This window comes from Rhea americana, unplaced genomic scaffold (assembly GCF_003343005.1).
Source record: "Rhea americana isolate MKP2758 unplaced genomic scaffold, rheAme1 scaffold_179, whole genome shotgun sequence".
NCBI classification, from domain to species: Eukaryota; Metazoa; Chordata; class Aves; order Rheiformes; family Rheidae; genus Rhea; species Rhea americana.
The window spans coordinates 1,705,033-1,769,430 of NW_028185916.1; the positions used below are offsets into that span (position 1 = coordinate 1,705,033).

The following is a 64,398-nucleotide window of genomic DNA, read 5'->3' on the forward strand; positions in this document are numbered from 1 at the left end:
CTGCGCTGCGCTGTCCTATCCTGCCCTGCGCTGCCCTGCCCTGCCCTGCGCTGCGCTGTCCTATCCTGCCCTGCGCTGCTCTGCTCTGCSCTGCCGCGGCGCTCAGGGACGGGACAGCTCGCACCGTGGAAACGGAGCGGGCGCCAGCACGTAGTTAAAACCAGCCATGGCTAGGTGTAGGCTGGAAAGAGAGAAACAAGGTTTCTGAGCACTGTAGGGTTCTGCGACAGCCTTGGTATAAAAAGTACGTAAGGTCTTTGGAGGAGCAGGGCCTCGAAGAGCAGAGAGCCCCRACGGCCCCTGCCACCTCGTACGGTAGCGCAGGTTCCCTTCCTTTCGTGGGCTGATGGTTGGGGGAACCGAATATTTCCACAGTGATTTTTTTTTGTGTTGGAGGGCTGTGGAGTGTGCTGATTACATAAAAAGGTAAACTTACAGTACTGTAATGGTGTATGGCCTCTTCTTAACTACATCAAGTAGCCAGAGAGACCTGTGTTTGTTAACGTGACCCTAAGCTAGCATCAGGAGGGGGTGTCACGTGGTAACGGGATTTCCCTTTTGAGAATGAAGAATTTATGTTATTTGGTATTAGACCATGCTGCCAAACGATTCCTTCAATAGGTGAATATGCTTTTTTAAGTCTGGGTATTTTTTATAACACAGATGTATGCCTATTTTTACAAATTTTAGGACACATGAACAAGGCTGATTTTAGAGTTGCATAGCCTTTTTGTGGTAATAGTGAAGTTTAAAACACCGCTCTTCTAAAACACCATGCTTGAGGCCATAGTGGTAACACGCTGCAGATTTTTTATTTCTGGGGGAGAAAGCAGTGCTGTAAAGTTTAATTCTGTGCTAATAAATCTGTTCCATGAGTGAAATCACAGGCATAGTCCTAAACACTGAGAAAATCTGTGCGCATTGATAGATGCCTTTGATGTGATTAAGACATTCCCAGTAAATGATTCACCAGATGGCACATGAAAGGAACTTGCTCAGATTGCATTTCAGAGCTTCAGCTAATCTTTAAAGTGTGTGGGCTACCATCTATGCCACAACTTTTTGCATGAGTTATTTGTCCTGTATTACCTTGTCAAAATGTGGCAATCTTCCCTTCTTTTGCCATCATGTATACCAAAAAGTGGTGGAGGACAGGAGGGAATGGTTTCGAACCACGCTTGGCCCCAGACTTGGAGATTTCTAGCTCTTTCTTTGGAAGAGGCTGACTTTAGCAGGACAAGATGTGTGGCCGTGACCCTGTTTTGGTCCCTATTTTCTCTGCCCTTGTCTTTTGTTGTTCCGTATCTGTTTCTACTGTGTCTGTTGTCTTTCTGTGCTTCTCCTTCTGGTCAGTGGAAGGTATTCAGTGGAGATACTCAAGGATGCACAAATGCTGTAGAAGCCAGTGGGATAAACTTGGCCCAATGGGGTGTCCCATGCACACTGAGAAAAGCTGGCTCCTCTAGCTGGCTGTAATGTGAACTCATGTGGTCTTGGGGAGCAAAAGTGTTGAGGGCTTTCAGGGAGCCAGTTATTTGCAGCTGAAGTTATATGGCCTTGGCAAGTCAGATCCAAAGTTCAGCAGCTWTCTAGCCCCATTTAAAATCTTTCTTCCTCCAGGATTTTTCAAGGTTTACTTGCATTCTTACTATTTGTTTTGCTGGATTGGGATCTTACTCATCATCTCTTGATATACCTGCTCCGGATGTTCCCATTTGGATATGGGGTCTAGTTGTTCTCTCAGCATTGAGACAGAAGCAGTCCCCCTTTGATATATCAATAAGTGTGTATTTTTTCATACATCATCCATTACATGTCTGAGCTTCATCCCCTTGATTTAAATCTGGAGCAGGTAGAATCTAGCACTACCACTAACACAAAGCCCAAATTTACACAGCCATAACATATGACTCATCTCTGAAATGTCGCCAAGTTCTGGGAGGCATTATCTAGTTTATTTGTATGCATCTCTTTCTTTCAAGATCTCTCTAAGCACTGTGCAATAAAATTTCCAGAAGGATAAAAGTTATTTAAATGAAAGCAGCTTGTAAAAACCTGCCAGGTGCTGTACGGAAGTTGGGAATATTCAGAGTATTCAGCTCTTTTTCAGGTAGTGATCCGTACCTGCCGTACTTGGTCGCATAGTTGCCAGTTCCTGGTGGCCACTGATTAGCTGATCTCTTCTTATTTTGAAGTAGCCCACAAGCCTAAAATTCATGTTTGAARAATAATGTAAATTTTGTTTGGCTGATAATGGTACTTTACCAGAGGTGGTTAAAATAGAGAGTTTTATAAAATCAGTTTACTTTTCAAKGGTTACACTAGTTGTTTATCGTCTTTTTTCATCCTAGACAAGGAAAATAGGTGAGTTAGTTTCATTTCTATTTTCAGCCACTTTCCCCTTCAGGCTCACAGTGCTGAAATGTTTTGGGAGGCTTTTTTCTTGTGACATAGAACTGGACTCCCTATGATCAGCTTTTAATATTTATCATCTCCTCTCTCTGTTTATTGAAAGGAAGCGACAAGTAAATAAAATCGAAGGAAAGACCTCAGAAACTTGTAACAATTATTGTAATGACTTTTAGTGTAGTGTCTTAGTTTGGATCCATATTAGCTTTGCATGCAGATATATTCAAGATCTATCAAATGTACTAGCCCATATCTGATTAGAGTTGTCAGGTCTCAGTGTTTTAGCTGGCGTTGTGGTGAGACGGCTGCAGCTGCATTTTCCAAAAGACAGAAGAAGAGTGGGGTGGGGAAGTGCATCAGTAATGTGTATTGCCTGCGTTTCAGCCATCCTGATTTGTCTTCAAAAAAAGATACTTCATTTAGCTAGGGGGATAAACCTTTCTGTATAGATGTTCCAGTCATATTTTGTTTCTCTTTGGTTTCCAGCTGGCTCACTGTTGACCATGCTTATTTTAAGGGGAAGGAGTGCTATTTGCTTGCTACAGCTAGTAAACTTCAGATAAACAGCACGAGGCTGCCTGAACCCAATTTCTGATTGTGTTGTTGATACATGTATTTTATTTTCTGCAAGTTCCCATTTTGTGGACTTGATCCCCACATGAAAATGAGGATGGTGCTACTTGGAGTAGGTCAAGTGTGCTATGATGGGCAGTGCAGATTGCTTCTCTAGTAGCCTTATGCCTGTTATGGCCTCTGCTCTGGAGGCTGCTCTGGCCGCAGGCAGGGCAGGGCTTGCAAGTGTCCTTCTTCCACCTCAGTGTGAAGTCCCAGGGCAATTTAACTGAGGGAGGAAGCCCTCAAGGATAACAACGTATTTAATTTCCACTGCCTTTTGCTATGGGGTTATAAGTCATAATGTGCAGAAGAACATGCTGAAGYCTTATAATGAAGCTGTCTTGCTCCTGCTCCCCACACAGGGGTGGCCTTTTGAAATCCTCCACAGCCCAGCAGCACTGCTGCCAGTGGTGCTGGGAGCTGCAGGGCTGACACTCAGGGACTGGTAGTGACCAAAAAGGGTCTGAACGTCACTGCTGACAGCGAGGGACAAACCTAGCGTGGCTCCTGAACTGCGATGGGATATTTCATATGGTTGCAACAAGCTAGCCTTAAGCCAGCACTATACAGCAATTTGGCTACAATTCAGGTATGAAGTGTGGGATTAGCTACCTGGTTTGTGCATCAAAAGAAGACAGAACGGAGAGGCATACAGTAATTGCTGTTCCTAGAGCTCTTCCAAAATGAGAGGCTACCTGCTCTACAGAAAGGGGATCACATGCTTTTGGAAAAAAGCTGCCCCTCTCAAAAAAGAGAATGAAAGCAAAAATATGTGTCAGGATATCTTTAGGGAAAGATTTCTCCCTATAGCAAAACCCTTCCCTCATTAGGACTTATTAAAATATAGACATTTTCTCCAAAGGAAAGAAAAGCATAAGCTCGAGCGATTTTGTTCTGGTAGCATGCTTTCTCTAACGGAGGCTGCATGTTTACGAACATCTTTTTTAAAAAATCATATCAAATGCCTTCTGTGTTTGAGGAATTACACGTGAAATAAATGATTCTGATTTGCCAACTGAAAAAAGTGCCTAAAGAGGCCATAAAAAGGACTGAATTTGCCATCTATAACTAATTAGTTTGCTTTGGTGACTGAGTCCTATGTGCTGGGGTTTTAAAAGTTTTTGATTTACATATGCAGAGACATAAAAGAACAGCGTTAAAAAGTTGTAATGGCAAATTCAGATATTTGCCATATCCAAGGATGTGGGAGATCAACCCAAAGCTGTGCGGGAAGCAGGTGGGCCAGAGCTTTCCCTTCCCTGTCCTGCTGCATCCATGACACCCATGCTGRGGGCAAAGAGGACCTTCTTTTGCAGCTCTGTCTTTCGTGAGAGAGGTGACAGACAGTTGCCTTTAAAGCAGTAGTCTTGGATTTTGCACATGATTGGCTTTGGATATACTTGTCAGTCTCTGAGAGAAAGCATGGGAAGTTGGCGTGTTTGGAGGTGGGTCATTTTTTACTCCTTTTTAAGAATCCCTTGTGCCATGGAAAATGGCATCAGGATRTCATATCTGCATGCAAATATCAAGAAGGGACTTCTGTCAGGTGGGGATGTTATGCTGCTGTGTCTATACCTCAGATGTACTCTGGGCTTCTTGTGTAGGTTCCTGCTGTAGGGACCATAGGGAGGAGGAGCAACTGCATGTGTGCAGGAGAGGAAAGGTACAGCAGAACTGTGTTCTAGTGCTTTCAGGGAGAAAAGGCCATGTGATAGCAGCTCACATCAGAGTTTTCAGGAATCTGTCTCTGAAATGTAACCCAAGTCTCGGAAATGCGAAAACAAACCAGAACAAGCCAAGAGCCCAAACTAAGTCAAACAGACAAAATCCCCATCAGCTCACTCCAGGATAGACATCACAGGCAATGCAGAAGACAGTTGAGACCTGGGTCTTTGACATGATCTGAATGCATATTGATTTTATTGGATACTTAGGGAAAATATGCCTCTGTTCCCTCATGCTCTCTCATCTTTCCTCTTTTCTCCCCTTTTCTGATATTCATATCAGCAGTTCATTTTTGAGTTTGCATTACATGTAAAGGTCTAGGAGATCAGCTATTGCTCTACTGGGGGAATGATGGCAGGCTGGAGGGTCCTGCACCTGCTCAATACAGCTAATGAGTGGAATTAGTGGAGCGTTCAAAGTGACTGGAGAGGGACTCATTTAAACCAACAGGCTTCCTGTATGATGAAGGGAAGGAAGGCACAATCTGCAATAAAAAGGAGGACTTAAAAGAAAAGGATAGAACACTTACTAATTCCAGACAGTAGCCAGAGATGAAAAAACCTGGTTCTCTCTGGTGTTTTAGCTTTGCTGGCAACGTTCAGGATTCATGTCGTAGTCAAGTAAGAGCATAAACTGGGAAAGAAAAGCAATGTGGCTGCACAACTAGTTTAAGTTCTTTGCTTCTTCCACAACAGGTTGAATAGATTAATGACAGAAATTTGTTAGACACATAGGAATTCACCTGAACAGACGGGGCCAGCATGAAGGCATCATTTGTCTCTCAATTCAGCCCCGCTTTGCTCTTAAGTGATGCATAGAGTAGTGCAGGATTGCAAGGCAGGGGTGCGAAAGTTAGGGCTCTGGCTTACTCCGAAATTGGGCTTTTATTTATCCCTGACTTACTGTGCTGAATATCAAAATAACGTCCTTTGTAGTGCACAATTAGGCATGAGATCATTGTCTTTAGAACGATATTTTTTTGTTACAGTGAATGCTATCCTTTGCAATTGCGAAAGCTGCAGTGCTCAGAGCAAGGTGATATATCATCATCTTTAATATTTGCTGCTTTGTAGGCACTGACTGTGAACAGGTTCTGTCTCTAACAAGAGCTAATGGTTTTATGCACAAAGCAGATTCTTTTCAAAAGAAGGCTCTGAAATCAGTGACGTATTCCCATTCAAGTGCATTAAAAAGTGCAATGAACTGCTGATGTCTAAAAATACATGCAGCTTACAAACTGTGCAGCCAATGTGATGCTCTAGCCAGTTCTATGAGAAATGTATCTTTGGATGAACCAAATAAATGAAAGGTGCAGTCCTGGGAAATACTGTGCTCCTGCTGTTGCTACGTCTGAAGTGAAACCCCAAGAGCATTTATTATTTGAAGGAATGCAGCTGATGAATCCTGAAAACAGGTATTTTCATATAAACTTGTGTCCTTCAGGCAGTAGGTCTTGATGGCTGTGTGAGTAGATATTTCTAGATCCATATAACAAAGAAAACTGGAAGAAAGTATTTTAGCCAAAGGAAGAAAAGTGTTGTGGTGGAGCATTTTCCCTTTTCCTTAAATGTCTTCTATCCAGATGGTTGTTAACTTAATGCAATTTGTAGCCACAGAGGAGCAGAACAAAACACAAACTGGTCCCATCCAAATGTAGTTTGCTGCCATCTCCAGATTGTCTGCTTTGTAGGTTAAACTCATGTGAACCTTTCCAGTATTGCAATATTCTTCCCAGTTTCTCTTGAAGACATACATTAAAGCTTACTTTCTCCTCAAGACTTAACTTAGAGCATATTTTCAGATTCTCTTTCTCTTTTGAAAAATTTTATTTAAACTCAGGCTACTTGATTAGATCACTAAATTTCATTTAGAAATGCCCAGAGGTGAAAATATTAGCAACAATAGAAAGATTCATCCTTTATAATATAGACACAGAAATCTGAACCCTCAGAAATTCAGCCTGGAGAAGGCTGTTTGCTATAGAGGCTTTCTATCCAACTATTACAATGACTGCCAAATAAAACACAGTTAGCTACACATACACTAATTTGGTGCGAATTATGTATGCAAGTTATTACCCCTAAAATGGTAGAAGATGCATTTGTTCTCCACTGACTCAGTGATACCATTTAGTAAGATAATTTAGAAAGAATGTCTAAAAATTAGTGTGACTGGAGTGGTGATGAGAAAAACCTGTGCAGATTAGTAATGTGCGCAATGACTGCATGAAAGCTGCCAACAAAATGCTGGGTGCTTCAGTGACTATGGGTGCCAATCTCCCATTTAAATCAATTCAGCGCGGGCATTTAAATCAATTCAGCATAAGCGTTTACGTGCCTGTGTAGCCAGTAGATGTAACAGTACCCGTGTGTAGAAGAGCATACCCCCTGCTAAAAGCACGGAGAGAGGCACAGCATTTGGGGAGACACAAAGGGTAGCTGAGAGTCTATAGCCTATTTATTCCTTTAGGAAGTCCCTCCCGTACTAGTGTTTTAAAGATGGAAGTGGATTCAGGTCTGGAAGAGACCGTATGCCAGAGTCGGGCTATTCTGGGCAGTGTGAATTTCTGGAAGTATAAACAATAAAACAAAAATACTGTGTGTGTTAGATAGTGGCTCACTTTTGGCTTGTGTTTTCCACCTCAAAATCCAGTGCACATACATGAAACCAGGATGAATCAGTGTTGCAGATTGTTGAGGGATGGGGTCAGGGAAGACATGCTAGGGTAGGGAAAGAATAAGAGAAAGCATAGATTAATTTAGTGATTAAAATTGCCAGTTGCAGGCCTTAGAGCACAGGGGCTGTTTGCACAAACACATCTGGGTGTTACCTTAAAAAGGCRATCCTCTTTATCCCAGCTCATACTTGGATATTTCCCAGGGTTTACACTAGCGGCTTAAAGAACCTGTTCTGAAAAATTTATTTGCTGTTTGATACGATTTTTTTAAACAACACGATTCCATTTTGATGGCACTGTACAAGCACACAGATAGAGTCCAGTGTTAGAAATAGTTTCCTGGAACTCAAATTTCTTTTTAAAATAAGYAAGTAAATATATGAGTAAGTAACACATGCATCCAGACATAACCAGTTATTTTTATTCTTCCAGATGAAATTGGCTCTAAAAATATAAGATGCTGTTTATTATTAGCATAATTTATAATTTAAAATGCTAACAGTGACATAAAGTATTGTCTCAGCYCATTTAACAGGCCATGAGATCGTTAGACCTCAGACAAACCAACCTCATACAAAATGCAGTTGTTYTTATTTGCTATTCAACCTCTGCTTTCTCAAAATGGTGAATAAAAATGGGTTGTCTTATTAGGCAAAAATGCTATGATTAACAAGAGATGTTGCCATCTAACACTAAGGAAAACATAGATAAAGCCCAATTTTATGCCCTTCCTATGGTTTGACTTCAAAGGTAACATAAATAACAGAAAAATAGTTTGACTCTTCCTACAGTGAAATCCCAGTGAACTTAAAGAAGGTATTCTGCCCATCACGGGCTGCTAGAAATTCACAGGACTCAGTTTACTTTGCAGGAACTTTGTGTCCTTACATCCTTCTTCCTCAGGAAAAAGATATTCTAGTTTCTCTTAAACTGAACAGACAATTTTGATTCAGCAGAGCACCATCTCCTTTGTGAAAGGCTCAGCCTCTTGAGACGGGGCTTATCTCACAGCCCTTAAGGACAGCCTTACCTCCGGAGCCAGGGCCCACAATCAGCTCTGCAGAGAGAACTGCTTTCTGCTTCATTTTGTCTCCTTTGAGGTTTCATGGAGGCAAATTATTTCACACTTCTGTTACACTCTAAGGGGGAGAGGGAGTCACCCTCTCCAGACTGTTGTGCAGAAAATAAAGCACAGAAAAACAAACAAACTGGGCATACCTTCCCCCACCCCTCCATATGGCTGCCTCACTCACTGAACACCCATCCGAGTACCACTTTCGCGCTAATCACGGGTGCCAGGAGAAAGCTGCCGCAGGGTCCTGGTTTAGGGGGAAGTTTGGCGAGCACACAGAGATGAGGGACATACTGAGTGGAAAGTTACTTGTCCTAAAAATTTAACTTTTTTCCCCCTATGGATGTATTTGTTTAAAGTAATCTAAACCCCTGAGCAGATGAATAGGGTAAGAGTTTCTTCGTATCTGTTTCTAGGAGGAAATAGGGCATAACTGTAACTGATGTTTTCCTTAAGCAAAGACTGGAGGCTTAAAACCTACAACGGAGGTTTCCAACCACAAATGATTATGATACTGCTCTTAAAAATACAGTGATAGTAATGATATATTATTTGGTTGGAACTATGTTATTTTCATGCTCCTAAATAGTGTTTACTTTAATCCTTCCTATTTTGGCTCTTTTTCTTTCTTGGCCTGGTCAGTATGACAAATGCCCATTTGTGCAGCTAGTATCCAATTCATGACTTAGAAAAGCGCAGAAAAAATCACAGCTCTGTGACAAGGTGGCAATATTTATAGAACTACAGACATTTATAGCCCTCAGTATAATTGAGATAACTAGTGAGACAAACCAATTGCTTACTGATTAGGAGCATATCTTGGGCAAAGTAAGAGCTTGCAGTAAACTGGATATCCCCACCTATGCTCCCTTTGAATCTCCTCCCTCATACAAGATCAAAGCAATCCCCAGTGTGTGAAATACATTGAAATAGTATTTGATTCACTGGGCCCACCAGGCATGAGCTATTGTGCTTCGGTTATTTGAGATGGCAGCTGTCAGCTCAAAAAGCGCCTTGTTAGGGGACAGCCCCTATTTACTTCCTCAGTAATACTGTAATGTATATGCCTCTTGTGGTGACTTTGCTTTTGGTGCACAAATATATTGCACATGGGAGAAAGGATTTGAATGCCTGTGGCTGCCCAAAGGGGAGAGTTTATGTTGCTAAGCCCCAAGACCACATAGCTTTGCCATTTTTCACTCCTTAGATGCCTATGCACCACAACTTGCAAAAAATCAGACCAAACTACAAAATCACATCAGGCAAAGACCATTTGTTAAGTATTATTCTCAACAGAGATACCCCAGACTGGATGAAAAAAGAAAGAATTGGAGACCATCGGCAAATACTCTCGACTCTATGCTGCAAATACTGTATTTACCGTGAAACAACAAATCTGATGCCCTTCCCAACAGCAAGCTGGAGAATCTCTCCCTTTCCCTGCGAGATGACTGTCAGAAGTGGGTTTACATCTGCTCTGATACCAGCAATAGATGGTAGACCAGCAATAGATGGCTATCAAAGGGGAGGCAATTTTCTGTCATTATTTTCTCATCTAGGAGTTCATCTTTAGATTTGAGATATTCTCAGAGATATTATTCCCTGTTTCAAATTCAAGATGGCAACTCATTTATCTGATCCAATGACTCTTCACTAGCATAGGGCTCAACATCAATAAGAAAAAACCGTAACAGGCCTAAGTCTAAAAATTGAAGGTACAGTGCTGAGCTAGACTGTGTAGTCTCCCATAATGCAAAACAGTGACTTCGCCAGCAGCTGCCCAGCAAACACATGGATGGATTTGTCTCATATTGCACATTTTCTATATGGCACCTGCAGCATATACATAAGAARTCAAAGGAGGTTTCTGTACTCAACAAAGAAATCCTGGTGTACACGCATGAGTATGGAAGTGACAGTGTAGAACTTCTCAGAAATCCTTTAAATATTGAACATCCTTTTAATGCTAAGCAGCTTAAAGAGCCACTCTGCATTTACATAGGAGTACTATCTTTGTATGATCATAATTTTTGCCTGAGTCTGTAAATGTCCCCTATTAGCAATGGATCCAAGCAGTCAGTTTCAACCACTGATTTTACCAGTTTGGCTGATAAAGATAATTTGGTTCCTGCAAGTTTTGTGAAGATAGGCAGCCAAGTAGAAGAGAGAGGCCATAAAAATGTCTGAACTTAGAGAAAGGTTGCCAAACTTACGCTTTGTTAGATACTGGGTGTCCACATTAAGTGTCTTCCCATCTGGAAAAGGGCTTTCAGCGAAGGTGTCAGTCATCCATGAAGATCCTTGTCCAACAGGATACTTCTGCTGGGGTTGATTCTGTACTCCTGCGGGAAGCACATCTGCACCAGCTTCAAAACCAGGGGCCCTGGGCTCCCAAACAGAAGCAGAGGAGCATGTGTGACTGCTCTACATCAATGAACTGCACTCTGTAACTTTGCTTACATATGAACACCTTTGAGACATAGAGGCTCATGAAACTGCAGTTTAAAGTCACACGATGTTTCAGTTCATTTTTAATGTTTAATCTCAGACACTGTTTTCCAAATCAACATGGGAATAGATCTTTTGCAATTTAAAATTTCTGTTAAAAATGTATTTTGAATGTATTTATCCCATATATGGTGATTGAAAGAAGCTTCAGTGTTTTGATAAGGACGCACTTTAAGAGGAGACTGGCTTTAAGAATACTAGGCAGAGCAAGTCACTAGACTCTATCTGGAAAAAGAAAAAACAATTTCTTGTATTTCTTTAGCCTTCTACTGTTTTTTACAGGAATCCTACGGGAGTATAAAACTATTTGGAACTAAGTGTCATTTGGAACACCATTGCAATCGAAGGAGGACTGAAAAATATTAAAAATCTTGAGCAGAAGAGGAATGAATTCTCAGGGTAAAATTAATCTTAGAGTCCTGAAATTTAAGTCCTGAAATCTAAGCTAGTTTGGCCTCTATCTAATTAACAGAGAAAGACAGGTTCCTGGCAAGGGTGATTCATCCCTGCTAATTTAGGTACCTGCATGTCTTGGGATGACTTCTTCATTGACTGCTATGACTATCTTATTCATCTATGACTATCTTAGAAAAGATACTTAACTTTAGACTGCTTAAGTTAGGTAAAATGGAGCTTACTCCCTTCCCTCTTGCCATTGCTTTCACTGCAGTAGGATTTGGTTTTCGCTCATTGTCATTGGCTAGATGATTAATTTTCCCCTTATCCAGTTCAAAAGTGAAACACGAGCACATGACAGTCTAAGGTAGATGCCCATATTTAATTTGTTTTGTAGGACTAAACCTTGATCTTCTGTCCAGTAAGTCAATGGAAACACTTTAAATGCCTTCAGTGGACAATGAAAGTTGTAAGTTACCAGGGTTGGCAGTTTGCCTTTTGATTTACCCTTGAATTTAACAAGCATTCAGTTAAATTAAACACCCTAATTCCAGGGTCGCTTCCCATTTAACCCATCGGTCATGTATCACAGTAACCGTAATGATAGTTTGCTTTTCAATTTAAAATGCAATAATTAGAAATCAATTGTAAAAAGCCTTGCAAATGCTTTTCCATGCATCCAATACAAATCTTCATACATTTCCATTTAGGAAAAAATCTAAATAGGAATTGAATAGATTTCTACTGGCATACTCTGATAATATGCAAGGAGTAGGTGTAGCAAGCTGTGGGAACTAAGAAATTAAGAAAAATATTGCAGTGCTGTCAAGAGTAGGTGTAGACATTTTGTACCTGCTAAACTAAAATGATGGGCCTAACATTTAAAATAATATAGTGATGTAACACTCAAGCAGAACAGTGATTTAGATAGACAATGATCTCTCCTCTGCTATCCAGTTTCCCTAATACTAGAAGGAAGTTAAATGCTTTGCAATGCAAATACAGTGACAAATAAAAGGATAGTGTGAAGGTATGATTCATCTGAAAAAATATTTCACTTCAGCAACCCTTGAAGGTAGGATATAGATCTCCTGTTTAATTCATCCCACCCACTTCTGGCTCCTCTGCACTAGTGCAGCAGCGCCAGCAGTGACTCTGCAGGATTTCCCCTGTTTTGTAGGTTGTGTCTAGGGTATCTTTGCCCTTCAGTGGAGGTTCATCCCAAGAAGAAAATCTGGCTAGGATGTTTCCATTCTTATTGCTACTATCCGCTGGGATTATTCTTAAATTAGGGAACAGAAGAGTTGCCAGCTGGATCCCTAATCTCTGGGTAATGTAGGATGGCATAAAGCCATCTTCATTTCAAAACAGTGTGTGTGTGCTGCAACAGCAGGACAGCCTTGCTGGAGTCACCCTTGGGCTGCGGCAGGGGCATCAGGCCTCTTAGTACACCTGCAGAAAGGCAGTTTAAAATCTCAGTCACATGTTCACCTAAGAATAAGGACTAGTAGTTYGGTGAAATGTTGAATTTCTTAATTAAGCATCTGACAGATCAAGTGAATTATGAAGCTTGATTTGGTAAGGAAAAAAACTCTAATGTCTGTAGAAAGTGAATGCAAATGAGAACCAAAGCAGAAGCAGGTGCAAGAGAGTAAAAAGCCAGACTTTGCAGTAACATGTTTCTTGTGTAGTGGAAAACTGGGTGTTTGAGCCCCCTCAAGAACAGATACACACTGAGCTTGTTACGATACTATTCACATTAATTAGGGCTGAGTCCTACACGTGTAACTCCTACTGATTTCTTAAGGGTTCCAATTCAAGTCAATGTCAGTAGAAATGTGTAAGGGCTGCAGGCATGAGCCCTGTACACTCTCGGTAGTCACATTTTGGGACTTATTAAGGCTAGGATTTGCTGAACAGACTGTACTGTGCAAAACCATGCTAATTAGCATCTAAAATTCTTGGAAAGCTGCCAGAGATTCCTGAGAACTGTCTACACTAGGGGGAAAAAATGGCTTTAGAGAGGCTGCTTGCCTGAAATAGTTTGTGGCATAACCTGTCCTTTGCAATGATTTGTACAGTACCCATGTAGCCATCCTGGGTTTTGACGAATCCATTTTGGTGCTCTCAAGAGACAGCTATTCTCAGTCGTCTTTCAAAGAGCAAGGATTTCTAGAAAACGTGCACAGGTGGATTTGCTCTAGGAAGCAATGATGCTAGCCTAACCAGGTGTGCTGAACTGCCTGGGATGATACTGGGTTGAAAGTGTTTCAACAGATAGTATTTTTAATTTTGTATTAGTTGTGTGGTGGTGCAGGATCTTGCAAGTCTGTGAATGAATTTCAGCCGGAATTAGACACTGATTCTTTCCTTATTTGTTTTTACATACGATATACATATGACAAGACTCTCATTTCCTCCTGCTGCCATAATTTAATAGCCCCTGAAACATTTCAGCCACTGGTGTTTGTGGAGATGGAGCTCTTTTTCACTTTTTCAGTCAAGTATTTGTTCAACAAAGAGGCAGTTCCAGTTAACCCGAGCCTGTGACTCATTTGAATTCTCTGCATAGTCTATCCATGCTACATTTCCATTTCTAGTTTTTCCTTGTAGCCTAGCAGATTATTCAGAGCTCTTTGAGGTTCAAACCCCATCCCTGTGTAACTCAGAGAGGCTAGAGCATACCTTACAAGACATGTCCTACTGCTTTTCTCCTGTTTTGATGGAGCTGTCCTGATGTGTCTAAAATCCTGAACACTGCAGTCAGGACAAGAAGGAGAGGCGCCCAGCTGGATGCAGCAAACACCAGGATGGCATGGAGATTTTCCTTTTGCTCTCTCTCTAGCCCTGCAAATGACTTCATCTCAAACTCATTCTGGGAAATCTTGGATGTCCATAAACATCTTGAAATCCAGAAGCTCGTTATTTTCTGCAAAGAGAGCCACCCCCTTGCGTTTATGCCCATGTTGTAAATACCAGGAACCAGACTCGCCAAGCGCCTATGTGAAATCCTGGTGAAGCAAGGAGGCTTTGCACATTTCCCCTTCTAACTGCATTTTTTGTTTATATTTTTAAACAAACATATGCTAACCAGGAGAATTCTGTCTTCTCTCAAAGCTGCTAACAACGCTGCATATTTCACTCATCCTCACGCATTTTCCTTTGCCCAAATGTTGACAACTCTGTGCAAAGCAATGAGACTCCAGGCTCGTGACCAGCATCTTCTGAGGAAGAATTTAGAGAGAAAAAGCTAAGAAATCATGGATGAGGGCATGCATGAAGGTACTATATTGGCCTATCTGCTGCAGCTGCTCAAGACAACCAAAGCAGCAAAACTGGCAGCGGCAAAGAGAAACAGCTCCCTTTCCTCTCCAGTCAATGCAATGAATAATTAATGGATTTTTTATAATTTAATATATAATAATATACTTTTCACAATGCATGTTACTAATTCAGTTATTGAGGTATCATTGTATTAAAGTAGCATGATTAAATGAACTGCATAAAACCAGAAATATGGTTAAAAATTCATGCATGGCTCAGTGCAGTGGTAGCTAAATATTGAACAGCTATTAGGAAAGCAGTTATAAGTCTCTGTTTTCAGCTTGTTTAAAGACTATTAATCAGAAAGATGTGGTATTGACCTACTTCAGAAAAGTAACTGGGCACCTGGAAATACATTTTCTTGAAACTTATTATTCAACACTCACTGTTCTAGCTAAATAATATGGAGTTAACAATGCATTTCAATGAATTTATCTGCATGACCAAAATAACGATGTTAATGATGCTGATCTTCTGCACGTGTAATAATCTATTTGTCGCAGCTGAAAAGCAAAGCTGTCGAGCCCATCTCAGCGCTTATTTGCGGTGGGGGTGGTAGCTGCGTCCTCGCGTGTCCACGGTTGAAATCAACACGGGCCCGGCCGCAGCTGCGGCCGCGCGCAGGAGCCGCCGGAGCGACCGAGCTCCGGGCGCGAGGGGCGGCGCCGCGCCGGGCCAGCCGCCCAACGGCCGCCGCCCAACGGCCGCCGCGCGCTCCCTCCAACGGCCGCCGCGCGCTCCCTCCAACGGCCGCCGCGCGCTCCGCCCAACGGCCGCGGCGCAGGGCGGGGCCGCGGCGGCCGTTACGGGGCGGGAGTTTCGAACGGTGGTGCCGTTGGGGAGGATGCGGCGGGGGTGCGCGCCGGGCTCCGCGGAGCGGGAGGAGCCGGTGAGGCACCCAGGGCCCTTCTCCCCTCGGGTGGCGGGGCCGGGGCCGGGCTGGGGCCGCGACCTCGGGCGAGGGAGGTGCTGCTCTGTCCCGGGCTCCGCCGGTGCGTGTGGCCGAGGCGTCTCCGCTCTCTCGGCTCYGCTCTCTAGCGAGCAAGCGGCCTCCAGTGCTTTGGGCCCTGCTGGCTCTCCGGAGGCCTTCCCTGGCCGGGAGCTTGCGCGGGGCTGGGCTCCTCAGGTGCTGCCGCGGCCCCACCGAGCAGCTTCCATGTATCAGTTACCTCGGGGCTGATGAATAGCACCTGTGTCCTGAGAGCTTATTTTAACTCTACTGAATTAACCTGTGTTAGGATGGAGGTAGCAATTCAGGTTAAATGGAGTAAAACAACTCTGAAAAGCTGAGCTTGTTTGCAATTTTAAAAAGCTAAATATGCTGGGGGAAATGAGAGCTGACTAACTTACTAAACAGTGGTGGTGCTATTTTGGTATATTGAACTCATTGTTTGGCCTCTTCAAAGTCTCAGCACTGTGGAGTTGATCCTTTTCTTGCTTTTTAACCTTTCTAGCTTCTGATCTATAAACCTGAATTAGTTAGAGCTGACCTGTACTCGTAAAAGTCTATTGCTGTCAACTTCATCAAACACTTGTTTCTATGAGGAAATTCCCCAAAGTGGTATTTTTACTTTAAGGCCTGTGGTTTTAAAAGACTTTCAACTGCCTCACTAATTGATTCCTTTAAATAAATGTGGTAGACTTATGAGCTTTAGGCTCAAGCGTCTGTGGTAGTAAATCTGAAGTTTACCTTGGAATAAGATTCTGAAAGCTTGTATTTAAGATATCAATTAAATAAAACCAGATTTTAATCTGTTCTTTCTCCATTGGTTTCTTTACCATTCTCAGTAACTGTTGGTGGATTATGACTTTTTTTTTTTGATACTACATCATCTATATAAGGCTTGGAAATTATTAAAATAATTGAAATGGGGAGGTGAGATGCTCTGTGAAAGTAGGGTTTAGGAAGTTCCTGAATATGAAGCTTAAAATCTTAGCAGTTGTTAGTAGTCTTCTGTGTTATGCTGCCACTGGTGGGGAAAAAGTGGGGACCACATGGGAAATAGTGTGTTAGTAGACAACATATGGCAAAACAGTGCTGTGTCATTCCCCCAAGTCCAGATGGTATGCTCATATTTTTAGAAGGAACTGCAAAAAAAAAAAAAAAAAAAAAAAAAAAAAAAAAAAAAAAAAATCTTTTTTTTTTCCCCAGATTCAAAGAACTTCATACATTCTAAATCAGGCTGCTAAGTCACTCCTTCAGATTAAACTAATGTGATAAGATTATTTAAACTCTCATCCAGGAACCATTTAATGCTAGTCTAGAATATTTTATGAGCCTTGTTGAGATGCAGTATGGATTAAATCCTTTGCCTGCTTCTGAAAGTTGCAATCCTGTGCATACTGATGGATGCATCCATAGACTGGAGCTACTTGCCCCCTAGGGTGGGGAAGAGGGACATCTTGGAGGCAAGGTGCTCTGTGAGCAGGTGGAATGGCAGCCAAACATTAAGTATCTTTTGCTTTTTAGATGATAGCACCAGTCCTTCAAAACCACTGAAATTCCTCTCAGGAGGGAATGGGTGGTGAGTTTACTGAGCTTCCAGCTACCTTTTGTGACTGCTGTAAAGGACCTCTTTCTCATTTCAAAGGTAGCTAATGAGAGAGAGCTTTCCAAGTCTGTAAGTAGTGTAGTTATAGTGGTAAAGGAGTGAAGTAAAGAACAAAGTCAGGAATAAAGAAGAGAAAATGTCCTGCATTGCCCCTTTGCTGAGTTTTAGATTTCTCAGGTAGTTGAGTTATGGGGAATATACAGTTCCCCTTTAATTCTAGCCTGGTTTGAAGGAGAACAGCTGCCAATATTTTTCTACTAGCTGAAATACTGAACTTGTAAATTGAAACTATTGCATCATAAACTTCATTCACATGCCAATATATCCACCCAGAAGCACTTGTTTTGAGTTCAAGTGTACTATAAAACTGAAAACTGATGCATTGTATTTAATTCTAGAGGTAATTGGGTCACCCTTGCTTGGTATTGAAAAATCCTCTCATTATTGGTTTGTAATATATTTATGATATAAGCCTTTGTACAGTGACAGTAAACTGTCCCTCTACTGTCCTAAAGCTAAGTTCCCTCATTAAGGCATTTAGGATAGGGCAACTGGAATAGAGAAAACAAGGAAGATGACTTACATTTAGTGCTGTTTTTTGGACATGCTTAGGTTGGCTAGGAGTAGCCACAAAAAAAAAGGAAATGAGTATCACAGCTGTCTGTGGCAAATAGCACACCTTTGGGAGAGGGGGTGAGCAACCTTTGATCCTTTTACCTAAATTATCTTATAGGCTGGTGTGGATTGACCTGTTTGAAGTGGCAAATGAGGAATGATGCAAATTTATAAATGTTTGGGTCTTTTAAAAAATAAGTAGGAATAAATAAACTTCCCAGAGGTGTGTATAATACATTAAAAAAATCTACTCTTTCAAAATAACGTAATGATGCAGAATTCTAGTGACTGATAGGCCTATCTATCTTATTTCTTGCTTTTGAATGAAAGGCACCATGTACATGACTATACCATCAGGCAAGGCATGCTCCTTGTGTAATCTTTAAGTTACCACAGCTATTTGGCTTTTAGTTTGTGTCCTGTTTGAAACAGTCAGGTCTTCGGATATTCCCCTTTTATCACTTTTAGGTGCACGTATATGTATATTGTATATATACTACAGGTGAAAATCACAGCTTTTAACTCTTTTCAAATGGCTGAAGTAACAAGTTCATATTTCTGATTTAAATATTTTATATATTTTTCTGGGTTTCAAGATTTTTTACTAGGGATCACTGTAAAAAGTGGGATGTTATTTTATAAGCTTTGTTCAGTTAGGCCTCAAAAACTATGTGAGGGGAATGTATATAGTTACCCTATGAATGACGCAGCTGAGGCATGTAAATATTTAGTAACATTCAGATGCTGTGCCCTTACAGTGAGTTACTCTTAATACCTGGTTTGGAATTTGCATATGTGATGTACATAGCTAATCTGTTACATCCCATGTTTTATAGTATGCTCTTTAGCATTTGAAGAAAGAATAATCGTTTACATTTTGTAACCATTTTAATGGCTGCATAGTAATTAAAACCTAGTGTTTTCTGTCCTCACAACTGTAAAATAAATACAGCTTCTTAAGAATTCAGTGTATTATTAGCTGGATTTTTGTTTAGTCTCTTGTTTTTTGCATACCTAGGAATATGACATTCAAGATAAGATTAACTTTGAAATCCGCATGCGAGAAGGCATCTGTAAACTACTGGCAGTGAGCACGCAGAAAGACCAACTGTTGCATGCTGTGAAGAACCTGATGGTTTGCAATGCCCGCATACTTGCGTACAGGGCAGAGCTACAGAACCAAAAAGAAGAGATGGTCCGAGTCAGAACTGAGGGATGGTGAGTAACAGCCCTACTTCAGAGTATTATGAAGCAGGCTTTTCTCTGGGTGAATTCTTAGGCAGCTTGTCCGGAAAAGTAGATTTAAACTCTTCCTTCTGTGTGTGTGTGTGCGTGTGTATATGTATTCACACACACACTATTGTTGCATGAAAACATTGCTTTATTAGATGATTTCAATACATTCTTTTTATTTTAGAAAATGTAAATACAAGTTTTCTGGGCAAATTATATTAGGGATGTTATCTACCAGAATTCAGCATGCGAATCTCAGATAACACAATAGATGTATTGTCTTGATTACCCTCAGCATGCAAAAAGGTACCTAACCAAGTCTGAAACAACAAAGCATGAAAAAGCATCCAAGTCAGGATACATGTATTTCTACTTTTCATTCTTTTTACTGTTACTAAATTCTCTTTAGTGATGGAATCATCATGGTTAATTGGTACCCTCTGCTGGCCACTTTTGTTAACTACATGAAAGTAATCAATGAAACTTAATAAATGTGAAGAAAAATCATTTTAGTAAAAAATTTTTCACATTATAAATCTTTAATGAAATGAGACATACATGGTTTATTTGCCTTTTTTGTGCTGAACAGAATCAAACTTTGCAGTATTGAAAATAGTGGTTCAGAAAAACCTGTTTTCAGATTGTGACCTTAATGAAATATTATGTAGCAATTTAGCATAAAATTGTTCAAGTATGCGCAGCTCCAATGAATTGTATCTATAGCAACAAACCTACTAATTTTTTACTTTTAGAAATGTGATCTTATAGGGGAAATTTTTTGAAGGATATATATTTTTTTTTTACTACATCAACTGCTGTCATAAAAGCTGATTTTAAAAACTAGTATGTACAATTTGTGGCATCCTGTAATTATTGCAGTTGTATTTTTTTTTTCTCTCAAGATGAAGATCTTTACAGGGGTTTATCTTTTATTTAGGCTTTTAATAAGAGAGTAATATCAAATATGTACATATGCTTATTTATATAGCCCTTGATCTTTGATGTCAGTGACCACAGGATGGTGATGACACATCTCCGGAACAGAGCAAAGATAATTGCAGATATATCTGAACAGCTGTATTGTTTTCTTAAAGTCATACTCCTCTGTATTGTTTACTTGTCTTGTCTCTGTCATACATTGTTTAGAGTTTCATCTTAAGGAATCCTTTGAATCGTCAGCTGAGGTTATTAGAAGAGATACGTGCTGTAGGGTTATTTTTTTAACATTCAGATCTTCTTTGATATCTTTGAGTTGCAAATACGGTTCTTTTCCAGTATTTGATCAAGACTGAAATTTGGTTAAAGCTTATTCCAGATAAGATGATAATGGTAGAGAGAGAGAAAATTCTGGAAGTGACTTGTGTACTTGGGGTTTCAAGTGAATTTTGTTCTTTTTTTAATTATTTTATTTGTAATCTGTGAATTTTGAACATATTTTAACTGTCTCTGGATGTCAAGATATGGGTAGTAACTAGAAATTTTAATTTCACTTTATATGGCTAGAAGTTAGGAACAGTTGCAGATGGAAGCAGAGTGCTCAATTGTTACTCATTATCTATAGTTTGTTTTGACTCAATTTAAGGTTCAGCTTGAGATTTATAGGCTGGCTACTTAGCAAACTGACTGCCTTCATGTAAATTCACAGTGTTAACAATTTATAATTTTGTAATTGTTCTCTTTTAATAGAGAGGAGGAGGCATTTGTCTCTAACCTACATATAAGCAATACAGAAATTAAGTTGTTTAGTCGCTTCTGTGTACGGAAGATGGAGAAAAATTGGTAACATATTTGATTCTGTTGGAACTGGAAAAGACAGGGAAGATGGATTTACTTGCCTTTTAGCATCCAGATTAAATAAGCTTTGGAGTAAATTCTTATAGGAATTAAGAAAATTGATGGTATACCTTCCTTCCAGCTTATCCTCAAGAATCTAATGACTCCTATCTTAAACCTGGAAGGCTATATTTAATTAAAAAAAAAAAGCAATTGAAATGAGCTATAATAGGAAACCCCTGACACTTTGTAATGTTTAAAAAGTTGAGTTCTAGAAGTCTAAATACATGGATCTCAAACCTCTTTTTACTACTTCTTTTTGGCAGGTCTTCAGACATTGGGTCAAACAACCGAGTGGCATGCAGAGCAAAGGTTGCAATATCAGGTACACAGCTGGGTGGTTTCTTAATTACAGCATCTAACTGACAGAGCATTAGTTAGTTATACAAAATATGCAAGCAAGATGGTATTTTTAAAGAATGTATATGCTTCAGGGGCATAAATCCTCTGCAATTCAAGGGAAATTGTGCTTCTGACTCACATAGGTGCTTCTGAAAATTCAGTTATTTCCATTTTAGTTTCAGGGATTTTCACAGTGCAAAATACTTTTTCTTTTTTTCTTTTTTTTCCCCCGTATGTCAGTAAACACTGGATGCATTTCAAAGCTAAATAAGCTTAAATGCATTGAAGGCTTGGAAAAATATTTAACAGTGCTTAAATCCCTTAAAATCAATAGGGAATATATGGATGCTAATTACTCCCCAACACGCACCTCCTTTAAAGACAAACTTTGATGTGATTATACAGGGCCTGTCTAACAAATGGAGGGCAGAAGTGTAACTGATATGCATCAAATGGTATTTAGCTAATGCAGGTAACTACTACAACAAAGGTACGGTAATATGGCTCCATAGTAAACTAGCAACCAGAGTGTTTATCAGTGGTTTCCAGCAGGCTTGCACACTGTTTCCCAGACTGTTATAAAACTTTGTCATTGTGAATTTATCATTATTGGTACTTAGGCTGCAGAGGGGTGCTCCCTTAATATGCCTATGCTAATAGTGGATGTCCATCTTGCCTTTAGCTGTTCTTTATGGCTGTTCTGCCAGCTTTGGTAACAGGCCTGTTTGTGTTCCCTGGCCTGCTTCATTAAAAAAAAAAAAAGAGAGAGAGAGAGAGAGAAAGAAAAAAGAAAAAAAAGAGTAATAGAGGTAATAGGGCCCACAATTTAAACTCTTTAAGCTAATAGTTAATATGTGTATTTTGATGCTTCTTTAAGAAGGGTGAGTACAAGTAGATGATAAGTAGGAAGCATGTGGTACAATAATGTTTTCTGCCAGCACAGCTGTTTGCAGAATGTGTATCTATCTTTTCTAATTATGGTAGTTGGATTAAAGCATCTGTTTGCCTTTCTGTGCTTTGGTTGCCACTTTGGCTTTATCGAGTCATCTGCAGTGAAGACTTTATGGTCACATAATACACTTTTATTATTTTTAGAACACCAGAACTGTATAAGGACTCCATTTTTGGTAAGAAAAATGTTTAGGATATGAAAAGTTTAGTTTATTCTGGTGCTGGGACAGGAGGGTGGGAGAGTGAAATATGACACTTCTCATTATGTGCAATCTTTTAAGTTTCGTGTCATTACTAACATAGAGGTCCTCAGACTGGAGGTTAAGATCCCTCAGAGGTATGGTGTAGACTGAGGAGAGGAGGAAGAGGTATCAACAACCTATATCTGAGCTAAAGTCTGTGAGTGCTAGGATGCTGCCATGCCTCACCTTTCTTCAGATGCTAGTGTCAGAAAGCCTAGCCAGGTCCTTCTTGCAGCAGGAAGACCTAATGGTTCCTCTTGGGCCTCTGCTGAGAGATTTATGCCTTGCAGAGATCACCTGTTATTAAATCCTCGCTTTCCTCTGTCTGCGCCTGAGAAACAGAGAATTGGGGAATGTGAGAAGCAGTGTGGGGGACAGGCCTGTCTGTGCTTGGCTGGGGCAGGAGCCTATGGGCAAGACAGATGTTTGGGAGCACCTCAGATGACATTAATACATGTATCCTGCCAAGACCTCCCCGATCCCTCTTTGCACATTGTCCCAGTGCCAGTGACCCAGGCACCTTTGTATAGGCACACCATATCAGACCCCGTCTCTGCTTCCTCAGCAGTGGTACGTTCACATCTATAATGTCTCATTATCCCTCTTACCCTCTCTTTCCCAATCCCTGTGTAGAAAATTGACATGTGAGCTGCATTTCCCATCTCTTGCATATCAACTTTCAGTGGATGTGCAGCAGGAATTGCCCTGCATGTTTGGAAGGCACATCTGCATGTGTGCCTACCTGCCTTGCTGAGAATGCAGCTGGGATACAAGCAGAATGAACTGGGAGATGTTGTGACTGAATTGTCTAGAAGAGGATGGAAATGAGGAGTGACTGGTAATCCATGGAATATGATACGGCATGTAATTTAAGAACTGAACATATGGAATGGATATTAGGGGAAATTAATACATTTATAATAAGTAAATTAATGTATCATATGCTTAGCATATGCCAGAAGCTCAGACTATTATCAAAATAGTGTGATCATGTGGCCAGCATAAAAAGTTCAGGAACAGCTATGCAAGAGCACTGAGAATCTACTCTTCAGGAGAGAAGCTACATGTCAGGTAGAATGGGAAGTATATTTCTTATCCATGATTTTTTTTACTTATTTAATTCCCACCTACAAGAATAAATTATGTAATTTATGTTTCTTACCAATTATTTTGTCAGAAGATAATACATCAAATGTTGATCAAGAAGCATAACAGTAATCTAAAATTATTTTATAAAGTTCTAATAAATGTTAAAAGGAATCATCGAATTTTAAACTGATTATTCGTAGTACCTGAATGTATGCAGTTTAAATCCAATGGATTTACAGCTAATTGTACCTGAGATTAAGATGTATGAAAATTGATCTTTGTTTTTGATAAATGGTAGCTGAAGAATGGATTGAAAACTGATTTACAAGAATCATGTTAAACTTGAACAAGCAACTGAGCGTCTATATCCTGATGACTTTCTGATTAAGGTGTAAATTTTCCAGCTTGTGTGATATTAAGTGGCATACAGAAATAATCTTTAATCTGGTACTCTAATTGTTAACAAGAACTAATAAGCACATTAAAACTGTCATTCAGGGCTTGCTGTGGTTAAAGATGCAAAAAGATTTTTACTGTAATTCTTTATTCTCATGTATCCGTGTAAATATAAGGTCCTTGTCTTTTAGGAAGGAAACTTTGTGCTTTGTCTTTGACAGAGATTAATATATTTTTATATGTATGTAAATTTTGTGAGAAACTTCTGTAATTTTTTTAAGGGAAGTATTTTGATCTATTTCCATATTTTAAAAACCTTTAACTATTTTTAGAAATGGTTACCATATAAATACATCTTTGGACCTGAAAGGCAGTTTCAGAAAATAGTGAGGTATTGATTTTCAGGAAGTTGCGGCAGTCTAAAACTGCATACTGACAATTCACTGTTGAAAATTCGTTAGGTTGTATGAATGCTTTTAAAAATAGATGCACTTGCGAATTTCAAAATTGAAAGTGCATGTATAATGAGACAGCCTATAGTAAAATTCAAAATTTGCCTAAACGTAAATTTTTCAGTTAGTATGATTTCTGAAACAGTGTCCACTTACATGCCGTTTCAATCAGATCAACAAGAAGTTTTTGCTGTAAAACCCCATAGGAATATATGACAAATAATCTGTTGCAAAAATATCACTAGCATTTGCATCTTATTATTCTCTATGTGGATTTTTCCATTTACCTCATGTGAAGATCAACTCTGATGTCAGAAGTGTTCCTGTATAACAACATTAAGATTTTTACCAGAAGACAGTTGAGCTAATGCTATTCACTGCTGCCATCCTGTGTCATGTAATATATTGCATAAACCTTAAAATATTGTGTAGCACTTCAGAAACCAACTCTGGCATTATAGAACCCTCACTTCATTTGTATTTCAAGAAAGGATTACTAAGAAACATGATCTCTAAATTTATGATCTCAAAACTGGAGAAAAATGTAACTCAGAACTGTAGTGAATTGAGTAGATAGATTGGAAAGTTATTGAAAAAAGTACTAATAGTTAAATGACAGGCATTACTATCATAATGGTTTTGTAATGATCTCTCCAATATGGTTCTGATATAGAAGGATATTTTTGACAAAAAAGATTTCTAAACTCTAAACGTCAACTAAAATTTTCCAACCAGGAATGTGATTACAAGTGATATTTGCTTTGTGGTTGGCAAAACAAGACTTTGAAATATAAATATCTCAATCTTTCCCTTAAAAAAGGAAGATTTTCTTTTTGTAGGTGGATAAGTGGTTTCCAGCACAAGCTAAGTTTCAGTTTACGTCTTTGCATAATAATGGACAGAAACACCTTTCAGAAGAATGTTACACAGCCTCTCTGATGTAATTTTAGATGTTTTCAAAGGAGACTTAAAATATTCTTATATATAATTTATAAAAGAAGGTGACTCTTCTAGTTGAACTAAGTGATTAATTTTCGTTTGGCATTGGTAATAAAATTGAAATAGTTACACTATTTGAGTAGAGGATCCTGTTACCTTCAGAACTTCAGGAAAACAAAACAGATTTTTTTTTGTATTTTATTTTGTTGACGTATCTACAGTGTTGTCTATAATGTAATTTCCCTACCTTCCCCCCGCTTTAGATATTCGAATACCATTGATGTGGAAAGGCTCTGATCACTTCAGCAATAAAGAAAGTATGTAAGTTGTAATGTACTGTAATGATAAGCTATTGCTTATGCCTTTAAATTCTAAACTGCATGTTGTAGTCCAAGCTCATTTCAAGCCATTCTTTGGCCTTTCTATAAATCCATTTTAACTGCACTTGCTGCATATTAGCTCTTACCTTGAAGTTGGTGATTGTAGTAAACTGAAGTAGTTCAAAGTCCTGTGGTTCTGTGTATTTAAACTCTAGTCTCTAGAAAGTTGTCCTAAAGAGAAATTCCAGAGGAAGAAACAGAAAAATGTTATTACTAACTGGATAGCTGAGAAAATCATAATTAAACATATTATTCTACCTCTTCTCCACACATGAGAGAGTATATTCAGGCTGTTTCCAGTGAAAAACATAAATGAAAGTTGTCTGGTGGTAGTGAGTGGATTATTGGATAGTCTTAAAGTACATGCGTTTTGCTGTGTCATGGAGATTAACCCTAAATCTGTTCCAGCTGTCACCTGGCATTGATTTCACTTTGCTTTTCAATAGGGTCAGAGGGGCTAAGCATAGCAAAATAGTCTAATCCTATATAGGACATTAATAAAATGATACAGGCTTTGGATCACATATACTTATTTTTTGCTTAAAATCAGTGATATTTAAAAATTACCTTTTTACTAATATTTCTGCAGTTGTTAGTGCATACTGCTGCTGGGTATCRAGTTGAGCAAAGTAGGTGTTTTTTCCCTCTGCAAATGTTATTCTACCATACTACAGCTTTGATAGTTCAAGTATCATAACGTAATATAAAATTTACAATAATAAATATTTTAGGGCGATTCTTTAGGAATTCATGTTACCATTTCTTCTACTTTATTTACAGGAAACATTTAATATTGTGATGTGTAATATAACTAATAAAACATTTCTTTGTTCTTCCCAGATTCACAGCGCTATGCAGTGTTTTGTCTGTTCAGAATGGGAGCTGAGGTTTTCGATACAGAAGTGGCTATTGTGGATACAGCAAKAACAGATATCTGTTTTGAGAATGTAACCATATTGTGAGTATAATTTATTTGCTTTCAATAAAGTACAAATATTCCTGTTTTCTTTTGAAAGTGGATATGATTAGGTAAGGTTCATTATTCTTTCCTGTGGGGAAAGGTACCAGTAGAGGTCCTGTTGATTTCAGGGCATGGTGGACCTTTTCCTCTGGAAAGCTGCTTTTTTTACATGCATAATAATGCTGTTCATAGATATGTCACTTCAACTGTATTCTTTTCCTTTGTGCTATTTGAAAGCATTTTTCTGTGAATAAAGAAATAATCTTTTAAGTTAAGGACAGAATTAAATTAATAATTAAAACTGAAAGCATTATAGAAGCACACTTCAGTCACAAACATTGCATCCAGTGTTTTAAGTGTTATTCCATTTTGCAGGCTACTGTCTCTTCTCTGGTTCCCCGTAAGTCCCATCTCTCTTAAAACCAGACATTATTTTTTCCACCTCATGTTCTGCTACATCTATATGAGCTTGTGTTATGCCACAATCCTAATAGTTGAATATTAAACAGGAGATTATTCACTTGTCTGTAAAGGTAACCTGGAAAAGAGTAGAAAGGTGTGCTCGTATTTTTTTTTTTTGTTGTTGTTGTTGCTTTATGATTTTTTAAGAGAGTGTTGAGAAGCTCATAGCTATTTCTTTCCAACTTTGTTTTTCACATTAACAATTCAGATTGTCTCCCATGGAAGACCAACAGGAGAGCTAGAACCACTCAAAGCATTAAATCAAGGTCCTGAAAACTAAAGTGTTGAAAGGGGGGTGGGGGTTTGAATCAGACTTTAAACTCCTTTAAGCACCTATTCAAGTTAAAATTAGGGGAAAAGATTTAAATCTGCTTCTTGGAAGATATGAGAATTGACCATTATAATTTTCTGTGAAATACTGTAGCAAAAGCAGAAAAGGCACTCAAACTTCCCTTGTATGTTGAAAGATAAAGAAAGGCTTTTGATAAAAGCCTGTGAAATAATTTCCTTATGGGCATACGTATAATGGCATTTTGTACCTGAAAGATGAGATTAGGTTTTTGGGTTTGAAGACTAAGCTTGAACATAAGAATTGGTAGAACTGAAAACCAGAGAAAGCATAGGCTATGGGCAGAAGAAACCAACAGAAGGTAGTTACGTTATGAATGAAATTTTGGTGTTGAGTGAGATAGGATTTTTGCAGTAATGTGATAAGAGGAGTAGAGATGACTGTGATATCTTTTAAAAACAGTCTGATTTGGGACCCAGGCATGAACAGGTTTTCAATTGTATGATTTTTTTTGCGTAACAGTAGAGGCCAGATTTAAGTGTGTTTGAATATCTTCCCTGTGTATTTCCATAATGTGGGTTTTTTCAGTTTTTAAATCTAAACATTGAATTTCCTGTTTGTAATTGTTTATGGTTTAATTATAACATGCATCTTATGACTTCAGTACTAAGTTACTGCTGTGTACTCCTGTCTCTAATTCTGTTTTAAAGTATGTTTTTGCCTGAATCTGATGGGATTCTTTGCCTTGATTAGCAATATATGTTATTAAATAACATATATACACTGTAGCAGCATCCCTTGGCTGTATACTCAGTTAATAAATGCCCTGAATTTTTTCTCCATCTCCCTTTAGTGATGGCGCAGGACCAGATTTTCAGGTGAAGGTTGAAATATACAGTTGCTGTACAGAGGAGTCTTTATATGTAACAAACACTCCAAAGAAACTAGCAAAGAAACTTAAAACATCCATCAGCAAAGCTACTGGGAAGAAACTGAAAGCTGCACTGGAAGAAGACAGCCCTGAATCCCTTTTGCTCACTGACCCAGTCATCCAGTAAGCCGTAAATATGGATATTCTGTTTTATCTTTTTGTCTTTTTTCCCCAGAAATAGGCCAAAGATATTGTCAATATTTGGGAAATTGTGAAGAAAATGATTATTTCTGTACTTGCCCAAGTGAAATAAAATTTGCATTTCAAATAGGAAATGAGAAAGTAGGTGTGAATTCCAACCATGCAGCTCAGCCTTGGGGCCTGGTTCTGATCTTTAAACGTATGAGTAGACTTTATCTTTTTGCTGTACAGCTGCTAAATCCACTTTTGTTCACAAAAGTAATACTTTAACTAAATGTTAAGGAAGCTTGTGTGATCAGTCCGTGTCCCTCTGTCCATCTACTTTTCCTTCTCCTCTTTTCCTATCCCTCCTTCCCCCATGTTACTTTCAAACTTAGCCCGTTCTGTGCAATCTGGACAGCAAGGTAGACGTGTCAAAAAGTTACAGGTTTTGTGAGATAAAATAGCATGATGGGAAGACAGAAGAAACCTTTTGTTTACCCTCTTCCCTGATGAAGCTGACAGAGTTGTTTGTTGTGCCGAGAGTGCGTGCTGTACGCACAGGGGCCATTCTACCTGCTGGCTTTTCAGTGCAATTGTGAACTGCCTAAAGCATTTCATGGTTCCTAGCCACTTACCAGGAGTTTCCTTAATTGACTTGGGCACAGAACATTCTTAAATGACTTACTGGTTTTCAGTGTTTGTAGAAATCAGTACTGTTCCCAGTAATTCTCCTATGTTTCCTTTTAAAAGTAATCTATGATCTTTTGTGCATTTTTAATAACGTTAACAAGTTAACTAGTATTTCCTAGCCACTTTTATTTTATTGTGATTTAAGCAGAAAGTGCCTAAATTGTAAATACTAATAATGTTAAATTTTGTTTAGAAGATAATTGTTACAAAGAATCACTTTCTTTTGTGGCTGGTCAGTGGGGATGTAATATCAAATTCTTGCCAGTTATTGAGTATAGTTTTAGTCTTGCTCCATAAATCTATTTGCTTGTTTATAAAAGGAAACATTAAAGCGTATTCCATCTTTGTCAAACTGATATAACTATCTTGGCTTTCCTTAAAAAATATACATCCAAGAGATCTTATCCACAGAGCAAAGCAAATTTTATCACTAACTTTCCAATGTGTTCCACCTAATGACAATGTATGTTTCAATATGCATCCTCTCATGTGAATTAGCTTTTCACAAGCTCCAGTTGAGCAATGATACAACATTACAAGATATATTTTGCTTCATATATAACCACTAGCTTATTTGCTAGCCATATTTACTTGAATATAGATTTATATTTGTTTTTAAGGAAAAAACATCAGTAGAGAATCTAAGTAGTGTAGTTGTCTTCTCCTGTGGGTTTGGTTTTGGTTTGGGGGATGTAATTTATTGTATTTTTCTTTCCTCCATCTTGATGTCTGATGCTGCTTCTAGTGTACATCGCTCACAGTGACTGTTACTTCTTAACAGGGTTGAATAAGTAATGATGTGTTTAATGATGGCTTTGCTAGGTGATTACCAAAAAAGATTCTTGTAAAAAAATGTGTTATTACAGGCCTGAAATGAGTTGTCAATACTAGATAGTTTCCTGTTGAGATTTATATTAGTAAGATCTTGGTATGTAGCCCTTAGAGAGAGGGAGAGATTGTATCTCTCAGGTATTCTCAGAGCATTTTACCTGTCTAAAGTTCATCAGGTAAAATAAAAACAAACAAAAATGAGAATTTTCCTCACATGAATATGTTTTCTTTACATTTTGTTTGTGCAGGCCTGTTTAGAGCACACATGGGATGAAGTTCCTTTTCCAAAACTCTGTGATCCTTCTGTGTCCAACTTCTTGGCTTAGAAGTGTCCATGTTTAGTGAGGAAGCTGTCAGCCTTGCAACTTCTTGCAAAAGCTTAATGACAAAGTGTTTTGAGTGGTTGTTTAGATTTATTAACTTCAGTTATACTGATGCTCTTGTCTTAATCGTCTTTCTGTAAATATTGCTCTTTGCATTTTTATTTACCCACTTTAATTTTCTATTCCATCAATTTTACATCTTTATTTCTTACTTTTTACATTTGTTGTAGAAGAAGAATATGTTTAGTCCAAGTATACTATTGAATTCCAGCACAAATATGTTTCCCTTTGGAGAAGTCATCTGAGAGTCTCCTTGGGGCACATGCTTATTCACTTGCAGAGCTGCTCTACATATGGCCTTGCTGGTATTGCCTTTTATGAATCATTCTCCCATTGGGCTGGAGGCATGGCTTCAGTGTCCTATTTTTGAATTGGAAAAATCATTGCAATCTGTTGCTAGATGTACATAGTCCAATCTAATTGCATAATTTTTCTAGTTGGGCTCTTTTTCAGTGTCTGAGGATTATATTTGTTTTACCTTTCATTATTTAAGGCTTTATTGAAGGGTGAGCATGTTAGACTTTTGACTTGCAAGTTCCTCACTCTACATATCTGGATGAGTGAACTAAGACTGTGATGTCTAATATTGGGATTAATCTTCAGAAACAAGTTTGGGAATCTGAAATGTATTAATTCATGTGACCTCAGGGTAACATAGTGACACCTTCCCATGCCAGTGTCTGGTGGCAACTTTGGTGCCTCCATCTCTTGGTCGGTGAACAGATTTAACAAGGAGCCTTAGCCACGGATGTGCTGTGGATATGAGCTGAAGTTTTTCAAAAGTAAAATTATTACATGGAAGAATACTATAGAAATAAAAAGAACTGTATGAGATGCAGCAGGCAGATTATTTTATTACATGTAAAGAAACTGCCTTTTAAGGCAGTCAATTAATTCTATTAAATGTATAGGCAAAACAGTCAACAATCTTCATTAGCCTGTTAAATTTGAAAAAAGCTACAGATAAAACTTTCTGAAATTATATTGAAATTGGCTGAAAGGAATGACTGTTATGTTTTAGAAAGAAAATGTTACTTTGAAGCATATTTTAAAAGTGAAGTAGCAGGTTTTTTTTGGCAAAGTTGTGTGGCAATTAGTCATACTTTAGAAACAAAGTAACTTGAAAATCAGCAAAAAGTTTTATGTGAGAAGTAACTAAATTTTTTGTATAGTTTCAATACAGTAGTTATATAGTGCTTAATTGGATGGCAAAATATAATCAGTTGAGAATTTTTTGTTGATGCAGTTTTTGTTTAGATTGCGCTCTTGAAATCTTTTATAACAGTGGCCCTATACTCAGAGTGTTATGTCATATTTAACTTTCTCATTATTCCCTTGAAATAGATATGTAATAGACTTCAATGCTAATAATCTTTTTATCTCCTCCTTTTTCATTAGGCTTAGGTAGGCATCTGCCTTGCCTCTTTGCTTAGCCAGAGCTTTTAAAATATATATTCCCACTCTGCTATTGCAAAAAAAAAAAAATTTTGAAAAATATTACTACAGAAAATATTTTTTGTGAAGTGTACTATCTTCTTGTCTTTTACACCACTAAATTGTATTATGCTGGACTAAAGATATTTTAAGGATACGATGTTAGATCTATTAGGGAGAGTATGAGTGATACTAAATGGTTTGTTTTTTTGTGAACTTAGTTTAAACTGCCATTAGCCAGGTGGAATATTTACTGCATTGCTGGACTATGAATCTGTCACTCTACCTGAAGAGTATTTGGGGGAAAAACATTAAACATGCACCAAATTTATACTAGTTTATTCCAGGAATTGCATTCCACATGCACTGTGCTGAATTGTAAATATATGGGTTTTTTTTCCCCCTTCCTCTAGGCAAAATCCAAAACAAAGATATAACATTCTGAAGTCTGTAAGCACAATAACTGAAAGAGTCCCTTTATGCTACAAAACTCTGTATTACTGCACAGGTTTCTTTCTGCATACAAAGAATTAAACTATTAGATACTAATATAAAAAATATATATTGTATATATTGCAACTGTTATATAGTCTACAAAGTTGAAGCGAAAGAGTGGGGCAACATGGAGGAGCAGCATAAATACTTTTAGCTTTTAGCCTGTGTTTTCAAATAAAATAAGGTTTGTGTGATCAGTCTTTCTACTGGCTATAATAATTCTTGAATTTATTTAGGGATAGAAGCTGCACAGCTTTTAAAAGTTACTTGGTGTCTGATTAAAGGAGGAGAGGTGCTTTTGGCATCCTCAGGGAGCAGATAGCTTGGAAAGCACAGCCCTTGTCCCTGGGTTAGGCTGCAGTGGGAAGACAACAGCTGGCTCGTCGCCAGTGAGCTCCAGTCTGGCTGGTTGCCACCCGCGATGCTGCCTCCCCACTGGCATCCAAGAGCAGTGGACATGGGAAGAGCTAAGGATACTGAGCTGACGGGGCCAAACACTGCTGAACTTGACAGAGGGGCCTGGAAATGATGGGAGGGAGCTGGAGGCATGCAGAAGGTGGAGGGAGGAGATAAGGATATAAGAAGCAGCTGAACATACTGTGGAACAGTTCTGGTCCACAAGGAGAGCTGGAGATAGAGGAGTTCTGTGGGAAGAGGTTGGAAGAAGGCAATCTGTGGTCATGGACAGGCTCTGCCCTGCATCTCCACATTCCCCCGATGTGTTATCTCAGGCATGTCTAGACTCCCTTTAACTGCCTGAGGAGTGCAAACATTTTAAACATGCCTTTTCTTTCATGTTTAGTGGAGCAAAATACAGTTTGTTGGCATATGCCACTTTGGGGCTGGAGAGTGCTGAGGACAATTTCAGGACCCACAGCCTTGTCATTACAGGAAATGGTAAGAACATATGGTATCTATTTTTGCATTTCTGTCTTGTAAACTAAAGAGCTTAAGGAGGTTATTTTTCTTGATACTTAATATAGAACAACTTTAATAAAATGTTTAACTACTCTCAAATAGGGAGCTGTACACAGCTGAATAAACTAAAGTTGAGTTGTTAAGTTTCAAGTCCAGGTGAAAACTTGAATTCATTTGGTAGTTTCTTCTCTCATTTGCATCTCAGTCCTACGTCAGGCATAGCTATATACAAATTATTTCCTCTTCCTCAGAAGCAAGAAGTGTGTCAAAGGGAAGGGAACCTCTTTCCTGTGCAGTCAGAACGAAAGTAGAAAAATGGCTTTAACTCAGCTACGCTGTTTCCGGCCCAGATTTCACGCTGGACATAAGCATGTGTGCTTGCTGTTCACCTCTGCTCCTGGATTTTAGCTTTGGGACAGCAGAGGTTGCTAGTAGCAGCACTACACCTGAATGCTAACCTGGGGACTATGACTATGCTGCAACTGAGTGTTATGTTTTAAGTAGCAAGTGTACAGTTTTTGGCTACTTAATCCATCATTTTCTTAAAGGACAGCCCCTCCAATGACCCTTTCTTCCCTCCTTTCCCCTCCTTCAATTATTAATTTAACACACGAAACTTCATATTTTACTGTAGCTTCTGGGAACTTTTACATAGGCAAGTTTGGCCCCAAAGAGAATTTCAGTCTTAGCACTTCATATTCTGAATAAGTAAAAGTTTGAATTTATGGGACATTTGTTTCTTGAAGCCTTTCTTCATCAGTATTTTAGACTTTTTCTTCAAATTCCTTTTTCTGTCATTAATTTACAAAACCTGCTCTGGCGAGAAATGATATATCTGAGTATTTTGGTTCATTATAGGCACTTCTGAAACATGCCTAATGTCAGAATCATGTTATTGGAACATTGTATTACCTGCTTCTAATTACAGAAGAGAGAGCCTATTATATAGCAGAGCTGAGCGAGGAGAATTATTGCTGTTTATAAGAAGCTCCTTGAAATTCTAGATGTTCTTCTAGTGCAGAACAAGTAGATACAAGTTCTGAGCCTTAATAAAACAGGCAGGAGCTAAGTACTCATGTGTAAATGTAGCTGTATGCCATAATGGGATGGGCCCATCCTACTAGATGGGATGGCCAGTATACTCATCTTTCAAAATGTTTCTAGCTGCGAAATGAGATTTAAAACTATATGTTACATAAGAACAAATTGTTCTTGCAGAAAGATATCTCTGTTTTTACTTGGATTTTTTTTTAGAACTTCTGATGGTAAAAAGAAAAAAGTAAATACTGAGGACTAAAAATCAGTTTTAGTATAAGTCAATATTATGAGGTCTCTTTCTTTAAATGTAAAGAAGCATTCTTTACATTTATGACCTTCTGATTCTAAAAATGGGTGTAGAAAATTAAACTGTAATTTTCTGAGAAATATTCGGACTAAATGTTTATATTCCCTATTCTTTACCTCTAGAGGAATCGTCTTTTTGGCTCCCCTTGTATGGAAACATGTGTTGCCGTTTAGTGGCTCAGCCATCCTGTGTGGCTATGGATGTGATGGCAGGGTTTCTTAACCAGCAGGTAAAAAGACCTTATTTTTATTTTCATCTGTTAATAGCTGTCACTGTGAGTCGATTGTTATAGTATTTGCCTTTTCCTGAAATGCTTTCTTGAGAACAGGTATTTGTTGCCTGTTCTACCTAGGGGTAGCAGTGGGGGAAGTCTATTTCTCTGCTGCCATTTGGAAGCAGTGACTTCCGTGGCTGAGAGCAAAGAAATGTATGTTGCCTTGATGTGCTTATCAATAAAGTTACTTAGGCTGTTAGATAAAGGTCAACCATGGCTGTCATTTCAGAAGCAGTTTAGGCAGGTACTTCACAGCAGCAAGTGGGCTCTCATTGTGCTGGCACAAGAGCTCATATCACAGCGCAGTGAATCTGACTAGGGGACTGTGCCACATTTAAATGCATTCCTCCAAAAATGATTAATCTGAACTCAGTTTACTTCTCTGTTTTGGTTTATCGTACAGCTAGGCAAATAAGAAGGGGATAGCTAAGGGCCAGAGGGGCCGGGTCAGTTATCAGGAGTTTAAACTGGTCATGAAATTACAATGCATTGATGAAAATTGTTCAGAGAATTCGAGAAAGTGAAAATTCTAGATAAATGTTTCTGTTGAATTTCTGAACTGTGTATGTCACTTCCAAAGTTAGGTACTCTTTTTATTTCTTTTCTCGTGTAATTACTGTAGTTAATAAAGGTGACTTCTTTCTTGTGGTAGACACCAATAGAAGGTGATTTCTGTTTGTCTGTCGAAACCAGGAAATCCTGTACTCTGAGTGTCATACAAAAAAAAAAAAAAAAAAAAAAAAAAAAGCTCTGCGAAAACTGTAAAACACCAAAAGACATTTTGAGTATTAGTAACATTGCAGAACATTTCAGAGCTACTGACTTCAGTCTTTTTTTCAGGAGAGCTCAGTGTGGTTGGTTTTGATCATACAGACTGATCTGTGGATACCTTGTATATCTTGGTCTTAAATCGATTCAAGTCTGCGTGTATGTGGCTGGAGTGTTTTTTGTTTTTGTTTTTCTTTTGGTGGTGTGTGTTGTTGTAATATGTGATCCGAGTTGATATTTAGCTGGTTTATGTTCAGCAGTTTCTGACCGCTTCTTCCCTTTAGCAAATGATGGGAAGTGTGACTAACTGGAGGAGACTGTATTGCATACTAAGAGGCGGCAAACTCTTTTGCTATTACTCACCAGAAGAAATTGAGGCTAAACTGGAGCCAGCATTGACAGTTTCCATCAACAAGGTAAAACAGACTCTATTTTTTTTTTTGGGGGGGGGGGGAGTAGGGTGGTTGAATTTTTTGCTTGTTTTTAAGATGTACCTAGATTTATTCGGGCTCCAAGCTGCTGGTACGCAGAATGTTTTATAGGTAGCATGTGGGTGGGATATGCCTCAGTGAAATTTGTGCTCACTGAATTTTTTAACAGGGGTATTACATTTTTTAGCTGAGGATGAAAGTTCTTTCTATTGCGCCAGACCGATTTACATAGAGGAAAAAAGAAGGATGTTTTTCTTTAGAAAGTGATAATGTCTTATGTGACTGTTCTGTGAGAGAGGCTTTGGAAATTTATTACTTAGTCTTTTAGCAGGGCTCTGGTAGACTTCGATCTTTGGCAAAGCAGAATTTTAACAAAAGCTGTTTTTGTTGATGCATGTTATTTGGTCACAGTCTAATTAGAAGAAGAGCTAGAAAGTTGTTCAAAATATTCTACTGCCTTAGAATAAAATGCTTTTCTTAATACTGGTTTTGTATAGGGCACAACAAAATGGGAAGTTCTGTTCTTTAGGATGACATTATTATTGCTTTCAATACCTTGTTTGGTAAAGTCCAGATTTAAAACATCGTGTTTCTTTAGCCAAATAATAAAATTTTAGGTATTCAATTTTAGATATTTAACTATTCAACTTGGAAATGCTATTGGAAAGACTTTCTAGAAGGGAGAGCATTAGGGTGAACAAATGCTTTCAAAGAATGTTTTTGGTGCAGTCATCAAGAGTTAGTATCACATGAGGATGAGCAGAGGAATTTAATATTATTTGCAATTGACCTAGCTAGATCTATCATACGTAAGTAAAGACACACATTTGGAAACTGTGTTAAGCACAGCTTGATCTGGATTCTGATGCGGTACTTCCGTGAACGCTTGATGCCACACTAATTTTGAAAGAAGCATTCCTGCCCTCCAGTCGCTCATTCTAGCTGCTCTGCTGCTTTATGCCATGATGTGCATTAGGGCAGCTGACTGATGAATTGGACTAGGGAATTGATGTGGATTAAAATTAGCTTATCTAGGGGAAAGAGGAGAGTTGGATTTCAGCTATGGTTCCCTGTAATAAATTATCTTATCCAATTCACTACATGGCTACAAAAATGCTTGTGTGGTTTAAAGAAGGAGATGGGGTAGGACTGAGAATTCATAAAAATGTAAAATAACAAAGAACAACTTCTTAAAACAACAATATTGGCTTTTAGGGGTTTTAAAGTTTGTGAAAAATTATAATTGGATTCCTATCTACACGAAGACGTATATAAACTAAATCTTTTAACCAGGGATAACAATGTGGCCTGTTTTTGTTAGGACTTTATTTTCAAGTGTTAAATGTTTTCAGTTACTTTTTCAGTCGCTTTCAGTCACTTTTAATTGCAGTAGTCTGTCTTTGTCGTACATCTACTTGTTTTCCAGTAGTTCACAGTATCAGTTGGAAAATGATAAACTTCAGTAAAATACAGAGTGACTAAATCCGTATTTTAAAAAGTGACAGAAATATTTTTAAATATTATCTGCAGGGCTACCTTCTAGTCTTTCCTTGGAGGTCAGTGTTTTGGTTTATATCCTTGTTTTGTTTTTCTCTTCCTTTTAAAATCAACATATTCTACTGAAGTGTTTTGTTCCTCCAAGTTACCAATACATTTACAGTCTAAAATCCAGCTTAATAAGCTTTTACTAGGAGAAGGTCCATGTTTGCAGAGTAGTCATCCTTCAAGATAACATGAATAAGGTATATAAATCACATACCTTATACTATTTTATGAAAACGTCAGCTGTATATATATGCTGGAGAATAACTATGAAYCACAATTAATACAATATTTGGATACCTTACTACTACAGGAGTTTCTCTCAAAAATAATTTAACATCAGTAGATATTTTTGATTTTTTTTGAAAAAGATCAGATTAAATGAAGCAAATTAACCATGTGGATTTATCTACTACATGTTGTTACAGAAACATTAATTTCAAAATCGAAGGTGAGATTTAACATCAATTCTAGACATTCTAACTAAAATCTCTCCTAGCTGCATATGTGGCATTTTTATTTGTAAGGTGAATCTGATTCTTAACATGTGATTGAAAGATACTTTGTGAAAAGTAATGAAATCATCTAGATTTATGATAAACTATCTGGAATATGGGCACACTGATGGACTTACATCCCTCCCCTTTGAATCATTTGACAGAAGTGACCATTAGGACTATCAAAGCCATTACTTCAGATGAATTTACTGCTATTGCTGTTGAGCAAGAACGTCTGTGGCTTTGCAGTTCCTATTTTGCAAGTGTTACTATTGTTGTTCCAACTAATTGTGTTTGTAATACATCATATTGCACAACTAAATAGGAAAAGATGAACAGTATTTTCTGCAGCAAATGGCTGGAATTCTATCTGCACAAGAAATATTCCTTATGAACCCGTTCCTAAAATTTCAGTTTTTTTGATTTGAAATGAAAAATAACCTGCACATGATAGTTCAGCAACACAGTGTGCATGCTGGTGGTTGACATTAGGAGCCCATCACCTGGAGGGCCCTGCAGAGTACTCGCACAAATGTTGGTGCTTTAAAAGTCCTAAAAAGCATTTGGTTTGTTTCCTCATAGGATGGGCAAGTAGTAGGTGTTTTACTGGAAGTTCTGTTATGGTATCTTTGATTTTTGCTGTGTTGCTGAAAACTCCCTGTTTGACTAGGCCTTGAGGCCAGCCCTAGGAAGGGGCAGAGTTGCTCCTTCACATCCATTCTTTCTGACTACTGCATAGTGTGTGAACGTAGATGTTCCCTATGCAGATGGTAGTAGATACCATTTCTTTAACAAGGAGTATTGTATACACGATCTTTACAAGGATTCTTGAAGAAACATGGGATATTATGATTGCTACGTGAAAGTGAGCCTTGTCTGAAATGGAAGAGAGACAATGTCTACCCAACTTTGTAACAGGAGTGGACTCCAGTCAGTATGAGCCTGGAGCAGAGGTGAGCGTGCCATGGCCAAAACAGATTGATCCAAGCATGAGGCAGTGCAGAGTGGGACCGTAGATCCAGGACTTTGCTGCAGAAAGGAGAAAAGGGGCACGCAAACACTGAAAAGAGCTGCGTCTATGAAAATGAAGTCATTCCTGTACTAGGGACAGTTCCCTTGCTTGTAGTAAGTCGTGTGACTATGAGCTCCTCTTGGGTAAGAGCCCTTCATAGATGATGCTTTGCATGTCCAGAGGGCAGTCTTTGACTGGTGGCCGCCTGCTCGTGCTTACCAGGGACTGCTGTCCGCTCGAGCCTGGGTGCAGCGCGAGGGAGCACACGCGCATGTCCATAAATACATTTCTGTTGGACCCTGCTTCACAGGGGCTCGTTCCCCCGAGTTTACTCTATTACCAGGTGCCTCCTGCTTTCTTCTCCGCAGTCTCCTTTCATTCACAGTGTGTCAGGGAAATCCACCACTGGTGAGAGCAGCTCCGAGTATATTCATGCTCTATATCCCACCAGCTGGCTTAGCAAACCTTCACACATGTGAAAAATATATTGGAAAAGCACAGATTAGTTAAATGCTTCCAAGTATCTCTATTATCTCATGTCACATTGTTCAATTTAGTTCTGCAATTGCTTGAAAGAGATTGTGGATTTGGGCAGGGGAAGCAGATATATCCAGATCCCACGTGGCAGACCTTGTAACACAAATGCTTAAATTGAGTGGTTATGAAACTATGCTTTATGGCTCCCCAGCGCTCCGCAGAATGCTGGCTGCTCACGTAACGCCGTCTCTTTCTCCTGGCTTTTAGCTGTTGCATTACACTGAAGACAGCTAAAATGACATAGCAACCCTAATATTGTTCTTCCAGATTATACTTACCACATTATACTTGCCATCCAGTTGCCACATGGACCTTGCATTAATACAAGTTCACAAAGCAGCGCAGATGAAAGGAGGAAATGTCCACAGCTAATCTGGTGGATTCAGTTTTATTATTATGTTTATTATGTTAATGTTTGAAACATGCAATTTTAAATTTAACCGTATTTCCCTACTTTTGCCTAGAACAAATTTCATGGAAATTGTTGACATTACAGCAAACCCCAGCACAACAACAGAGTATATTTTGTTTTCAATGCTGTTCTCTTTATTTCTTGGCTTTTTTTGGGGTACTAAAATCATAAGTGAGATTTGTTATATATAATTTGGTTTGTTTAATCTTAAAATAGATGCACAGACCTGAACTTTAGACTATTCAGCATTTGTCCTAAGAAGTGTAATTTGTGTTGATGTCTTGAAATGATAAAAAAAACACTCTGCTCCTCAGTTTGTCAGAATTGGCTTAGCAGGAAAGTGCTGAACCTCAGCAATGATTTTTTTTTTTCCTTCTGTTAATTCTGCTTAACAGATAACCCTTCCAGAGGTATGCTGTCAGGCAAAGAGAATTTTTTATTTGGGGGCAAAGGTAGAGAGGAAGGTTCCTATTTATATTGTTCTTAGAAATATCATTTCCCTTTTCATGCTTCCCCCTCCCCTTTTTCCCATATAGGATGTAACACTGCCTTCAGCCTACTGTTTAACAAGATTAAACAGTAGAGAAAACTGCAATCAATTGACTGTTCTGGTCTTTGCAATAGCTGTAGCAGAGTAGATTCAGTTCTCTCTAAGACTGACAGGTTACACACTATTATAACATGGTACCTTAAGATACTTTACTTTTAATGAAACCAGGCTTGTAGTGTAACTCATCCAAGCTTGGTAAATTCATCACCCCATTACTGTAATGGCATCTTGTATTACTCGTTAAATATTCAAGTGTCAGGTATAGATTGTGGCTTGAGGATTTATCTCCTTTGAATAACAACATATTTGTGGGATAAAACCTGCAGCAAACATCATTAAACAAACTTCTGTGTATGGTATACTTGAAGTTCTTACCTGTCAAATGTTAATCTATTTGATTTAATTTTTTGCTGGTATCTATGGTTACCTGAGTTAATGGGATATAGAGCACTTATGGATGAATTACTTCATGTCCTATTTTTAGACAGAAGAATTTAAATGAGCATATCCATCAGATATGCTACAAGCAGCTGTTAGTATTTCAAGCGGTTACCTCAGTAATGCATTTAAAATCTGGGGAATGTTCTGCAAAATGATTTTTGGTTTTCTATCAGAACTAGGCTTATCCCCATGGGATCCAACATATAAACTTAATTTCTGTAGGTGTGTAGTTGACATCTGCAGATGTTTGGTATTTGGTTGAATTGTGTAAAAAGGAACATGGTTGGTATGTCTCCACTGTATTTTGAGGAGCACTTGGAGGCCTCTCCTGAGTCGGATTCCCCGTCCCTCCAGGCAGGAAGTACTCCACCCGTCAAGCCCGTTGCTTGGTCAGTCAGTTTGAAATGCAGATGCAAAGATGCTTTAGGGGGCTCTGCTTTTACTTTTGTAAATAGATTATGTTACTCATTTTCATTTCACTCTCAGCATTGTAATAAAGAGCAGTGTTATCTAGCTTTGTTCAACTGCACTTGTAAAACTACTAAAACCATTCAGTATCTTGCACCATTTTTTTTCCATTCAATTAGAAAGAACTTTGTATTATAGTGCTATTTCATATTTAGTAATTCCACTATAGAGAAACCAAATACTATAAAAATACCACTGGATCCAATCTAGATGGTAAAATTAGTTGAACCACTCACCTGAACAGGAAAACTCTTGGATGAACCGTACTACTGCTGCATAATTTGAGGACCTTCTTCATCTTAGCTGAAGAAATTTCATTTATTTCATTTATTTATATTTGTCATATATGTGTGTGTGTGTATTTGTTTGTATGTATCTCTCTGTAAATAAGACAAACCCAAAATGTTTATTTTGAAGTAACAAATAGACTTTCTGCTATTACACCAAAGTGTTATTTTCATGTTGGGAATTTGTTCTAGTAGAAATTTATGGGAACTACTAAAAATGCTCCTTTAAATGTGGACAAGGTAAGCTTCTTTATAAATATTCCTGTCATGGCAGCATTAACAAAATGCCTTGATTGACGGAAACGAACGTAAAAAAGTTTAGACTATATCTGACAAAATTCACTCACAGAAGTATGATAGTAGACCTAAATAATACGTATAAAAATGTGATTGAGCAGATTAAGATTTCAGAGAAAAGCAGCTGCTTGCTGTTATTTTAGATTACTTGCCAAACTATTCTGAAGAAAGATGAACTGCGTAAGGTGAATTAGTGAAAAGGAACCGTAAAATGTAGTCTAGAACATGTAACTATAGTGCAGTAACTCTGTTCAGTTCCCTTGTTTTCCATATATTAGTTAATTTTTAACCCTGACTTTAGGGATGTGGGTTTTTTGTTTTTTGGAAACTAACCTAGATTAGAGAAACAGCAAAATGATGCCTCTGTTTTTGCTGTTGCTGGCCATATGGTGATATGAACACAGAGGTGAAGCGGTAACTCATAACCACAGCCTGTCATCATTCCTAGGAAACTAGGATTCGAGCTGTGGATACGGACTCCAAGGGAAGAACTAACAACTTTTCTGTTATCAACCCTCTGTCTGGAGAGGCTGTGACTCAACTTTTTGCTACTGACAGTAGGGAAGAACTTCGTAAGTGGATGGAGGCTTTCTGGCAGCACTTCTATGATCTGAGTAAGTAAGCAAGCAGCTCTGGCATCATGCCCTGCAAGTGTGGGAGGTTATGTAACATCAAAGGAAACTCTGAACAATTTGAATTGCAATTGCCTCGTAATCCTTTGTTTGCAATCATGAGAAAAAATGTTCTTTGGGATATTACTGAGCGATGATCTGAGCCACTGGAAGGCAAATATTTGACTAAACCAACCACATGTTCAGTTTCTAGCTTTGCAGAAAATCAGAAGCAGAATAGGACCACCTGTTCTCACAAGATCTTGATCTGTTCAAGCACTGTTCCAGATTTTTTCTTTTTCAAAACATCCCTTCAATCCTTCCCAACCTTCCTCCTCAGTAGGAAGAGTCCATCTCTGCTTATGCATCCTACCAGGGCTGTGTTGGTTTGTGAGGTTCTACAAGCATGAAACCTTTGGGCATGGGGGCATTACTGGAAAGTGAGGATGCCGGATTCCTGCGTGACCTCTTTAAGTGTTATCTGGGGCCCTGGCAAAAAAGAAGGTTCAGTCAGCTCTTGCAAACGGGCCCATGGATGTAGGATCTCCTTGCTCAGCAGCATTATGGATGAATTAAATTGTAACAATTACAACAGGGATTACCTGATTCTGTTGGTAATTCCAGGATTTTGGTACCCCTGGCCACAGGGGAATACTCCCACCTAGCCACACTACAATCCCGCCATGCAAATGCCCTCAGCTTACTTTTACCAGCTTCAAGTAGTAGCTGAGGCTTTATGACACAAGGTGGGATGATAAACTGAAACACTCATCCCCTGTCTTGCTTCCCTTTTCACCATTCTTACATGAGATAAATTCATGTTAGTTTAAGACAGCAAAATGGTAGTGAAGCAGCATGCTGCATCGCTTGTTTAACCCCCCCAAATATTATATGAACTATATCGAGAAACTAATTTATCTTTGTCTTCCGATATTCTAGTAGTTTGACTCAGGTTTATTAAGATCAAAGAACAACTGTCAGTTACTACACCATCATTGACAGAGTACAGCTGATGYCCGATAGTCATTTTCAACAGGTCAGAAAAAGAGCAACCAGGTCAATTCATGAAATATGAGGCTTTAATCAGAGGCCACATGAATAAAATCAGTGAACTGAGGCTGTGGAAACTGGGTACTTTGTATTTCTTCTTCTTTTAACTCTGAGTTATAATGAGAAGAGGTTCTATCAATTAAAAAAAATACATCCAGCAAAACTAGGACATCCTCTTTAAATTAGCTGTGGAGTGGGGTAAAAGTATTACTTTTTATTCATTATACATAGAATATCCATGGATTTTTTTTTTGAGACATTTTCCTTAGGTGCAGAATAAAAATGGGTCACTTGGCATTTAAATGCCTTTTTTCTTCAGTTATTCTAAAATTCTCTTAAAATTCACGCACTGTGAAAACTTGGGAGTGACAGGAATGAATGAAGTAATTTCACTGTGTCTTAACGTCAAAATTTATTAATGGAAAAAGAGATTTCCTTGTCCTTTAACAGAGAGATACGTGTTATTCTCTATTAAAGACAGCATTATTTCTTTACTGTAACAGATGTGTACCACTGAGCTTGCTGTGTATTGGAGTTCATCCCCCGATAACTTTATGAAGCTTCCTCACCTTAAATTACCACTTTAATTCTTTTTCTGACGAATTTGTACTGAGTTTGGGGATTTGAAAACAAATTATGATATTCACTCTCTGTAGTACAATACTACTACTAAGATGCTTAAAGATAACTTATGACCCCCTGCTTAAAAATTAGAATGAGTTCAGAATTGAAGATAGAGTACTTCCTGAGCATTTGTACTGAAAAAAATAAATGCTTACTGTTAGCACTGCTTTGCAGAGTTTCCTAACACAGCCTAACAACTTCAGGTTTTTTTCAGGCCGAAGTGTTGAAGTTCCAATCATTGTTCTCTATCCTCTCTCAGGCCAGTGGAAACATTGTTGTGAAAAACTTATGAAAATTGAGATTATGTCACCACGGAAACCACCTTTGTTCTTGACAAAAGAGGCGACCTCCGTCTATCATGATATGAGTAAGTGGGATTTGTCTTTTCAAGCTGCAGGGTAACAGAAATAACATTGTCTGTATTCAGATGGCTTCTGGTGTTGATGCTGAAACAGAGATTTTCAAGGGCAATTCAGACAATGAAAGAGCAATAGAACTGTATACCAAGGAGTTCACATTAAATCTGCATTTGTAATAGCAGAAGTAAAAAATGTGTTTTTATACCCTGAACCAAAAGAATCTGTAATCTGAACTGTAGTTAGGGAGCCCTGAACACATTCAAAAAAGCTGTCATTAGAAATAAAACACTCACTCTGAGTAGTATAAAGCTCAGGGAATGCAAGGTCGAACAGTCCAGTCTTCCAACTAATAATGTCTTTAACTAGTTGCATGGAATTATTTGCTGGTTTTAAAGTTACATAAAGGCTTACCCAATATCTTACCAAATTGTCTGATCTTCAGCAACAATGTTGAAAACATGCTCAGAGAGTCTATCTAGCATGAATTTGAGACTCCTACTTTTGCAGAGTGAAGTGCTATGCAGCAGCAGGATTATTTTAATAGTTTCATTACAGAAATAATATTTATGGACTAGAAAAGTAGGTCACTTTGTTTTAATGGATCCAATGTAGTATTGGCTGAACGACACTGTACAGGTATAAATGCCTGACTACTTGCTGCCTGAGACTGGAGTTGTAAAGATGCTCAAAATGCCAAGGGGGGCATCCAGTTACAGTGCATCAGAGCACTGGACAGTCAAAAAAGTCCTGTCTGAGCTATGAATGTAGAGCGCAGAGGCAGCAAATCAACTATACAAAAATTCTTGGAAGGTAGTATGAAATGTACCGTAATTCTGCTCATACTTAAACGTGTCAGTGAGGAACAGAACAAAAATTCTGTTTCATTCTTTATCTTTTTTTTTCCACTTATTCCTAATATTCATAGGGGAAAAAGCCCAGTATTTACACATTTAAAAATCTGTCAAACACCACTAGCATATGGCCTGCAATAGGAAAGATGCTGCTGCTGTTTTAAGGGTTAGCACTACTGCTATACACATGGAAAACAAGAGAAAGAAACAGAGTAAGGCAATCTTAAAGCACGCAAAGAAAAAAAAATGTAGAACTGTCCCATTCTCTGCTAGCTGGAGGCTGAAGAGTTTTTGGTCAGATTTTTGCACTGGCCTGCTGTGAAATGAAGCCTTCGAAGTACTGTACAACAAAATATTATCTAAAATAATGTATATAGCTTTTCTAGTAGTACATTATTTCTTTTCTACTTGGAATGAAATACCAGTGCCTATCCTCATGCCTCAATGCCAGCTGTCATGAAAACAGTTGACTGTCACCTCAGTTCTCTCTATGCAAGCGTATGTGATTTTTTCCATTTTTTCCACTCTTAATACCAGTCCAACCTTTATGCTACATAGCTAACAGAGTTTTGTATTCAGAACAGCAAGAATTAAACAGGTGGGAGAAAAATTACTGGTAGCATTTAAGTTGTTTAATTTCTGTCTCTTAAAATTACAGGCATTGATTCTCCAGTGAAACATGAGGGCTTAGCTGGTATCATACAAAGGAAAATCGGAGAGAGCGACAGCAAGTTCCAGCTTGGCCAACAAAAGGAGTCTGCATCTTCCTTATGGGCCTCGCTCTTTGACGGATCTCATGAGATTGTAGTTCAGAAGAACGTGCATCCAGGCGCAAGAAGTGAGACTGTAAGTCCCAATGATGGCCGTGGAAAGAAAAGAAGAGCTCCGCCTCCACCATCGGATACATCACCATACTCTGCAAAAGCACAGGTGAACACAGAGCAACTGGGCAAGGATAACAGGGAGAAGTCTGGCAGCACATGTGTGAGTTCTTTTGATTCAAAGTTACCTACCATACTGCAACAGAGACCCATTGCTGCTCCTCACAAGCTTGGTCCTTGTAGAAAGAGCAGTTTAACTGACCACAGAAATTCCATTTCACTAGTTACCAAGACAGAGTCTGAAACTAAACCGGTACCAGCCCCTAGACAAAAATCCATCAAAGAAATGCTGGACCCTAGATCTTGGTTGCAGCCATAGACCTAACAGCTAGCTACGAAGAGTCCCTGGAACTTTCTCAGTCTTAGACTGTAACTCCCAAGGATTAAAAGTAGATTTTAGCAGATAGCTTGTATGGAGGCTAAAGCTTCCTTCTTTTAACCAGGGCATTACTACTAGCTGTAGTTTCAGTTGTACTTGTTATTGCTAACAAAATGCACTGGTAACAGCGGGGTAGGGGTACGGCAGTATGAATAACTCTAGCTGAAGTAAGCGAACACAGTGGTTCAGTATTTTGTCCTTGCCAAACTGGCAGCAGTCAACTGCCTCTATCCATGCACCAGAGTTACGGCCGTTGCCTTCTCGCCTGTCCCCCTGCCTCTCCCATACGCAGCTGCTCAGACTAGTTAAATTGGGAATTTCAAAAACATGCAGCACAGATCTTGCAAGGCTGATTTTCTTGAGCTCCATGCTTGACTTCACTCCAAATCTTCACATATATTCTTCACTGTTTGAGAACCGCTGCTTATAAGATACTATACTGTGAAAAGTTACTCTGTACTTCTTAATGATTCTGTAATTCTTTATCATTTTTTTGGAACTGGTCTGTCAATGTAGCATGGGATCTACTAGGTTTGTCATGGTGCAGACCCTGTCTGAATGGACAAGGATTATCTGTGTCTGTGAAAGAATGGGATCAGTCACTGCTGCTCATTTTGGACTGATGCAACCATTTAAAAATAGTACTGCCTATGAACACCTTTTTAAGATTTCATTATTAAGGTCATTCGGTGCTCTTACAGCATAGCTTCTTCATGGTACTGCTCAGGTTTTTTTTCAGTTTGCAAACATCACCCTGTTACTAGTATACAAACAGTTTTTTTCCCCCACTCTTTCTCTCTGAAGTAACAGAGAACAGGCACTTCAGGTGAAAATACTGGACTTGGAGAGTCCCCACTTTTGCAAGTAGCATGGGTTATTGGGCTTCATGGGGCAGCTACAAAGCACCTAAAGCATACAGGGGAGTCTGTTCTCTTGGAACCACAGCTTAAATATTCAACCCTTTTCTTGGCTGATGCATCTCTCTCGGACACTGGAACTTAGGCAAGAGCAAAGGTCTCCCTCGAGAGCCTTGCTCTTCAGTCCTGTGTTGAGTCGTATCAGCAACTGTACACTTACAGTTCATAGAATTTTCTCCTGACGTACAAAGGACGTTGGGAGCGTTACCATTTCTCCAGAAGATACTGTGCGCATGGCTGGTTTGCTTGGTGTTTTTTGTCTACTGCTAAACTCTTAGCTGCACAGCTGTAATCTGCTGAATTCCCTCAGTAGTTCATTGGCTATCTGGGATGGGGCTGGAGAGGCGTTTACAAATCACTTTGCAGGATTGGAACTCTTCATTTTTACAATGTCCTTGTTCGTTTTATCATGCTACGTTTTTCCCTCTGAAACAACCGTAATTATTTTTACAACAAATTATGCTGTTACTTAAGTGGATGGTTTATGAATGGTTTATTAAATCGGAACAGGAAAACTGAACACTAGCTACATGATTATGTAAATAATTAGACACAGTCAACTAAGTGGACTGTGCAACTCTGAACAAGAAATAGGAAAAACAAACAGAGGAATAAGTGTATTTTCCAAGATGTAGCTGCAGTCTATTTAGCTTTAAATGGTACTGTACTCTGGAAAGAAAAAGGATCTTTTCTCAGCAAATCACTTCCGTTTCTTTGCTGTATTTTAAAATATGTCTCATAAATATATAAGGCAAGACAACAACATAATGAGGATTTATTCTGAGATTCAACAGGCCATTGAATTTCAACAAGCAGTTTTCTATTAAATTCAGTAGTTTTGTTTTGAATTGCAGCATACGTATTTTAGGAAGGCATTTAATATTAATTAATTTAAAGGCTTCCAAGAGATGAGAATTCACCCATACCTCCTCAATAAGCTGTTGCAATGGTTAATTACCCCAGGTATGTTTTTCACTTGATTTTCTATTTGCATTTCAAGTTGCACCTTAAGTTATTTTGGTGTTGTTATGCCTTTGATTGCTTACGTTGATCTCCATATTATCAATTTTTTTAACTGCTTGTATATAGTTATAAATCATGATTATGTCCCTTTTAACCTTTTCTCTGGTAAGATATACTGAATTCCTTAATGTTATTATTGCAATGAATTTTATTCAAAACTATCTTCAAGTTCTTCTCTCTACTTATGTATTGAAATGCTTTTAAATATGACATCTGAATTGGATGCAACAAGTCAATACTGACCTCATCAGGACCATAGGAACACATAATGTGATCCTCTTATTCTGCTTAATATCCTCCATTTTTCCCCAAATCCCCCTTGTCCCTTCTTGCAGGAGCACTGCCTTGATTGCTGAGTCTTATGGTTCAAGTCCTGTTCAGAGATTTTCGAAAATGTGGAACATCACCCACTTCCTATCATACTTTGTCTTAGAAATGCACACAGTATTTTACCAGCATTACAATACTGTATATGAAGTGATTCAGATCGCTCTGTATGAATGACCTGTCCTCATTCTTTACTACACCAGTCATCTCCATAGCCTCTGCAAATTTATTGCATGTTATTTTTTCAGTTTCTTTTAGATCAGTGTTTTTAAAATTGAGTGCAAGGCAAGGTTTGTAGAGGGAGATTTTAAGTAAGTTTTTAGTAGACAAGTGACATAACTGAAAGGGAACAGAAAAGCAGAAACTGACTGTCATTCTCCCCCCCCGAATCTTTAAAAAAGGGAGTAAGACAGAAATTCAGGACAAACATCTATCTATACTGGCTGATGCCCTATTAATACTACATTTTGAAACCAGTTCTCTCTCTTCAACATGGCATTCCACACTGATTTTATCTAGTATTGGTATTTTAATGAAAATGTTATGTTCATCCTGCTTCTACTAGGGGACTTAGGATTCTTAGGAATAACAAACATCTCAGTGCCTGTGTCTTTACAAGGCAAGCTTATTATATCAAAGAAAAATGCAGCCCATTATTCAAGACCTATTTTCTATTTTCCATGGAGCTATCTTGATTGACATTGTATTTCTGTCCTTAACTTAGTTTCTTATCAGTCATTTGCTATATTGCCCAGATCACCACTAAGCAAACTGGCCACTAATTAGCCTGGTGCTGAGGACAACAATGTGCTCCTGCAGTCCTGTGAAACAGCATCACTGTGTTACAGACTTGTTAAAATAATTASAAATTTAGGCTTCTACAGCCAGAAAGGCCTCTTCACTACTGAATCTAGGTTCTGGTTTTTTTAAGCAACTGCACTCTATAATCCCTATTAAAAAAAAAAAAAAAAGAAAAAAAAAAAGCATCAGTTACTTCAGTTTTTAGCATTTATTAAACCTTTCTTTCCTTATATATTGCCTTTCATTATTGCTTTTGTACCTTCTGTTAAGGAACCTGGTTTAACTGATTAAAAACTGCATGCCACCAGTAAACTTCAAATTTAGCAATACAATAAAGTCAGTTCTAGCTTTTGTCTGTTCAAGAAAACATAATTTTAGAAATAAAACAGAGCAATTTTTCAATAGTATAATTAGAAGATACATCTGTGAGGGAAACCTGAATTTTTTTGGCTTTTCTCTATAGTGACAAATTATAATACTTTATTACTGGTCACCTTCTTATGATTACGTAGGCTTGTTCAGATTAGAACTCTTTCTTACTTTGTTCTTTTTCCTCAAGTTTTCCTGACTATAACGAGGATGAGTATTCAAAACAAGAACACCATTAATACATTGCTTGTACCCATAGGAGGAGGACAGCCATGTTGCAGTGTAACCTTTTAGGGAAGACTGGTACAGTGACATTCTGGACCCTGCACTGACTGATTCATTTCCTAGGCTCCTGATTTTCAAGGATGGGGCCCAAGGCAATTGCTGAAGCCTATCTGATGGTGATGTGTGGGGCTGGGAAAAGCTGTAAACTTTCATCTTTCATAATGGAGGTGAGGGGGATCTTGAGGGAGAAAATACGGCCAGATGGGCAGAATGCATGCTACTCCTTAAGGGACACAGTGGAAGCCTTTCATCTACTGCTTCTGGTGCCAGAAGAGAAGGTACCAATTAAGCCATCTTATCAGTTATACTCAGTCATGAGCGTGCTTTAATTTCATGACTCAAAATATCAGGAAATAAAAAAAAGTGATATAATTAACATCTGTAATCAAACAATGCAGTAACATGAAGTAAGTTGCAAAAGAAGAAGGTGCTATTAGCCAGCCTCCTGTGACAAGGCTTGTAAGAGAGCAAGAAGCCTATGGCTTCTTCCCAGTCCTTGCAGTTCCCTTACCCTCTCTTCCATCTGTGCAGGCACGCCAGCGTGCTGCTGTCTTGCTGTGCATTCTAAGGAAAAACAGCGTTTGTTCAGCGGTAGTACACCTCCGATCAACTGCTCAAACCGTAGAGTAACACAGCGAAGACGGTGGCTTTGTGCTGCTTGTTTGTCTGCTACTGCTGAACTATGCGTGTGACGAGCTACTTTTCTGAGGAACAAGGCAAGCCCACTCTTAAAACTTGCTTGTTCTCCACTAGAATGAATTGATTTCTGCTTCAAATCAATTAAGCATTGAGGCTGCAGTCTTGAAGGAAGTAAGTAGGGTAGAGACAAAAGTCATCCAAAACTCTTCTAGAAAATACAGCACAGAAACAATTGCTAATGGAAAATTTAGCTGAGTAATTTCACAAAACACGAATGGTTTCTTAATGTAACTTTTGAAATATTGGCTGAACAAAGACTTGGTGTAGTAACTTTCTGTATTGCACCTGATGTCCTTAGCCGTTCTGTTTGCCTTGGGATGGTAGGGAATACACTGTGCAATTTTAAAGACAGTAGTGTAACATGTTTATATTTTTACTTCTACTGTCATTTTACTTTTTTCTATAGTAATTGTGTTAGTAGTTATTTTATGGTGGTTTATATATATATTTTGAAATACTGTCCTAGTATGCAGAGTTGATTCATAGTTATGGCAACCTACATTAACAGAAAACTACAGATTTGGAAATCAATACATTGTGAAATGTTAGAAAAGAAATCTTCATTTTTTTTTGCTGTTAATGTTCTGTGTTTAACATATGCAAGTGAAATTAAATGTCTTTTTAGAATAAAAAGTTTTTGAAGTAATTTTCTTTTAACCCTAAAAACTACATTAAGCTTTAATCCAGTTTATAAACTATAGTTATGGCTGCAGTAAAATCCGAGAACTTACCGTTAGCTACCTTCTAGTCTGCCTGCTGAATGTGTCCCTCTAGGCTAGTACTGACAACAGCAACTGTATTGGCCTCAATTTCATAAACTGGAGGAAGAAAAGAAAAACATTTGACTGTTAGCATTTATTGCTCTACTCATAGTCTTAATATATCCAGTAGGTTTGTGTGTGAATAGCCAAAGCTAAAAATGTTATGAGATGCACCTTGTTTACATAAATTTGCTGTTTTATGTGCTATCCCACTTTTTTCATGGTCTCAAGAAAAATCTGATGAAACAGATTTAAGATCATTCATTCATTCCACTTCTGATCTCAGGTTGCCAGGCATCTATGGTGACTTCATAAATGAGCAACTGACTCTACTAAAACCACAGATTATTTTCTTTTCTTCCATATACTTTTGTAGCGTTGGGGATTACTGTTCTCTTTGCTAGGCAGAACTCTAGGTAGCTCTGATAATTTACAGCTAACTGTGCTACTCAAGTRAAGTATACTTTCTGTCCAATTAGCATAGAAGAACTGTAACAGAGGGAATTGTTAGATATTTCAATTTTCAAATATCTGACTGGTTTATGAGTCCATGAAAGTAACAAGTATGATTGATAATTGCAAAGCAAGACAATGCAGTCGAGTGAATTAATGAAAACCAAGCTGCAGCTGAAGTTGCTGCCATTTCCTTTAAGGGATCATAGCAAAGGAAGATATGATCATCTCTTAATATGACTATTACCAAATGGTTATATTGAGAGCTTCTCATAAGTGTATTATATATTCACATAAAAACCTGTTTGCGAGACATCAAAATAAATTGCTTTTCGTAGGGAAAAAACAATCTTTCAGCATTTTATTATCAAGATAGCTTTCTAAATGTTAAGTATCTCCCCAAAGGGACAAAAATCACAGGAACTAGTGAAGTATCTTTTATATTATTAAGGCTTTTAAAAAATTTCTATAGACTGCTTCCAAAAGAAGATAATTCAGAAATAATAGTCTGTCTCACCTGAGTTCTTTATTCTGATACTGTCCAGTGTCACATGTGTCAGAAGATGACACAAGAATTTCTGCAGAAGGAAGGTGCAGAATAGCCTTTCACACACCGACAGGTCCTTCCTAGACCTTAGCAATTACTGGCACTTCCATATGTAGATGCAAGAAGCCTTATATCYTGACAAAGTTTTACGGCATGTCTGTTTGGACACGCATTCATAGTAGCGCTAAGAAATAGTTAAAAATCTTAATTAATTAGCTTAAATTTTGACATCAGTGTTGCCTTGCAGAACTATAGTACAGTCTGATATGCTATTAAAGTTGCATTTTTTCCCCTGCATTCTACAGTTTGTATATTTTCTTTCACTAGGAAGGAAAGAGCAAGTAAGTAATAGTACCTCACTCACTCACCTTTGCCACTGGTTATAAAGGTGATGCCAACACACCAGTATCTGCACGTGTTTCCTCCCAAATGAAAAGTCGCAGTCTTCCACTCTTCTTTGGATTGTATCTTCTGTTTCTCTAGTGAGTGTCCACTTCAAAATGCCACAGGTATTCTGATGTCCTTCGTGTGTGGTGAGTTCTGGGCACCCAGGTCACACTTGATTTACAGGAGCATCTTTTCAACAGTATTGTCTCCATTTTAGCTGCTCATTCTGCATTAGAGAAAAACAAATAAAAACGCTGATCTACTGTCAGAATTATTTGTTCTTAAATAAAGAAAGACGTATCTTAAAAGAAAGCTAAGAAGATTCTAGCACTATTTTGGTGAACATCGTAACATCTGACTGACTTACTTAAAAACTTCTCAATAGCAGGAAAACTGTCATRGATGCGTAGCTGGCACAAGGAAGATGCTTTTGTCTGCACAACATTCGTTTTTCAGATGGTAGCAGCTGCTGTACTTCCTTTGGTTTTTGAGTGGTCATTACTCCTGTAGCTCTGATTCTACTCACAAATTTGGCTAATGAGGTTGGTGGGGCAATTCAAACACTAATTATGCAATTAGMGGGCACTGGACTCGCTCTCTATAAAGAAGTTACATTTTGGTATTTTTCCATTGAGCCATTTGCCAGGGGCATGGTTACTCCTGCTGTATATCTGTCACACAGCAGTGTAACAATGCCCGATTACAGGCCTGTGCTGAACTCCCAGCCCAGAGACCCGTTCCTCCTTCAGCAATGTGGTAACAGCCTCGCTGCTTGGCAATTTCCAGCACACCTCCAGCAGGCGAGAAGCTGCCGCAGCTCTGCACACCGGCCAAGGGGCCTGCTGTCCGCCCGTCCYGGGGAACCTCAGCCTTCAGGGATGGCTTCAGGTGGGGGACACCAGGCCTGGACCTCCTCACATCCTGTCCAGGGCTGGACTCTTGTTTCTTTGCTAACAAACATGTATAATCTYGTTCCTGCTGACACAGCTAGGGTAACTTTAACGTACCTACTCAGAGCACGCTCAGACCTAGGGCAACTTTCCATTTCTTTCTCCTGAAGCTAGGCTTAATGACTCAAAGACGACAAATCTGCTTTTCCCACCAAAGTGCCTTTCTCTCACAGCACGGGAGATCTGAAATGACATCAGGCACACTAGCTCTTTAAACATGAGAAACTTTACTCAGTTAGAAGGGGCCTACTTAAATGTTACTAAGTAAATGGGAAGCTTTTTATTATGGACAAATAGTAGTAACGTTACTCCACATACCGCTCTAGCTCAAACTGATTTTACTATGCTATGCCTTTTTAATATATGAATTGTTATTACATTGATGAGTGTTCATTGGTGTGTTTAATTAATAAAATATCACTATTTACTCTTGACCTCATTAGAAAGTTTCTTAAATATGTGCTTGATTATCCTTTGGTAAAGAGTGGTCTGCTATCTAGAAACTAACTCAGTTTGATTCCAGTTCATGAAACAGCCAGTTAAACCTACAGACAAATGCATGCTTTTCCACTTATCCATTAAAATAAGTGTAATCATAATTCCTTGGCAAATAAAGTTGGTGATTTCCAAGAATTAATGTCTAACTCCCCATTTACATTTTTCTATGAGGATAACATGATACCTCCCCACCCTCAAAAATCTTACGGCTTTCTAGACTGACAGATACAAAATTCAGTTTGCTTCCATTTTTCTACATGTGTCCATCTGCCAGGCCATGCTGTTTAATCCATACCTGGGGAAAAAAAAAAAAAAAAAAAACTGGATAGCTCCAATTATTTAGCTAGGCTCAAGGAATGCAGATGCAATGCTGAGCCGTCTGTCTCTTAGTCACGCATTCAAGAAAGTCAACACATTACTCCGGAAACAATTCTTATTTGAGCCAGGGTACATACATACTCATGCGTATATAAATTCAGTTCAGACCCTTGTCCATATTAAACAAGAGTCCATGCAAGGGCTATGGCTTTCTAGATTCTCACCTTTTTTTAAACAGGCACAGTAGTGACAGTGGTTTCCATTCCACTTTTTGGAGACAATATTCCTTAGTGCTTCCAGATTTGGCGAAACAACACAGTGTTTCATAATCAGCCCTTTAAATACCATCATCCTTATAGAATCTGCACAGTGGGAATGGCAGCAAGTTCTGCCACAGCGCTCGACAAGCGAGCACTTCTGGGAGCACTTCAGCCAGTACGGCCTGGGACAACTCTCAATCTCAGCTGCTGCAACTATTGTGTGAGAGCATGTATAGCTCATCCAGCCCCAAGAATTTCGGTCACAGGTGCATAAATCGTTACCTCCTGCACACGCTATTTGTTGCACTACTTTTTTATTTACACAGATTTCCATTTGTGTTCCTGCCATACTGTTTCAGCATAATTCTGTATCCACAAAGTCTGTGTTTTCTATATACTTTTTGACACACACCCTGCCCAAAAAAAGTCATTTTTTTCCTTGGAAAAACATCAATAGGGAACACATTAGTGAAATAATCTGTGGCAGATTAATGCTGCCCAAGTTACCTGCAACATGATTTCTATTAAAACTGTTGCTTCTCAACTTCTACCATGCATTGCAGCATCAGGCTCCACTTGCATCTCATATTAAGCTTCCTCTGTCCTTCTTCCTTATCCTCAGATTTTAAGAGATTCAGAGGAAAAAGATCTTTGAAAGACAGAAGAATTCAAGTTTTCCCTATTTTCTAGGGAGATGAATCTGCCAAAGGTATTTTTAGCATGTTAAGAGCAGAGCAGTTTTGAAAAGATGATGGCATTAAGATTTTTCTGCAGAAACTCAATTAAGGTGTTTTCTGAAACGCCCTTTGATGCTATCATCAACTACCCTTCAGCTACTTTACTTAGCCCTTGACTAACTTTTTCAGCTTTTTATGGTGATATAGTATCCACAGATGCTATTGCTCAGTCCTGGTATGTCATTTTGAAGCCCTCTTACAACAAGGCTCTTGAATCTCTGAGCTCTTTGACAAGAGCAGACACCCAAGCTGCAGCAGACTTGGCTTCAAAGCCTCATCTCAGTCACTGCAACCGAAGTCCCAGCCTTGCATGAGGGGGCTCAACTGGGTCCCATCAGAAATCCTCTGGGAAATCCCAGACTTAAGACTCCCCAGGGAGTCTAAGGCCCTTTACGTAGTGTTGTTCATATATGTTTTATATACTTTTATATACCTTTTCTTTTTTAAGGTAGAACTGAGGCACACAGGTCACCTTATGACTCTACCTAGGATTATATGGCTACAGGTTTTGCTGTGGAGCAGTCAGATTTTAGCACTGGTTTCGGGAACATTTGCTTATTTAGGGCAGGAATGGGCCCAGGCAAGGAAAGAGGACAGAGAGACCCAAAGAGCCCTATCAGCAAGTTCGCCGCATCGGTGTTCTGCCACAGAGGAGCCCTCATTGCTGGGTTTCACAGTAATGTCCCTGCAGCACAGAGTGGACAGCCCCAACACAACTGCCGTTTTCTCAGGGCCCAACTCGGAGCACAGCTGCACAGAACCACAACACGCATCAGGACACTTATCTGCCCAGGTCCAGAGTCGAGACACCCACTGCTTACCCCACTCTTTATTCCACTCCAAGCCCACTCCAATACAATCACAACTACTCCTCTAGTAGAGAGTCTTGAAGTGCTTTATAAACATTAAATCTCACAATACACTCTACGCTAATAATTTGTATAGATGGGAAAAGTAGGCCACAGAAGTTCTATGTATGAAATATCCTGATGTTAGCTTTTATACTAATATTAAAACCTGACTGTCCTAAATTTGGTTTACCCTTTTAGTAGCATTCTGATCCTGTAATTAAATCATATATAAATTTTGTTTTTGAGAAACTAAAACTTAAAAGAACTAACAAGCTTTTCCACAGCTTCCTCCTCTGTCAGAACGTCAAGGTATGCTATTCATTTAGTGTTCTCTGGAACATGACTGCAGATTACAAAACTAGATTCCCTTCTGGCATTTTCACTCATGCGTTCTGACAAACAACATTTTTCTTTTATTTTTATCAAGATCTTCCTAGCAATTAATTCAGTGTTCCATGATTGCAGCTGCTGAATAATTGTTTGCTATAGTATTTTCTTTCCCAGGCAAGAGATGTAAAATAGTTGCTCTCCTCAATAAGCAAGTTGTCAAATGTGATTAGTTAATGGACCTGTAATCATGCAACAGCATAAAAGTAAAGATTTGGTAAGTACTAAGTGAAAAACACGTATTTAAATCAAAGCTATAGGGGAAGAGTTTCCCATAGGAAATCTTGCTATCAATGCTGAAATAGACTATTTACCATTTATAATGATTAACTGTAGATCACCAATTAAAGAAAACAAGAGATTAGTCATCAAACATTTTGAATTAAAAATGCACTGATTGTTTGTGGTACTTTTAGTTCTACCTGGGAGATTAGGTTGGTGCATGGTTCCTTATGTGTAAGCTAGGCTCCCCATGTAAACTGGTATTTAGCAATAGAAGTCTGTCAAAATTAAGGTCAAAATTTACTAGCATGTTTTAAGCTCCTAAAGCCTGAAATCTGATCTCTATGTTCTTAGTCATCAGCCTTGTAATGCTCCAGATCACTCTTGGTCAGATTCATCTTAAGAAACAGGATACAGCAACATAAACGGGGCTCGTTTCTTTGGGGAAAGAAAAATTCTTATTTTTGACCAGTAATTTCTAACAAACAGGGAGCTGCAGATACAACCAGTGTGTATTACAGCTTAACGAGCTTATGAGCTTGCCCTCATCTTTAAATAATGAACCTGTCTTCCCATCAGTCCTTTAGAAACCTCAAACAATCCCACAATGGCATCTATTGGAAGTCCCATGAAGAGGAAGCTTTTAATGTTTCTCCATTCTTCCCAATCCTTGGGAAATGTACATTTGATAGTATCATTTCTTAACACAATTTTCCCTAAAAAAAAAAAAAAANAAAAAAAAAAAAAAAAAAAAAAAAAAAAAAAAAAAAAAAAAAAAAGCTGTATCTGTTATAGAGATTTAATTCTCTATTTAGGAATTACAAGCACTAATGCAATAATAATAATTGTTGGTTCCCACACGGTAATTTCAAACTATTCTAGGCAGCTGCCTTCTGTTTTTTGTGCAGTCTCACAGCATTAGACTCCAATACAAAAGGAAATTACTCTAAACTGTCTGTCAAATTTCACTATTAAAAAAAAAAAAACTATTTAGCTGTTACATTATGTAATAGAAAGTGGAGTAATTTAATTACAAAGTCACTTCTGAAAGGTAAGAGTTCAGCTTGCAGCCTTCAAGTAATTAACAATAACTACCATTATTTTTTTTTTTTTTTAAAAAAAGGCCACACGCAATCCTGAGTCAATGGGCATGCTGAAAGCCACTGCATGAATGACACACAGACAGCTGCAGTCAGAGGCTGCAGGGATCATTACTGTTTTTTGACCAAAATCTGCTCGTTTTTTTTGTCTCCCTCATGAGATCAGTGGTGGACATCTCAAATGTTTAGAGTGCAATGCCTTCCCATCCCCAGCAATGTGCGTGCATTTCAGTGGCACCAATCACAGAACTTGCGGCCAAGGAGGGACCAGCTCAGCTGAACATGAAAACAGTGATGCAGAATGTATCTGGGACTCCTGACACAGAACAGTTGCATTAGCTGTTTAACTTTGTGTTTGGTTTTCTTTAGGAGGTAATCAAGTTAAGTGTATTCAGATATTCAAGCAGTTTCAGGAGTAGTGATTCTGTTGTCTGCTCTTGATTATGGGAGGCTGATCTAGGACGAGGATATTTTGGTGCTTCAGCACACCACAGGAGTGTTGGCACTCCTCCTCTTCATCTACCATTGAAAAAACAGAAGCAACACCATTTTCTCCAATACAGCTAATTGTCATGGCCCCTGAGCAGGCAGGTGTTTGTAACCACTGAGTTAATTCTTAATGTCAAAATCAAAAGCCAAAATAACACAGTATCAGCCTCTAGCTACCTGCCAACTGTATTTTTAAAAAACCTTTTGGTTAGTGCACCAAGAGAATTTCAAATATGCACAGTAGCGTTAAGACCTCCTTGGTTTTAAAATGCGGTGGATTTTTCAATCCCTACAGCTGGGTCTTCCCCATTATTCACTGTTGGCCATGGTGCCTCATCTCTTGGATGTACACATGTTAATAGAGCAGTTTAGGTGTGGGCCAACACCCACTCCAGGGCCTGAGAGCTGTGGTGGAATATGGGGGTCATGCAGTCTTGTGTTGCCCCGGAGGTAGGGTCCCTGCATGTGCCTGATCCGGCTCAGATGCGAGAGGCCAGGAAGCCAAGTCTGCGGGCTCCTTCACAGGCCCACTGCAAGGGGAAAAGGACTTGAATGTGTTCACTCATCGTGGCTAGAGGGTGACCAGCAAGCACAAGGGACTACTTAGCTTTCTTCAGGACTGAAGTTTGATGTGATTTCCTTGATATTCTTTTCAGAAGTTGAGAATTTGACCAGGACTATTTGTGGGCTACTAGGTATCTGACAATAAAGCAGAAATTTAGGAAGAACTTTTGCTATGAATATTCTTCTTTGCCAATTCCAGATCCTATCATTTAGGCAACTGGCTTTAAAATAGTAATAAAAAAAAACCCATGGAATTTTATTTGTACTCTCATTTTGATTATTTGGCCTATTCAGTCAATCKTAAGGCATTTTTCTTTTCTCCTCTGAGGCTGTATTACAATGCAAGCTGAGATTCATGAACATGGTGCGTCAGACCCATAAATTTCTGGTTTGAATAGGAAAAACTGCTGTGCTTCAGTGCTGGCACACTTCTAACCCCATTCTACAGTTTCTGCTCCAACATCCCTCCAGCCCCAGCTTCACTATAGCTTATCTGTCCTGTTCATGGTCTCTGCCCTGGTGCGCTTCTAGTATCCTGAGAGGGTGCCTCTTATCCCTCTGCCCATCATCCTCCCAACCTCTGCTCTTCCTCTATGTGAGGTGTGGTATCTTACGATACTGGTTAACTATGAAAGAGCGTTTCAAAGTACTGGTGCTTTTAAAGGTGTGCAGATTAGCTGAAGGGTAGATTACAACATAGAAAGATGGTAACTGCAGCACTCCAGCAACTGGAGTATGATATATATTGCCAAATGTCATGTGGTTTGCAGTAACATCCCAAAGCCTGAAAGATCAAGATTAGCACTAGTTTGCTCTGATACGTGTGTAATTCACAAAAAGGATCTGGGTTTTCTTTGAAGGCTACCTGCTGAACAGAGTAGCTGAACCACTTTTTTACCTACATGTTGTTTAAAAGCCATTCTCTTGCTATTTAGTATTCAGATTGTGTGGTTCACCACCTTAGTCAAAAGGGTTTTTTTTTTTTTTTAACTCTCCCTCACTAGAGAGAGTAAATTTTTAAACAAGGGAATGATTCATGAAAAAACAGCAAAGATGATTTTAAAAGAATAATTAAAAAAACTCATTGAAAGAGAAATGGTCAATATTTATGAGGATTTCTATGAATTCCTCACATTCACTCAAACCAGAATTACGTAAGTTACAGCACGCTGCATTCCACACATCTATTAATGAAAATATCCATGTTTACACTTTCATCTATATCACAGTCACACCTGGAGGCTCAAAGCTCTAGGCTTGTTCACAAACCTAAGAAATAACAGAAACCCAGACCCAAGTAACTTAGAACCAGATGAAAGTTTTTCACTGTCACACTGGGTCCAATCTGTAACCTAGCTTGGAAGTACTTTATAAGTACTCCCCAACACATATCACAGGGCTGAGAAAGCAGCAGGGCACACAGCAAGGCAATATAATGAAATCTGTTTTTCATGACTTTCCATGAAGCGTGTAGGACTGCTGGGAGCTTGCTGGAGACCAGGGGCAAGAAGCTTACAAGACAGATTAAGTTAGGCTTTCAGCCGCACAATGTACGCAATAAGCAGCAGAAGAGCAAGCCTTGGAAACCAGAGATGTGAAGGCTCCTTCACAAATGTAGGTGTAGCTTGGAAAGTTCAAGTATCAGTTAAACAGGCCTGAAGATCTGATTCCTATTCCTGGCTTCTATCCAGTGCTCTACCGTCTATACAGACGCATTGCTTCAGATCCCCAGGCTACCACAGTCACCTGGCATGGATTAAGGTTTCCATTTTGCCATATATTTCCAAATGACTGGTTTTGTTAGCAATAAACTGACAGGTAATTGGGACAGAGCACTGTTTGGGGAACAACTTAAGTGTAGTTTCACACCATCCAAGAGGCAGGGCAGGCATGCACAGCGTCCAGCTCTGGTGGAACTCAGGCCACGCTGCTGGCTGCCCCTGCAGCCATCACAGTGTGATTGCCAGTAGCCAAAGCTGTCCAATTCCTAAAAGCTCTCTCTCTTAGGAACACAGGAGCAAGACACAGGAATTTTGCACTTTGCTTAACTCATTTTAACCTAAGGTAGATGAATGTCCAGATCTAGTGCTCTTCATATTCCTACAGAGATCCAGGTCAGCTCCATGTTCTACCTATTTGCTGTCCCTTTCCGAAGCTAAATCTTATCTACTTATCTGAAGGAAGAAAGCATATTAATGAGGGGCCCTGCTGAGTCCTGGAAAATTTATTCAAAGTTAAAATCCCTTGTGCAAAGATGTGCAGCGAGGTTGCTTTCCCCCTCCAAAAACTGACTGGGCAAGTAGGCTCCCCAGTCCTGTTCATAAGGCTCTGAAGATCCCACTTCGCTGAAATCTGCTCTCCTCCCACCCAAGGCTTACAAAAAGCATTCAATTTCATATCCCCAGATTTATGTTCATCAATAAGTAAGGGAGAAATATGCCAGAGATGTTTAAAAAGAAGTCAGATCAATATGGAGCAAATTGTTAGAACTGGGCAGCTGAAGCCTGCTCTGGTCAGACTTTGTATCGCGTTTATCTCTACCTGTGTACAGATAGGTAGGGAACAATGCAGTAAGATACGAAGGCACTACCAATGCCATGGCTGAGTAAGAATTCTCTCCTTTTTCACCACACTCAAGTTAGTATTTATCAAATAAATCAAAGTTTCACTAGGAGATATAAATAGATCACGTTCAGCAATTTCCACTGTAGCCCCCAAAAAATCTGCTAGGCTCCTGTTTTCATTCTGTGCTCTTTACAGCTTTGATAATCATTTCGAATTTTTTGGTCAGGTTTCTTACCATGACTGTAGACACGCAGTTTTCCCATACTTCTGCAGCAATAAGCATACACCAAACAGCATTAAGCATGCCTCCAATATGCTTGAACATAAATTTAACACTGGAGCACGTAGACTTTAGCAAGTTTTTTTCTGTACAGAGTCCAGTGGAATAGAAGTACCCTGCTCATCTGTGGGATATTTGCCATGAACTGTCTCCATCCAAAATACTGAAAATGAGTAATATCCTTACACTCCCCATCGCAGTAGCAGTAGGCATTTGAGCTTAATGGGGAAAAAAAAATCCAGTTCAGTTCAACAGACAAGACCAAAGTTTCTACGGGAGCATAGCGTGACCAGTTGGTGTGTATCTGCATGATTTGAGTAACTTCACGTTGCTCTACATCCCTCGTGCCTGCCCTTCACCACCACACTCTTTGTACACTGCGGGTGGTAACAATGGGGTAATCTGGATAGCACTAGCTCAGAGAAGTCAGGACATCAGGGGAGCGTAACTACTGCACAATTATCTTTGTACATCATGCAAGTTCACTTTTGCTCAGGGTGGATCACAGCAGCTCTCCTGCTGTGACATGCTGCAGGGTAATTGTCAGAAGCATTGATTACAGTAGCTAGAGATGGCCAGATACTGATACCTTAGCACAGAAATACCTCACCCCTTGCAAACAGGATCTGAATTCCTTCTAAGAACCGAGACTGTATTCTTTCTTCAATGCAACAATCCAAAACCCAGACTACCAGCCTTGTTGAACGGATTCTAAAGCCAGATATAAATGTTGCAGATTAACACCACCTGAAGGGGGAGTATTCATGTCCCTACAATATACTGAATGTAATTCAGGAGTTAGGAAGCATAGGTATTGAAGAATAAAGGTTGCATAAATATGTATTCAAAAAAAACCATGTAACTGTTAGCAATATATTTTAAAGTCTTTATGCTATATATAATGTACATAGGCATGTGTGTGCACGCATGCCTATGTAAGTTTTAATTCTATCAGAAAAATATTAAGAAAAATATAATAGGATATGAGATAGCCTGGGTTCTTGTGACACAAACTGCCCTACAGCAAAATTCCACCATTTATAAAGTATGATACTAAACTTCTGAATCTGCCCATTTTTTCTCAACTAGATGAATCGAAAAAGTGACATGTTAATTCTTTCCACTCTTCCTTTTTTCTCAATTGGATAACGAAAAAATAAAAGAAAATGGCATGAGCAAAATTTTCCAATTCTTCTGACCATCTATCTAGATTACACCAATGTCAAAACTCACGCTGCTCATCTGGTGAAGACAGCCATGTCAAAGAAGGAATTCTTACTTGGTGACGGGCCACACTTACTAATTTGCTGGCTGCATTTCTTTGCTTGTTGATTTGAGGATACAACTACACGCCGCAACAGAGTGCTGTGCAGAGGTACCCAGTTTAGCGCTGAATGATCTGGTACACGGTAACTGATACAACCCTCCAGAGCACTCAAACTGGGCATGAGAAGTAGTATTACTGTAATAGCATTGTATATCACTCTGTTTCAACTAATACAGCCTGCTTTTAGGAGGCCTAATTAACCTTAATCAGGAGCTTCACTGACTACTTGAAGCAGCTGATTCAGTTCTGCTGCATAGATCAGTTACCCAAGTCAAACATTACAGAAAGGACTCAGGGCTGGACTTAGGACATTTCTCTCTGATCCTTGCAGATGGTGCTGGGAGCATCAGACATATCCAGGAGAAACTGCCCTGTAGAGGGGCAAATCCTTGGGCAGT

At 38.8% G+C, this 64,398-nt stretch overlaps 2 protein-coding genes and 1 long non-coding RNA gene across 3 annotated transcripts in view; 1 reads left to right on the forward strand and 2 right to left on the reverse strand.

Moving 5' to 3' along the window:
• ZNF365 (zinc finger protein 365) overlaps positions 1-1,747 on the reverse strand; it is a 20,845-nt gene extending 19,098 nt beyond the window's left edge. The window contains exon 1 of the mRNA XM_085301606.1: positions 1,697-1,747. Coding sequence (XP_085157732.1) covers positions 1,697-1,747 — 51 coding nt within the window. The remainder of the gene's footprint in view (positions 1-1,696) is intronic.
• A 13,816-nt stretch (positions 1,748-15,563) lies between these two features.
• RTKN2 (rhotekin 2) lies at positions 15,564-48,802 on the forward strand. Its single transcript, XM_085301629.1, has 12 exons — positions 15,564-15,615; positions 18,912-19,111; positions 21,226-21,284; positions 25,634-25,687; positions 26,591-26,708; positions 28,316-28,516; positions 33,152-33,246; positions 34,735-34,841; positions 35,939-36,070; positions 42,577-42,742; positions 44,673-44,780; positions 46,282-48,802. Exons 1-12 carry the CDS (start codon positions 15,571-15,573, stop codon positions 46,821-46,823), a joined length of 1,827 nt encoding a protein of 608 aa, XP_085157755.1. The 5' UTR covers positions 15,564-15,570; the 3' UTR covers positions 46,824-48,802.
• LOC146597724 (uncharacterized) lies at positions 46,499-53,673 on the reverse strand. Its single transcript, XR_014895429.1, has 3 exons — positions 53,434-53,673; positions 52,036-52,122; positions 46,499-46,539 (listed from the first exon to the last, which is right to left on the reverse strand). It is a non-coding gene; the product is annotated as an uncharacterized LOC146597724 (long non-coding RNA).
• Positions 53,674-64,398: the final 10,725 nt, after the last annotated feature.